The sequence below is a fragment of the Limanda limanda genome, chromosome 13 (assembly GCF_963576545.1).
Source record: "Limanda limanda chromosome 13, fLimLim1.1, whole genome shotgun sequence".
Classification (NCBI taxonomy): domain Eukaryota; kingdom Metazoa; phylum Chordata; class Actinopteri; order Pleuronectiformes; family Pleuronectidae; genus Limanda; species Limanda limanda.
In genome coordinates, this window is record NC_083648.1 from 24,828,730 (window position 1) to 24,900,818 (window position 72,089).

Below are 72,089 nucleotides of genomic sequence, written 5' to 3' on the forward strand. Positions count from 1 at the left end.
AAATTTGGGACAAATATTCACTTGGATTCAAGGATGATCTGACTAGAATTTAGTTGTCACAGGTCAAGGTCCCCGTCACCTCACAAAATACATCGCCTTGTGAATGGGATATTTCCGAAACGTATCGAGGGGATCCTTTAACATTGAACTCATTTTCAGATCAGAGGGCACTGTGGCCTCAGAAAGTTTGTTTATGTTTTTCTTGAACATGAAATCTTAATATCAACTTGAGGGAATATCTTATTAACTGCTCCTCTTGTGCACTGCCAACCGAAACGAGCCAAACCAAGCACGCACCGCCATCTTCTGTGGCTCTCCATACATTGTCTAAAATCTGTTGTCTTTACCCGGCCATTTACATGTTTACGATGTGTGTGTGTGTGTCAGCACGAGACACAACTGTGCGCAGCTATAAAAAAAGATTTGACTAATTTAAGAAAAGTATCGATCATTACATGGCGATCAGTGCTGATATAGTAGCGAAAATTTCAAACAAATTGAAATTTAAACTAATGAATCAGAGACATCAGCTTCGTCAGTGTGTCTGTCTTTGTGTGTCAGAGAGAGAGAGAGAGAGAAAGAGAGAGAGAGAGAGAGATTTTTTTCAAACCTCTTTTATTTGCTCAATAATGTTCAAAAACAATTGTTTAAGGCACCACACCTTAAAATATTCCACATTATTTGTCAAAATAAAGAAACTGAAATTAGTTTTCTTTCTTGCCTTTAACACACGGCTAAAAATAGACGTTATGTCAAAATCAAACGAGTTTTCAAGCTTGTTTCTCATGCTAGGATAAATTGCCATTTTGCTTGACCCAAAGAAAAATTAATAAGTTGACATTTCATTTCATTTTCCTGTGATACTTTTTTTTTTGAATACTTTATTCACAATTTTCAGATACATAACAAAGTGTTGACAATACACAATACAAATTTACAAACAAAAACAAAACAAAACAAGCTGCCAGACAGATTACTCAATTATATATATGGTCTTTCGGGAATGTTCTCACAATAGCCCTATCTAAAATATAGGACCAGGTAAAACGAATAAGTGAACAGAGCAATATACTACATCAACTAACGTAGCCAGATAGGTCAGGGTTGCTGTGGAGTTAAAGATATATTGCACTGCGCCAAAGCAGGTCCCCATGTTCTCTCAAACTTTTTCTGTGTGTTGCCTTGGTGACGCAGTTTTTCCATTTGAATTACAGAGAACATCTCGTTAAGCCAGTGTGTGAAGCAGGGTGGAGAAGTAGACTTCCAAGCCAGAAGAATAAGTTTCTTAGCGATTATCATCCCGAGGTGAAGAGCAGTTTGTGTATCATAAGGAGGCTTAAGAGTCTCTGCTGAGCATCCAAGGATGGCCAGATCGCAGTTTGGCTGAATGTCTACAGAATAGGCTTTGAGAGCCACTGAAAAATTTTACTCCAAAAATTATACAGTTTAGGGCAAAACCAAAAAAGGAGCGCTAGTGAACCCACAGCAGCACCACACCTATCACATTGAGAGGAGACCGATGGGAAAATGAGGTTTAGCTTTTTTTTTTAATAGTGCAGTCTATGCAACACTTTGTACTGGATTAATCTATAACGTGAATTTGTAGAAGAGTTAATCCGAGTCATTGCCACCTCCCAGAGCTCAGCTGATATATCTGAGTTCAAGTCCCTAGTCCAGGCCTCCCTAATGAGGTCAGAAGAAACCTGATCAGCCAAACCCTCTATAAATTTTGATATTAAATGTTTGGAGTCAGGAGGGAGCAAGAAAACCCCAAGGAGAGGGTGAGTGATGGTGGGGGACTTAAAGTCTTGACACTCTTCCTGAACGTAGTGTCTGGCTTGAAGATATCTAAAAAGATGTGAGTTTGGAAGATTAAACTTAGTTTTTAGTTGACTAAATGAAGCGAATTGGCCATCAATATACAAATCTAGGAAAGTTCTTATTCCCCTCTCCCTCCAAACTGCAAAGACCCCATCCAGTAGTCCAGGCTTGAATGTGTGATTCTGGCAAATTGGGGCATGTATAGAGACACAAGGGGCCCGGCGAGCCATTTTTATCTGGTTTAGTATTCGCAAAGAATTCTTTAGGGTAAAGTTCTGTCGGATTGACTTGTCTATGAGGGTAGGGCTCGAGAACAAAAGTGCAGGAAGTGAGGAATTTTTAACAGCAGAGGCCTCAAGTTGTAGCCACAAAGGCTCCTTTTCCGCCTCTGCGCTGCTGCAATTCCAGTAAGTAAGAGCTCTGGAGTTAGCTGCCCAGTAGTAGTGTTTCAGAATTGGCAAACTGAGACCACCCTTTTTAGTGGGCTTCTGTAGGTGAGGCTTGGAAATTCTGTGTGATTTGTAACCCAATATGAAAGGGACTATGATAGAATCGAGCTTCTTAAAAAAGGATGCATTTAGATATATGGGCAGGTTCTGGAAAAGATATAGAAGCCTAGGCAAGCTTACCATTTTGATTGCGTTTACCCGTCCTATCATGGATAAGGGCAATATTCTCCAGGACTCAATATTTTCTTTGAGTTTTTCTATTGATTCTGTAAAGTTTGTTGGGCAAGGCCCAGTGATCCGACTTAGAACAAAGAGTCGTAAAACCTTAGGCCAGGCTCGGGAAACCCCTTACATTTGAAATCCAGCATGGGCCCTTATCTCCATGTGGCAGCAGGTCACTTCCTGGGTTCCCAATGTAAGCCCGCCCCTGGGGGCCAAATCCTGACAATTCAATTGGCCGGGGGCCACACTGACCCCTGACCCCTCCTCCCAGGGGGGAGTCACCTGGTACATGACTTAAAAAGGCTGAGCTCACAGAAATCTTTCTCTCTTCACTCCGATGCTGATGTGACAACGGGACCCCCCCCCGGGGTCTCACCAGTTAACCCAGCAACTTAAGGAGGCAACTAACTTCTTTCTCTCTTTCCTCCGATGCTGACGTCGCCACTAGACCCCCCCCCGGGGTCTTCATAGTCGACCCAGTAAGCTAATGGAGGCGATAAGACGTTTGTTTTATTCATTTCAATTCATTTCATTCATTTCTTCGTTTACCTTAGTTGACGTTTTATTTTGGAAAGGACTTTTCCTGTTTTAACTTGGAAAGACCAAACAGGAAATTGCTCGCTGGACGATCTCAGACTGTTTCCTTTTCCACACGGACTTTACTTTTCTTTTCTCCACACGATCTACAACGGCTACAAACCCGCACGTCCCTGTGAGGCAGCACGATCTCCGCTGCTGCAGAAGAAGACGAAACCTCATCTCGCCACGGAGCACGACGGATCGGCTCCGGCCCAGCTGCGGTGCTCACGAGAGCCCGCCTGAGAAACTTCAAGCGATTCACCGAACCTCCGGGGATTCGCGCCAAGGCGCATGCAACCCACGAAATCACGGTCACAGTAAGAGGCTTATGTTGTCTGGGCAGATGTTAGTTTTAATATGTAGCGTGTTGATTTAATACTTGAGTGTATTTTGTTGATGGAACTTCCGTGTTCCATTGTTTTAGCCGGCCACTACTCCGAGCCGCTACTTCCGGTTTCCGGTTTGATCGCAATGTTTTGTGTTGCAAGTAAATAGGGCCGCGAGAAGCGCCTCCGCCCGCACTGTTAACGTCTGTGTGAGTCTGCAGTGATTTCACCGATCAGAACCTCGGCCCACAACGCTCGCTTGAGGGCTGAGGGGTGAATCACTGTTAACTCATCTCAGGCGTACTTTTAAGAGCTTCTTTGAACTCTCCTCACATGTTTTCACATGTTTTCTCATGTTTTCTCTCTCTCTCTCTCTCTCTCTCTCTCTCTCTCTCTCTCTCTCTCTCTCCTTCTAAACCGACCTATACACACTTCCGATCTGTATTTATAATACAGGTCATGTCACATAGTTAAATCTATGCTTAGAGAGGCTGAACACATCTGGAAACCATTCGGCCCCAAAGCCAAGCAGAGATAAGAATTCTCTTTGTCTAAAATTTCCTTTGTGTAATTCATGTGACGACCACCAGTGTGCGCTCCGGCCACATGGTGTCATTAACATATTCTCCATTTTGGATAACGTTAAGTTAAACCCACCATTTTGAGTCTATTATTGCCACGCCTCCGCTCTCTCTCTCCTCCCATCCTGGCTCTAAATTCATAACGGCTCCGCCATCTTGTTTTGTAGTCAATCCGCCATTTTGAGAGTTCTTAGGCCTTGATTCCACGAATCATGATCGGCCTCCATCTTAGATGTGATGTCACTACGCGTCATCGCCACGCCCCTTCTTTTTCTCTCTCTCTCTCACACACACACACACACACACACACACACACACACACACACACATTGATAGACACAGACAGATACACACACACAGAGACACATAGATGGACCAGAGGTTACATGCGTGTTCTAAATTGTGATAAGCTGCTGTTGTTATCTTTGAAATATGGGAGTTTGTTAAAATGATAAATCATTAAATAACACTAACTTTATTTCACACAGACACACACACACAGAGAGACACTTTGACACAGACACACACACACACAGACAGACATACATAGGTAGACCGCAGGTTGTCCATGTATTTTCTGAATTGTGATAAGTGCTGCTGCTGTGTTTATCTTTGAAATATCGGAGCTTGTTAAAATGATAAATCATTGAATAACATTATAACTTTATTTCCCCTTTTTAATAAATACTTTTGTAATTAAAGTATCTGTAGTCTGTGATTATTTGTGCATATGTATGTGATTGCAGCTGGATTATGATTGCCTGTGCTCGAACTTAGAAGCCTTCACTGTTTATTAAGTAATCGTTAATATTAAAATATTGACATTATTAATTTGACATTTATCATTATGAGACTGATAATTATAGCTTGACATCGTTGGTCCCTGGGAAACCAGGGTGGTGCCCCCCTTTCTCAATTATTAATATAGATAGTATTATTCTTAAATTGATAATTTTATTGTTTTGACTAATTATTTTCATTATTCTTGGTTGATAACCTTATCATTGTTAATTGATAGCTTATACTTTCTAATTGATAATTCCTATTTTCTCATTAGTGGTTTTATTGTTATTTGATTACTGATCATCTTCAATTAATAATTTAATTATTTTTGATAGATAATTTTTATTATTTTAATAATCATATTTCATGATTATTAATAATTAGCCAACGTCAAGTCTACTCCTATTGCACAACAAGTTGCATTTAAAAAGATGTTTTGGATCTCTCGTGAGCTTGAGGCCAAGATACGTGAAACAATCCTTCACTACAAGGAAAGGCAGTTTTTCAAGAAATTTGTTTGGGAGTTTATCCACCAAAGGCATAAATTCGCTCTTTTTCCAATTTATGGTGTAACCAGATATATTCCCGAAGGAGTTTATATATTCAAGAAGGGTTGGAATAGAGGATGCTGGGTCGCCAAGAAAGACGAGAAGGTCATCAGCATACAGGGTCACACGGGTCTCAACACCTCCCAGTTTAATACCTTTAATGTCTTGATGTCCTCTAATTCCAATCGCCAGGGGCTCTAGCGCTAAGTTAAATAGCAAGGGGGACAATGGGTCCCCTTGGCGAACACCACATTGCAAAGAGAACGGTTTGGATCTGTCCCCATTTGTAAGGATAAAGGATTTTGGATCATTATATAATATTTTGACCCATTCTATGAATATATCCCCAAATCCAAACTTCCTGAGAGTCTCAATCAAATAGGGCCACTCTATCATGTCAAACGCCTTGTGCGCATCTAAAGAAAGTATAGCAGGGTTATCATCTTTGTCATGAGCAGCGTACATAACATTTAAAATTTTCCAGACATTACAAAAGGAGTACCTGTCTGGAATAAAACTTGTTTGGTCTGGGTGGATTATGGTTGCTATATGGTTGCCTAGCCTTTTTGCCAATACTTTTGATATTATTTTCAAATCACAATTTAGAAGGGCAATGGGCCTGTAGTTACCAGGATCCGTTTCATCTTTATCTTTTTTTAATAGGACACAAATGTTTGCTTCACTCAATGAGGCTGGGAGCCTCCTGTTTTTAAAAGTATCGCAGATCATTCTCATTAATATAGGTGTTAGAGCATTTTGAAAAGCCTTGTAAAACTCGGGTCCAAACCCATGCGGTCCGGCTGCCTTTCCAGCAGGGAATGCTTTTATTGCCTCCTGTACCTCAGATGACGAGAAATCCAAATCTAGATTGTCCCTGAAGGCAGCATCCAATTGTGGGAGTTGGAGCGGTTCGAAGAAACGATCTAAGTCTTCCTGTGTAGCTGTCGCTTTTGATGTGTAAATATCTGAGTAAAACTCCTGAAATCGATTGTTGATATCCTTCAAGTCAGTAAGCATAAGGCCAGATTTGGATTTAATTTTATAGATGGGTCGTTTCGCTTGTTCTCCCTTTAATTGTCTTGCTAATAACTTTTGTGGTTTGTCGCCAAACTCAAAGTGTCTCTGTTTAAGTTTGAGAAGTGTTTTACCAATCTGTTCCCCCAGGATGGAATTGTACTCATATTTCAATTTAAGTATATTCTTATGATCTGATTCGAGCAAAGAGTTTTTATAAACCTGTTCAGCAACCAGCAATTCTCCATCAATCTCCTCCAATCTCTTTCTCCTAGCCCTTTTCAATGTTGCTTCATAAGAAATAATGTAGCCTCTAATATAAGCTTTAAGTGTTTCCCACAATGTTGAGTCACTCACCTCCCCGTTGTCATTGACCTCAAGAAACTGAGAAATATTCGTTGTTATATATTTTTTAAATGCTTGGTCTTGGAGTAAGAGGGGATTGAAACGCCAGGTATAGGCTTGTCTGGGGAGGGCCATTCGGAGGTTCAATTCAACCGGACTATGGTCTGATATTATTATATTGTGATATTTGACATTGTCAGTATTGGAGATCAGTCTAGAGTCGACTAGAAAATAGTCAATCCGTGTATAGGACTTGTGTACATTAGAATAAAAAGAATAATCACGATCAGATGGATGTTTCAGTCGCCAAATGTCTACCACCTTCTTTGACATCATCAAATTATTGAGAGTTTTAACAGCCACAATCCTGGGGGGAGGAGCTGAGGATAGTCTGTCCAGGTAAGGGTCAAGATAACAATTAAAGTCACCTCCAATCATTATATGGCTCAAGTCATTATCAGGAATTAAATTGAACAATTTACGAAAGAAGGCGGGGTCATCTGTATTTGGCCCATAGACATTAACCAATGTTACGGGGAGTAGATTTATATATCCAGTTAGGATTAAAAACCTGCCATTTGGATTAACTATAGATGACTGAAAACGGAAAGGTATATTCTTGTAAGAAAATGATGTCGGATTTCATTGCCTTTAAGTGTGCAAATACTTTTCCACGCTTAACAGGGTGACCTAACCCACGGACGTTCCAGGAGAGCAAGGATATTGAATCAAGTACATTATTCATTTATGATACCTTAAACACAGGAGATTGAATAGCGACCAACAAAATAATAATTACGCTATAAGCGAACACAAACTTAGCACTCGGCCTGGCAGGCAGCATCAACAAACAAAAACTACAATTAACAGTTAACAAAAACATGAACAAAACCCCAACCCAATGCTTCCCCAAACGAAGCAGAGTTACCATCATCCACATCTGGGACCAACGGCTGAAAAAGCAGGGAGAAAATCTCCAAAACACAGCCCCTCGTTGGCCCACACGGCACAGAACGTATTACACATTAAAAAAAAAAAAAAAATCTTAAAAAAAAATCGCAGTGGTAACAGTTCAGTGATCGTGGAATATACTTTACGTTTGCATTTCGCATAGTAGCCTTTCAAAGTTTTTGCTCAATGAAGTTCTTCGCCTCAGCCGGGTCGTTAAATACCTTCACTTGCCCCTGATGATGAACGTGGAGCTTGGCAGGGAACCGCAGCGAGTGCCGGATCTCCTTCTCTCTCAGCACCTGCTGTACTGCGCGGAAGCCCCGCCGTTGCTCCATCACCTCCGCTGTATAGTCGGGGAAAATCAAGATTCGGTTTCCTCCGTACTCCATCGGCTGCTGCCTCCCGATCCGTATAATCTTCTCCTTCTCCTGTGCGAGGTGCACCCGTGCTATGATCGTGCGGGGACGGGAGCCTTCCGCTGGTCTGGGCTGTGCGGTGCGCCCTGTCGATGACCACCGGCTTAGCGAAGTTGTCGTCCCCGAGCAATTTGGGGATCAGGCTGGAGACAAACTCGGATGGCCTCCCATTCTCTTCACCTTCTGGGATGCCAACAATCTTTATGTTTTGCCGCCTGGACCTCCCTTCCAGATCACACAGCTTGGCCCTTAGTGTTTTGTTGTCCCGCTGTAGCTCCGTGACTGAAGTTTCCACGTCGTGGATGCGCTGCTCGTGGTCTGCGGCCTGATTCTCGGTAGCAGACAGCCTCTCCGTGAGCACTTGCTGGGCAGACAGGAGACTCTGGAAACTCTGTTCAAACTTATCGAACCGCTCGTTAAAGGACTGCAGGAGCTTGTTTGATAGTTTCTGCCAGATAAGTGGGAGATCTTCCTCCTCCTCGAGCAGTGGCATGTCTGCGGGCTTCTTGCTAGCAAGGTCACGGCTAGCGGCAGCTTCGGCTAGCTGGCGAGCTCCTTTTTCGGTTCGTGGAGTTTTAGCTGACATTTTAACGGCAGTTTTTCGATGGAGCAAGAGACAAACCGTACGCGAAGGTTTTTTAGAGCAAAAACGTAGAGTATAGCATTAAATTGGCGATTAAATAAGTAGAACTGTGTGAGCCTCGAGAAAACACGTCTACACTGCACTCATCTCACTAGCGCCCCCCTTCCTGTGATACTTGAATGAATGAACAAATGATGTGAGGAAACCTCATCAAACAAAGCAAACATCTGAATCAAAAACTGAAACAGTGAAGAGAGTTGACCACACTCGAGGGAAAACTGTGTCTCTCTGTGGACAGAAGGGACCGATACCAGCATCTGAATTGACCACAGAAACAAACGCATGGACAGCAAAACACCATGTAGAACCCTCCACTGTACATCACTAACCCTCTTTGTTAACAGTGGTTTACAGAGCGCTCTCCACTCAGGCCTCTGTCAAAGCCAGATGGGCTCTCCATGGAGTGTCAACTCAGTCTGTTAGCTGGTTCTGATTCAATAATTTGACTAAGAAATAATACATTGTTTTACCCACCATGGTGCTCAGTTTGTTATCAGAATTATTATTTAACTTTAACCAGAAAAACATCACAATAAGCAGCAATCAGTAATAGTTCAAAGTGTGTTAGCTGCGGTTTCCAGCCTCTCAGCATGAGGCTGACCACCCTGACTGACCTGATCCCCAAACGTGAGGCCAGACCTGCAGCATTGTCCAGCTGAGGGCCAATCACTTCACCACATGACACAGGCCAGAGAGAGAAAGAGAGAGAGAGTTTTTTTATGTTGATATAAATACATTTAGCAATGTTATCCTCTTTGTATTTCTGTGTGTTTCTGTCCACACATAATTACCTATGACTTTCTGTATAAAGTAAAAAAATAATCAAAGTTGAGGTTCAATATTAAAAGTACTTCAGTGTAGGTGTTAGTCCTTATAAAAAGCACACATAATTTATCGAGAAAATAATAATAGCAGTTAATAATAGCAGTTGCTCCTTAAAATGTCTGATCATGGAATTGGACTTAATATACAGTATGTAGCACCTCATTAACAGGTTTCACTGGCGTGCCCCAGGAAGATATTAACACAATGATGACAGTAAAGCTGCCGCACTAATCACCTTCACTCTAACTTCATGATTCATTAAACTTCTGTGCAGTACTTTTAATCCGTGTAAAATTAACTTTTAATCACAACTTGTCATTTATTTAAAGTGACCTTAACACACTGAATATATGCGGGTCAGTCAGGTTTTGTCCTCATCTCCAAAAAGTTCACAATATCCACTAACAACATATTTTGGTGCAACAGTGATACACAACCACACATTTGGACAGACACAGCCACACCAGATATACCTTTACCACAGTTTCTTCTTTATTTCTTTCTTTTACTCAGTCATACCCTCAGCTTATCGCACTACACACACACACACACACACCGTAACTCATCTGCAACTGTCATCCTCCCAGGGATTTATATCTTAAGAGAAGAGGAGATTGAAAAGGTGAGATCAGTCGAGCATGATGAGGGAGACAGCTCGAATGGGAGCAAGGGATGATGCACGATCTGTGTCATTCCTCCCACTATTTTCCTCATCTTACATCAGAAACCATGACATCCTGCCCATATGACTTTCAAATTCAAGTTGTGCTTCACTGAGTAGTTTGAATTAACACGACTCCTCCATTCTGTTGTGGTTAATGGCCTCTTGTGCCTTTTATTGTGCAGGCATGCATGCATGCCTGCACAATAAAAGGCACTCCTCTGTTATGTGACGTTGCAATAATCCTTTGCTCCGGTGATGATTTAAGACAAGGTGAATGTGACACACAGGTGTTGGCTCTTAATTTATGACTGTCTACCTGCTGCTTTCTTACACTGGTTGAATGTGATCTACCCTTTTTCATCCTAGTTTTAGTTTTATTTGCAAACAGAAGCATTAAACCTTAAAACTGAAGTTAAACAAATGTGAGAGGAGAGGTGAAGAAGACGCAGGCTTAAACAATAGACCTTCACAATCTGGAACAACCCATCAAGTAGGCCTCTGCCAATCACAAAGCTGCAGTTAACATCCTTGTTTGTCCATGTTTGGCTAAAAAAACCTGATAACAATGACCTCTGTACTTTACCAACAAAATGTAGTAAGATCTTCTTGACTCTATATAATTGGACGTAAAGACATTTCCTAGAGGTGGACCTGAGGTAATAGTGACCTTTGATCTAATCTAATCTAATTAGATCATCAATGAGTCCGTGCAGATGCTGAGACATTCCATTCAAGAGATCAGACATGTGTCCATGCTACTAGAAAAAAACATGTAGTGAAGACCATAAAATGTTTTCATCATTAAGTTAAATTCTTGAGTTATGAGTTCACAGTGACCTTAACCTTTGACCACAAAATTCTTATCACTACATCCTTGAGTCCAAGTGCTCATGAAATCCCCTCCAGGTGTTCCTGATATTTCACGATCACAACACATTAGATCATAGTGACCTTTGCTAATATCTACACAGTTCATCTTTGAGTCCAAGTAAAATGTTTGTGCCAAACTTCCTTCAAGGCATGTCCGAGACAAAGCGTTCATGAGAAACATTTAGGAGTCACAGGTCTGCGGTGAGTATACAAGCCTTGGGCATGATTAGCTGAGCTAAGCAAACAAACATAGAAGTCGATGAAACAGTTAGCCTGACTGTCTACAGTTCAAAAACACTATACTACACAGTGGAAGCTGACTGACCAGCTGACATCAAGTATCTGGTTGATTTTACTCCAATATGAACAAATGCTTTCACCAGCGTTTGTTTAGGGCAGCTCCTCCTTATTTGAATTGTTACAGATTAGTAAAATATATTGAATTCCCAACAGTCTCTAAAGCTGCATATCCGTTAAACTTCAAAATACTGAAAAAGCAAACTTACTGTTTACCCGAAAATTGTTGGCAGCAGTTTCCGGTGGCATATGGCACAAAGTTGGACACGACTACCACTTTATCAATAAACACTTTGCTGCGTTCACCTCATTGATGTTGGACCGTAAGTGCGCTTGGCAAGATTTGAATGGGCCTGTCTGGAATCCTTCCATCTCCTTGTGCCTGTGGTGCAGCAGTGAACCATACTGATGAAGGGGATAATGCTTTTGACAGGCCAATGCATCATTCAGACTGTATGATCCGCTGGCAGCAACATAACCACATAATGCCTGTCTCCTAACACGCCAAACACCCAGTGGGATACTGTGTGCAAAATGAAGTGCAGAAAGGATGACTAGCTGTTAATATGTGGCGTGGGTGTGGACTGAATCAATACCAGGATTAAGTATGAACATCAATAGTTATTTAGTATATAGATGGATTTATCCAAAGCTTTCTAGATATGTGGCTATTTCTGTCTCACTTGTGCAGCTGATAATAGACCAGCAGATTTCCCCATTGTTGTTGCCAAGCCCGAATACAGCACGAGAACTCAAGCTCACCTCAAACATTTCGGTGAGGAAGTAAAGAAAATCCAGCAGTAATCATTTTAGATTGTGATTGTTCTTAGATTCTTTGACTGTTAACATTAAAAGGTTTTTCTCTCTACTATAAGGAAATTAGAAACAAAATTGTTAACTCATCCTTTCCACATTTTCGTCATGAGCACAGCAAGTTCTTAAAATGGGTGTTCAAGGAGAGGGAATCCTTGTTGACATGTGACCTTAGGCAATACGATACAGCAGTTCAGGGGGGCTGGGTATCGTTGGATGTCGTGGAGCAGCACAATGTCAACACAAAAAACATAATGTGCTGCTGTTCTTTTTAGAAAATTTGTTCTATTAACAATGAAAAGAATACGATTATATATGCACATTAACCTAATTATCGTTCAGTGTTGATTCCGCTTAACCCCTCCTAATTGTCACGTTACATCTAAAAATGCAACATGACATTGTGAGGCCTTTCAAAAATAAAACTGAATAAATATAAGAAAAAATAAAGCTGCAAAAAAAGTTGGAAAGAAGCTTCATGATGTAAAGGATTACAGAGCTGAAGGGAAGTCTGCAGATTAATTAACACGTGTATCCTGCTGCTTTCGTACAGCTGCATGGATTTAATGAGCTGTAGGAGAAGCTTGTCACACTGTATAAAGCAGCTGTGGAAAACAGATACTGTCAGAATTGATCACATTTCTTTGTAAATCAATGCAGTCGTCTTTACTGATTCAAACACGTTTTAACAAATCTTGGGTGTTCGATAAGTCATCACTTACTTATATTTAATTGTCACGTACACAATTATACATGGTACAATGTATAATTGTGTACGTGAGAAATAAAGCTTATCTTACCTTATCTTATTTAAAGCATCATTCTTTGAGGCTATTTCAGTGAATTTGCTAGAGGAATGTAGTTTGTGCTGGTTGATAAAAACCACTGAAGTTGCCAGGGAAATGACACGGCTTCAGCAACAGATTCTGTAGCACACACTAGTGATGCCCGGGTCGATCCTTAACCCACAGGTGTGTGTGTGTGTGTGTGTATGTGTGTCTCTCAAAAATGACACAATATTCACCCACAATGTCAGGGATGATAGATTTGGTTTTATATACCTTTTCAGACTGTATGCACATGATGTTTTTGATCTTATAGGTTATGTGTTTTTTTTGTTAACATTTGTTGCGTGAAGACAATAACATATTAAGACCCCTATCCAAATATATACTATATTGTATCTGATATCTAAAATAATTCATGTATGATATGATCGAGAAGATGGAGGTCAGCTCCAACAGGATCCAAAGTGTAACATTTCCTACACTGTCACCCATACATTATTTCATAGTGACCTATAAGCATGTGTTCTCTATGTCTTCAGAGTAACTTTCACTGTGGTGAATTTAGTTGGTTTTGTTGTTCCGTTGCATGTATAGAAATTATATAACAGGTGAAAGAGTGCATCTTAGTGCATTTTCTGCACTTTCTGTCTGCTGGTCTTGTTGCTGTCATTTGGCAACTTAGCAGTCAAAGCTTAGTCTCATGATGCAATAAGTCCTGGAAAATACAGTGATGCAAACATCAGGCAAGAATGATGAACAGAACTAAACACAAATATCCCATATGTTAATATCAGAGTCCAAACTTTCTTCATACTCATAGGATGACAGTTTATTAGTATAATTTGCATGGTTGCTACTTAATCTGATGTCCTTAAATAAAGATATAAAACCTAACTGTAGGGTACATCATTAGAGAACATGCCTGCATATACTTTTCTTTCTGTTGCCATGTGTCTTTCATTATCCCAAGTTGTGTGACTGTCTCTCTCACAGACACTTACCAAGAGCAAATGTGTGTCCTGTAAGTCAGGCCAGCTGTATAAATAACGGGGTGAGGTTGTGAGTGGTTATGTGAAATCTCAGCCGCTAAAGCAAAAATCATTTAAAAGCTTTTTTGATTAAAACCCAAACTATCAACTTGTCACCTGGTGAAAGACGTCTGGGACGCAGCAACTATGACTTCAGCCTTCCGGTATATAGCTATCCAGGTTTCAATTTTCACCTCATTCACAGACATAAGTGGGCCAACTCTACTGATGTGGCCCAGATGGGGCTGAAGAGCTATGATCTGATAGGTAACATGTTATCAGATTCCGGGGGTACCCCACATGTACAGTAAGATGTCAGAATATGGCATCTGTTGGCTCTTAAGTTGTCATAATTGCTCAGTGTTTCATTGACATGTTATTCTGTATTCCAACGATTATGATCTTAAGCTGACTGCCATGGTTCAGCGAGCAGAGTTTCAGTTACACCAGTTCAAAAGACTGCTTCATTGTACAAAAACCTTCAGTAAGGATGTATTTGTGGGTCAGATCTAGGAAGATAGCACCTAGACTGTGGCAATGCAAACCACATGCACATTGGACTGATTGTCTTCCTATAGAGACATTGGACATATCAGATATGAGCACAAAGGTTTTTGGTCAGACTTTATGTTGCCGTTTAAATTCACATATTTCCTCTTTCTTTACCAAAGACATCAAATGCTCTGCCCGCAGCCCAATCATCAGATTTACACAGTAAGATCATTTAACACAGGATAGGGAGGTGGACTGGAGTAGATCAACATGGTGATGGTAGTCATGTTTCCACCTTGAAATCCTTCTAAGTTTGCCATGAATTGGATTGAATTTGTTTTATAACATCATACACTCTGAGAAAAACTGGGCCTTCACTGGTTCTCTGGAGCAGTTTGAGTGCTCTGGGGATCGCCTTTCTTGTGCTGTTTATGGTTCTGTGGGGAACTGAATTCAAAGGAAGAGTTCTTCAATACACACCTTACAGCATTTTTGGTGCTTTAAATAACATTTTCATGTTAAATCATCTACTTATGGTGACAGTCCTTTGGACTACTGAATTCATTATAATTTATTCAGCCTAGAATAAATTAGTGATCATTAATCGCTTTAGCATTAGCCACGTTTGAAGGTCATGGCCAACACACAATTTAACAGATTAATTAATTTGCAAACAGCTTAAGTGTGATAAGTATACAATTAATTAAACACAATTACTGATATCACTGATACACTTTACTATTTATTTAGTTTTTGGGCAGATGTTAAAAGTAAGGCATATGTTGGGAGATCAGCAAATGCATATTATATAATAATTAGACTATTTCTATGTTATATTTTACAATTATATTATTTATAATAATTATCAGTGTGATTTCAAGTGTTCAATGAACTAGTCCGGAAGTTGAAACTACCACTGCAGAACCCGGAGGAGCATGAAGCGCTGCGCTGCTGTCTGACCTGCAGTCTAGTTCATCAGTTAGCATGTAAGTAATCAATTGACAAACAAAATCATATTCATATTTCCTTATCCACACCAATGATGACAACAAGAAAAATTGGAAATTTGTTTACCTTAGTTTTGAGAATATCATCTTTGTCTTCACAATGTCAAGGTGGATAAGGTAAGATAAGATAAGGTGAAGTATTTTGTCCCAAGTCTGTAATTATTTTGAGTTTTGTGTTTTTTGTTCAAATTATTCAAACATAACATTTATTCTAATGTAAGGCTTCAAATTCATGTTTTAAAAGTGATAGATGATGTGCTTAACAATAGTTATGTTTTCTAATCCGTCAAAGTCCGATCAATCCTCTGAGAATTGCCCTTAGATCTTTTGGTCTGTTTTTTCTATGTTTATGCATTTTCCACCAGCCTCCTTGCCTTAACTGTTGGGAAAGGTTTATTTTGCTTCCTTAAAAAACATCTTACTTATTGCCAAACATATAAGACAGGTGAAAATTGCAAAAAATTGACTGGGACCCTTAAAGTTAATACTATTTTATACTACATATCATATAGAGTCATTAGGGCCTGAGCACCGATGGTGCTGGGGCTGCAATGGTCCTTAGCAATGAAGGTGCAGGAGACATATTGTATTTGTGGAGATTACTTTGCTGTGAAAAAGCATTTTTGAGGGCCTTAAGATGCTTAAAAAACTTAACACATTCATTTAGATAGAGTCAACTTGTTTCCTCTTGGATCTATTTAGCAGTGGGGGCAGGTCAACTAGCTTAAACATAGTTTTTAACAACCTGTCGAATTTTCAGACAATGCAGCGTGTCCTACAGAGCAGGCCATCATGCAGGCCAGGCCATGTGAAGATAGATGGTGTTTAGATGCTTCTTGATGATGGCAGCGTGGACATCCCCCTTGCCTAGGCTGCTACCTTTTTATTATATCTTCCATGTTGAGGATCCCAAATACCTGAGAAAGACAAGCCTTCTGGGCTTATTCATATGTTCCTCTTAAAAATACAACACTAGACTAAATTGCTTTTTCAATTTAAGTTCTTCAAATAATTTTAATTTCATCACTAAGTGCTGTTGTATTTCTGAGGGGAACACACAAGGTTTTTCCTGAGGATCAAGAATTTGTTTTAAGAACGTAGATTTCAAAATAATGAGTTTTAGTTTTGTAAAAATACAATTTTAGATTTGCAAAAATTTTGTTATGAAAGGTTACTGATTACTTCTGTATGTCTGTATGTATGTATTTTTTTAAGAGTGTATTAAAAATGTTTTCATGTCATTAGGCTGCTTTCATTTAGTCAGGGGTAACCATAATCGAAATCAGTGAGTTCTCTTACCATTATTCTTTTTGCTTCCTCTGGTTATCCTTTCATCTTAATTCACTCATTGGCAACATTGATTATATTTTCTCATGCAGTTTTAGAAGTGTATCTGTCTTGATGCATCTGTTATCTTTTGAGTTATGAGTCACGCACGTACATCTAAGTACTCTGTAGCTATGTGATATGTATCAGAATTTTAGTTTTTGCTTCTTTGTTCACAAAGCACGTTATAGTATATAACTTTGTTTTATCGTCTCAAATAGGACGTGTATGACAAGCTGAAATCAAATTAGTTTGTATATTTACATTTTGCTTTTCAAAGAATTGAAGCACCTGCATTTCCCAGGAAGGTAATTTTCTTCAGTGAAGCATCTCCATATTTCCAAACAGCTTGTTTCAAGGCCACTTCTAATAAAGTCATACATTCTCAGATACGTTCAGTTTTCAAGGCATTGCTCCATATCTGGAAATTACAATTTCGTCTTTAACTTGGGCTTCTGTAGCTCCTCTATTAGACCACACGTTGCCTCACTAGACGAAAAGCAGTATTATTGTCACAGTGAACCTCTTCGGACAGGCCTAATCCCTTGCTGTAACCAACTGTTTCCATGATGTTACCTCGGCGTTCGCCAGTGAAGACAAGGTGGGTCTATCGGCGTTTGCGGACCTTAAGGGGGATATGGAGAACAAAGGAGAGAGCCGCGGGGGGGCTCCTGAGCCTCGCGGACCGATCGCGACGTGTGATCTAATTAGCATATGAATCGGAGTCCAGCCGCTGGCTAGAACCTCTCTCTATTCACCATTGGAGGAAACCACAGACCCTTGAAACTAATGTCACTCGTGATTGGCTGGTAGAAGTGTTGCTATTGGTCACCTTATTGGTCATTGCAGTGCACACGTGGGGTCACAGCATTCCGCACGTGGGGTAAGCCCCTCCCACACAATATTAATAATAAAAATGTATATATTAATATTTATTATTATTTATAAGTAAGCCTTTACCAAAAGCACTGCAGTTAATTAAAACTAAACATTCATGTGATGCTTGATGTTATAGGTGAACAAATTGTACAGGGAACAAATGTGAACAAGGTATATGTGGAGTGAAAGCTTTATTTACATACAGCAAAAATATTGTACAAAAACTCAGATGAGGCTTGAAATGTTTCTCTGCAGCCTCTGGGTCATGACTTCTTTGTGGGACTCTGTCTGAATCTTCTCCAGTGTGTAGACGTCTGTGGTGTGTAGCTGTGAGATCAGTGTAGCTTCCAGTCTTATATGAAGTGTGGCACACAGGTCGGTGCGCTCCTGGCTGTGGAAGGATGGATCCATGTCTACTGTCCCGCTTCAATCAGCTGTAAACACATTCAGTAAAATTAGCACAGTTCAATGACAACATACACCTTTACATGTAACTGGAAAATTATTTAATGAATATAACCTTACCCTCTTTCTTCTCCGACAACTCCTCAATGCTGATGTGAGGTCTGGTCGGATCATACTGGCTCATAGTGTGTCTTTGTACGTCATGGACAGGCAGCTGGAAAACACCACATGTAACATGACTTTATTATTAATAAACGGAAATAGCCGCGCTGCATCACCGTTGGAAGATCCACAGCAAAAAAACACCAAAACAATTCATAAACAGTTACTTACATACAATGGCTTAATTTTCTGCACTTTAAATCCGGACTTTCAGCGTCTCAGCCTAACGCCTCTTTGTTTGTGTGTGTGTGTGTGTGTGTGGGGGGGGGGGCTGAGGCTGTGAAAACATACAGAAAAGTCACGTTGATGAAAAAACTTAACGAGAACAAACTGTTACATCTAAGTAATTCATAAATATTTACACATGCACTAGATCTGCTCCAACACTCGATGCTGTATTCGTATTTTAGCAACTTTCTCGCTATCCCAAAGTGGCGGACATGCTTTTCAGATGTACCAGTTAGCTTAGTGGTTAGCATGGCGTCTCTAGCTTAGCTCTCACCGTAACTCAGGGACTGTGCGCCTGTCTTCTCCGGCTCGACTCGTCCACACCGGGCCCGCGGCTCTGCCTCCACACGCACTCATCTTCTCCTCCAGGGAACAGCGTCGTGTCGACTTCAGCAAGTTATTTACCCCGAAAACAGAGTCACTCGTACGGGACAAGCTAAACACGACCCGCTTCCTGTCTGCGGGACAGTCGACGCTGCTGCACGGCGTTTACGAGGCTCTGATTGGACGAGTCCATCAGCTGATGACGCGAGCGGGTGACGTGAGCAGCGGTTACTTCATATGGGATGAGTATTTGACTGAGGCCAGGTTTATTTTTTGTGGTGTTTAGTACATTTACACACATGATTCTTGGTGTTCTGTGTTCGTAACCTTATAGTTGAATGCACTTATTGTAAGTCGCTTTGGATAAAAGTGTTGACTGTTTTAATGGAATACTGAGAAAGTTTAATAACAACAATTAGACAATTGAAGTTCAAATTATGAAGGAATTTAAGCTCTATATTATGTCTTCTTTATATTTAAAATAATAATCAAACTGAGTGGAGATGTATGTTGTAGCCAAACAGCCGGCTGCTGTGTTTTGTCACTGTGCAGTCCATGGGGGATTAAATATTACACTGAAAAAATAAATCATTAAATCAATGAATGTTTCATAGCAATTTTGAAAGTAGTGGTGAAAAGGTACCATTTATAATTCATGGAACAGCTTAGTTTGCCATTGACATGTGAATTTAATGCCAGTATTTTGGGAGGACAGATATTTTTATGGAAAGCCAGTAGAAGTTTGGAGCTTACAGGACACAGATGATCATACCCAGCATAATTTATTTGCTGGTAGAGGTGTGGTTAACACTTCCTCTGTGCATTTAACCAGCACAATTGAAAAAGTGACTGTAATCATGCCACTCTGTACAGTTGTTGAGATTTAGGATTGTTTTGGATGACAATAAAAATTTGAAATAAAGTGCATTGTTTCATTTCTTTTGACTGCATTGACCTTTGTTCGTGGTATACAATATAATTCATTATAGCACACTTACTTACTTAAGAACAATTTAAAATTTCAGGTTTAATATTTATTTTAAGCCTGGTTTACTCAGCCAGATAGCTTGTTGGTGCCTCTTACACAAAGGTGTTATCTGCTCTCAGGGAAACTGATTTGCATTTGTGAAGCTCAGAGCATTGTCATTTGCATGTGAAAGCGTCCTCTAGGCGTTGGAGCAGGGGGGTCAAATCTCAACAGCTCACAGGCTTGACAACTGCAGGAACCCTGAGCGTTTCCTTTGCTGCCTGCAGATACGTGTGAAAGTCGTTAACCGAAGGATGTGCCAACACTTCTCTGCGACACAGATTGACACAAACGCTTCTTTTCATGCAGTGCCTTGTGTTACAGAGACATAAAGTTGAGAGACTTTCTGTTCTCTTCCAATGTGGGTTTTTCTTTGGTTGCATTGTTCTGATCCACTGCACCAGCCATGTCTGAAAACTTTTTCCTCTGATGCTTGACTCAAATACAGAAACACAGCGACCACGGTCTTGCTTCTCTTGCATCTCTTTGGAGTGTGGGAGGACCCAGGGGCAATCCATGCCAGAAATGGGTAGGCTATACAAATGCCATGCAGAGAGAAGGCCCCTGGCCAGGTTGGAAGCCAGGACCTTCTCGTTGTGAGGTCACAGTACTGATCACTAAGCCACCATGCTACCTCATGAGAAAGAGTGTGTGGGAGATGAAGGAAAGCAGTCTAAGAACCAGCCTACTGAAATGAACTGTCGCAATTTATCTTTCTGTCACTGGAGGCAAGAAGCCCCCCTCCTTTGCCTTCTCTTCCTGTCTGAGTCGAGCTTCTTAAAAAAAATTATAAAAACAATCCCCTAAATCTAATTGAACTAAAGTGGCAATCCCATATTTTGCTGGCAAATTAAAAGTGTCTGAAACTAAAGATATTTTACTGCACTCTTTCAGTATAATGTAGAGCTCACTACCGACTGAAGAGTGGGATGGAAAGAGGTGCAATTTTTTCAACAGGGCCTGCAACACACTGAAAACGCTAAACCATAACTAAAGTGTCATCTCATGCAGACTATACGTAGATTTATCTGTGGCCACAATATCAACACTGGTTACTACATTATAAGTATGTATATATATTTTTTTGTTCATGAGATAATATTAATATTAATCTGTCTCTCTCTCAGCACTTCAGTCACAGTCACCATTTGTCATAGAGCAATGCTAACATAGGTTGAACATCTCCCTCTGGTTTTCTCCTTCCAGCCCCAATACGAATTTTCCATTACATCCAACTCCTCATCATAGCACTCTCCAGGAGTGTCACATTAGGTTGTCACCACGAACCCGCTCTTTATTCCTTTCACTCAACAGGTTTAGGGTCTACAGATGTCCTTTTGTGTGGCTTTCCTCTTTTTGGTGACCCTGCTGATCTCATTCTCTCTTTCTTTTACTGCCCCCTCAAGCTGACTCACCTCCTTTATATCATATTTAAACACTTGTAAAGCCCGGTCTAGATTCAAACAAATAATTTTCCTTGTTCATGGAAGCCCTAATGAAGAGAGATGACCATTATTTCTTCTTCTCATATGGTGAGGTCATTCCAAATGTTGTATATGTCCTCTCACTTGGTGCATTTGGGTTTTCTCAGGCCCTCTCAATGAACAACTGACCCCATGACCAAACATGCACCTAACTACTTGCATGTACTAACCCCCTGCACCCCAATGCTGCCTACCGATGGACTCAGGGCACCTTAAAGAAATGAAATAATGAATTTTGTGAATGTTGTTGCAAAGATGGAGATCCTCACCCGTCGCAGGTTGGTACGTCTGTGTCAGTCCTATATGGTAAAATACAAAAATGTAATTATCAAAATGATCTGGCAGATTTAGACCTGCAGTGGCCTGTAAGACGAAGAAGACCTGTTAAGCTCAGTCAGTGGACTGACTCTTAGATTGCTGCCCCGCCTCCATTGACTGCTACAGGGCGCACTTATTTATAAAAAAAAATGCATTAATATTGAAGGTACCACATGCCCAAATCTCACTAAACTCGGCAATGCTCTTCCTTGGGTTATTAAAAATACCAATTTCAAGAGTGAGGCTAACTAAAGGAATAGTTTGTGAGATATGCATTTCACTTACACACAGACAAAAAGACATTTGTGGAATCAGTAGGTAGATACTAACAGTATCATGCCTTGACAGTACACGGCAGGGGTGGGGGACATATGCTTATGCTGTTGCAAAGCTGCTAGAAATGAAGTTCAAAGTGTCAATTTGTCTTGAAGAACTTACAAATGATGTATGATCAGAATAGAGTTGGATATGTGTGGGGAAATACTGTCCTTGAAAGCCATGTATGTGTCTACCAACAGTGAGTGGGGAGGTTGTTTTGTTTAAAACAAGCTAAGAGTAGCATCATCACCATTATCATCATCATCGCTATCATCTCACATCAGATACCTCGGCATTGAGAGGGGATCCAGCCATCGCATTAGAGAGATTTATACGTGTTCAATTTTTTAGTATGGCCCTCAAAGGATGTTGTTAACAATTGAAATGGCCCTTCATAGGAGAAAGGTTTTCTCAAGCTGGTTAACAATGCAATGGATTTGAGGGCTGATGTAGGGGTAGGATTTGGTTCCCACGTTTTTATGAACATCCAATATCAGTAGCCATGTTCCCCTTGTCTTCAGTAGTTACTGAGTTGGGAAAAACTTAAAAAAAAGTTTTTATATAGTCAGTTTTAGCCTCACATTTGATATACAAATTTTCATCTGTAAGTTCTTTCATAAAACCTACTTCCAATCCCAAAAGAACAGTTGACAAAAAGCTTCAAGTACATCTTGAAAAAAGGCTTTAAGAGACTGCAGTTGTGATCCTTTTTTGTGTTTGTTTCAGATTCAAACTAGAGATGTTTGGTCTCAAGAATGCAACCCTCCAGGCCCCTGCCACACCACTGTGTAGCTTTATCACACATGAGATGTTTCAATAGGTTGAAACCAACGAGCGGTTTTGACAGAATGGTTGCTTTTGTTTGTTCTCTCCACCCACTGTCTGCACCACATACACCATCTGCTGCAGGCTTACTGAGGAATCCAGAGGTTATTGGATTGAAGACGACTTTATGAGTCATGTTGTGCGCATTTTATACAATTCTGGATTTCTTTTTATAGTTCTACATGCGCCATCTGAAGAATATGATGTGATCATCTGTCATTGACAGTCATGTTGTGTAGCTTCTTACTTTTACACTTTTGTTAAGCTAAGAACAGGTGTGAAAATAAAGTTTCAACCATCCACACTAGTGGACTGTAATTGTCAAGCTGCAAGCTGCTAAATACAGTTATGCATGCATCAAACCTGTAATGGTGTAACTATGCCATTTTAATGTTAGATTACACTTTTGAATTTGAGGATGCATGATAATAATAACATTTGCCATTTTTGGCACTTCAAACTAACAGTTACACTATTCTCTTCTCAAAAACAAGCAAACATAGAGGGTTCATTTTCCTGTGTGTCATAAAACTAGTTAATGTTTTATCGTTAGGGGACCTTGAGCAGCTGATGATAGGGTTGGGAGGATTGATAAGTTAACAAAACACGTTTCCATGTCTATAACCTTACCTAGGGTTGCAAAGGGGCGGAAAGTTTCCGGTAAATTTACGGAAATATTCCGGAAACTTTCCACGGGAATATTAAGCTCAGGAATTTGGGGAATTTTGAAAAAAAAACAACTATGCAAATTAAATGCTGAGCAATAAAAACATCATTCAAAACTCTATTTTAAAGATGTATGGAATGCAGCACACGCTGCATGTTGAATTTCAACCCTCCACTGTGCATTCTTCCATCACATGCACAGATCATTCCCAGCATCCTTCACACTACAGCAGGGCTGATTGAGGCCTGCTGTAGTGTGCAGGACTAGTCAGGTAAGTTTCGATGATATTACTGGGGAAAATATATTAGCATGCTGATTGAGGATTGTTCATCTGTTCATCTAGCCCAGGGGTGTCCAAACTTTTTTTCCGGAGGGCCACATACAAAAATACCAAGGACTGGGCCACTCACGCCGCCACGCCCCCCTGCCCTGGAGTAGACTGTTGACAGTCGCGTCGCTCAGGGTGGGGGGGGCGTGGCGTGGTGGCGTTCTGAGAGACAGCTAGCAAGTCAGCAAAGCAATTCACCGCCAGACCACTAGGTGGAGTAACGTTTTTTGAGACACCTTCTTTGTGTGTGGCAGTCTTTGTAGACTGTTTATTACTTTTTCTGAAGGACAAATTTGTCCCTGATCATTCTGCACAGCTTCGTACACTCGTCGACCTGCAAACCGACGTCAGCCGAGATCTCCTTCCAGGAATTGCAGGTCATCTGCGTGTCCTTGTATTTAGTCAGTGACGGGTTATACAAGTGGTCATACTTTCAGATCTCTTCTGCCAAGTGCTCTTCTATTTGGTCCATATCCGTTCTTCTAAATCTTCCTTGGTTTCTGCCAGTATTATGGGGCATGAAACCGGAAATATGACTCTGGAAAGGATGTATTTAGCGGACCAATCAAAGCCTTGCGGGCTGCGTGAGGCTTGCGTAGTTTTGTCGTAAACATACAAAAATTGGTGAACGCACGCAAGCACGAAAGAAGGGGCACGCAAGCACGCAAGGGGCTCTTGCGTGCCCCTTCTTGCGTGTCTCTGAAAAAGCAGAAGCATGCACCGGCCTCTCCCCTGTCGACGAAGCCTGGCCCCATAAAGCAAAACAAAGTGCTTTAAGTAAGTGCCATTTGAGCGCTACTAAATTTTGAGTTTCAAAAAAAAAAAAAAAAAAGTTCTTTTTATACATTATATTTTTAGACATTGATGTGGGCCAATTAAAAATGGATGGCGGGCCGCAGTTGGCCCGCGGGCCGTAGTTTGGACACCCCTGATCTAGCCTATTTCCATTCATTTATCCATCAATTGTAAAATATTTTTACAGACTATTCCAATTGTTTGGCTAACTATATCTCTGGCACTGCATTAGTGTTTTTTTACAAACTTTTTCTCATCTTATTCTACAGAACAATGCCACGTGCAGTATCTCATGTGTGGAGACATTTCACCCCATCCAATGTAGAAGGAAAGGCTGTGTACAATTGCAAATACTGTGCAAAGACCTATGTTAAGAATGCCACAACGATGCAGAAGCATTTAGTCAAGTGCCCAAAGATTCCTCAGGGCTCAAATCAGCCTATGACACAACAAAATGTTTATATTTATGTCTGTATATGACAAGGTAAATACTGTACAGTTAGTATAAATTACCAACAACATTTCCAGTATATTCCCGTTAATTCCCATGGAAAGTTTCCAACTTTGAATATTCCCGGAATTTTGCAACCCTAACCTTACCACAACCTTAACTACATGTTTATCATTGTGACCATGTTCATGAGGTTCCTCTAACCCCAAGAAAGTACTAACCTTGATCTTTCCACAAACTTAACCAAGTGAAACCTGGAATCAGCATCACATGAAGAGATTGCAGACACTGAGTCGGACGAATTGGCCCTGCTGTTCTTTTTATTTATCCATTTTTATTAATCTTAGACTAAATCCAAACTGTGCACTGCTTTTAATGCATTCTGATTTTCATTTAGTGTCTAAAACCTTTGTAGATTTTACATATCTGAAGAAAAAAACTTTAGCACAAGCTAATTTCCAAAATAGATGAAACACTGAGTATGACATTATCCCTCACTTCAACAACACCTGTCCAGACGTGATAATGAACACCAGCTAAAGAAAAAAATATGTAACACTTGCGTCAGTGATGCAACAATTTAAAGAGACCATGTTTTACATGTGTAGACATGTGACTGATCAACTTTTGTATCAGGGACCTCTATGTGGAGTATGGAGGATACAGAATTGAACAAGCCATGCACAGATGATCATTGTTGCACTCAGGGGCTGCAGGAATGGGGTAACATGACCCTGTAATCTGTGGCAGTGCAATGTAAACCTACTCATTGTGTGTATGTGGACGGTTCCAGCATCACTTTCCTCGTATGCAAATAAAGTCACAACATACAGCAATTTTTTTCCGCTTGTGCAAGGTTGCACTGGCAGCAGGCTAAGTAGGATACGCCAGACATCCCTCCTCCCAACGACATTTCACAGCTCGTCCAGAGAGATGCCGAGACAGTCCCATGCCAGATGGGAGAAATAATCCCTCCAGCTAGTTCTATGTCTACAGCTGGGCCGCTACCTGTTGGACATGCCCGGAAGAACCTTGGATGGAAGACAACCAGGAGGCATTCTAATCAGATGCACCATATTGTCTGTTTTCAAATTGAAGAAGCAGTGGCCCTGCTCCCAGCTCCCTCTGGATGTCTGAGATCAACCTATTTCTCAAGATGAGCCCAGATACCCTACAGAGGAAACTCACTTCAGCAACTTGACCTCTACAGTCACTACCCAGAAATCATGACCATCGATTTGGAGCTGTGATTACTCATGCTCTTAGGAACAGAACTGCCCTATTTTAATTCATACACTTGTATGCACTGAAGAGATTTCCAGACAAGTATGAATATGTCCGAAATTTCACAAAATTCCAAGGCAGACGTCAGTTTTCTTGACTTTTTTCAGTTTGTCTTTTAAATTACCGAAGAGGCAAAGTAAAATGTACCTAAAGTCTCGCACAATTAATTTAATAAAAGGTTTCAGGACCATTGGCACTACAGTATTTAAATCAAACCCAGATGCTTATTTCGCTAACATTGTATCTATTTATGTAAAGATACATATGAGTTGAGAGCGGTACTGTTACTTACCTCAATATCAGCAAGATTTAAGTAATACCTGGGATTTATGTATCATATCATCTCAGAGATACAGGCTCTCTCTTCCGCGCACGCAACACACACACACACACACACACACACACACACACACACACACACACACACACACAGGATACCAACATTATGCCATCTACAAACTTTCAAGAGGCAGGATTAGCCAATGTGCTTCTACACTGCCAGTATATCTGCTGAGAGGAGATGATAAAAGATTTTCGAGAATATCTCTCTGCTCTGGCTCTAAACCTGAGTGGCAGCTGCGGGTCGAAAGGATTTAGGGGCTTCAAGGAGACAGGCAGGCAAAAGTGTGTGGTTATGGAATATAGATGTGGAAATTGATCTGTCTACATTTCATATTAGAAACATCTGGATGTCTTTGTGGATCAGCCACTTCTACTTCAACTGATGATGTCTGAGGACTGTGTGTGTGCGCGTGTGTGTGTGTGGCTTTCAAAGAAGACACACTAGTCACCCACAGTTTCAGGGATGTCAGTTTTTTTGGACTACTTTTACCTGAGGTTATTTTGTAGAATAATTTAAAGAAGGTAAAGGGTCATGTTATTTCTGGGGCATTTTCTAGATTATATAAATGTTGAAAAATGAAATAAATGGAATCTGTCTTTTTTCCTATTTCTGTTGGCCATTATATATCCTGTATGAGAAGTGGCCAAAATGTGGCTTCCCAGTTAAATATTTGGAGCTTTGTTTTATTGTTTATGGTAAAAAAAACCCACAAAGATCACAGTTATTGAAGTCAGTCAGGAAGAGAGCACAAACATCTTTTCATGGAGAAAAGTCGTTGGTGCCATTCGTTGTTCTTCTTTCAGTGAAAAAACCCTCTGTAAATCTGCTACAGCGGGTGCTATATAGAAGCATATATACAACCTGCTTAGGATAATCCATTAATGGTAAAGGAATAGTTCACCCAGACATGAAAATTTAGTGTGCCTGTCTGTCTTTTATTACTGTACATCTACTCATATTCATGGGGCCTCTTCCTCTATCTTAAAGCCCCTGTAGCCTGGTACAGTATGGGACCCCATATCAAAGGGAATAAATAGTTCACTCACCATTGCATCGAACATGAAAACTACAGACAGAAAGAAAAAATTTATAGAGTCTTTTTATTTGTTTGCGCTGGTCCCAAAACAGTACAAACAGTAATTGTACCATTGGCTGTTCCACATGTTCAAGTTGGCAATAGTAGAAGTGGTGTCAGGTATTATGATTCCTCCAAATGGACTAGGCAGCAGAAAACACTAATATATGTGTGAAAATGAGAAGACAGTGTAACCCCTAAACTCCAGAAATGGGACACTGATGATACTTTTCATCGTTTCACTATGAAGGAATGAGGACAGCCTTCATTTTCTCTCTCTCTGTCCTCTGCTTTTGTCTCTGTCTCTGTTCTGAGAGAATACAAACACAGAAACTATGCGCCCAGTAAATGTAGAACACAGAAGTTGTTTGTGATTTGTAATGGAATTCTTTTTTTTAAACTGTTCACAAGAAAGTTCAAAGCGTGGAGATAAACAAACACAGGAAATAAAAAGGCCATAATGGGGTACTTTCCAGACGATGCAGATCATTGTTAGCTTTATCAGCAGAACCAGCAGAGATTTGGGCCCACTCAGCTTGTGGTACACCAGCATAAAACAGCATCTGGCAATTACTGACTTCACAAAGAGGAAAGTTTTGGACTGTGGGCAATGTGCGTTTTTACTATCTTGCCCATTTCATGTCTGTCTAACATACTTAGGCTAACTTTGTCCTGGCTAACTTTAAATTTCACAGACAAACATGATTGTGAGCCCTGTCAGAAAACAAATAATCCAATTTTTAAAGAGAGTGAACTATGCCTTTGCTTCATGATACACAAGTTCCTGTAAAACGATGTGAGAGCAGTATTTGATTACACATATTTATGTGTTCCCATTAAAAACACAAAACTACGTGCCACAACACTGCAGCAGTTGACAGTAATTAGCAGCTCAACATGGAATGTCAGGACGACAGCCTGCTCTACTACTTTGACGAGGACTCGCCCCAACTTCGCCTACGCCTGTGGATTTAACTGATGAATCGGACACTGGATGAGTCATCAAGCATATAAAACTATTTTAAAGTTTAGGGAAAACACAGAGATTTAGAAGCCTATAATATTGTCTTTTGACACTTATTTGGCAAATTACAACAGATAAAGATGAATCAACATATGGTTACAGGATTAAATTACATACATGGATTCTTCATTTCATAGGACCTTAAAATGTGTGCTCAATGAAGCATTGCATTAGTTCATTCAGGACATGGAGTCATGTGCTCAGCTGTCCTAAGATTTCAGCTACTGATAGGTTTATAGGTGCTCGTCAGTCACCCAGCTTTCACAGCCCATTCTTTCACCAAAGCGGTTCCTTTAAATACGACCTCATACTCACTGATCCCACTTGCCTCCACCCTTCTACTGTGACTTGTAGAAGTGTTGTCAAAAAGACTTATTAAAGTAAGGTTTTGAGTAACTTAGAATTATCTGATTTTGGTCTAAACAACACAATTATACATTTAATGAATATCTCAACGTTTTTGGTTAATTACATAAAATTGTTTTTATGTAAAGTTTACAAATTTCAAAAGTTGCAAGTTTAAAAAAGTACTGGAAAATTAGAAGTTGTACTTTTCTGATGTCTTAGGTAAATAGTAAAAAACTTAAGGAGTCCTAAAATGTGTCCTCTGGGTACCATGCACTTCTCTACTAAATGTCATGGCAATCCATTGAATATTTGTTTAGATACATGCATTTCACTCACAAAACCTTAACAATAGTATGTCATGGGGATTTTGTGGAATAGATGTGGAATCAACAAAGTTGTAAGGATTCATCGTCTGAGGGACGTAAATGTCTCTCATCACAATTGGCAATCTTATAAAGATAATTTGGCTTACAAACATTGATATATCCAAACAACATCAAGTAGTCTTTATGATGACGCATGTTAACTACTATATATTGCATCTTTTCAATTGCATTCCTTTTCACAGACTTGTCTGGTTAGTTGTTCTGTTAGCTGATTAAAGGTTTGTGAGTGGGATGAGTGTGAGTCGGTTGCCATGTCTCCTTGGGCGACTACAGGCTAAACTTTGGTCCAGTGAAAGGAGGAGAACAGCCCTCCTGAACCAATGGCCTTTTAAATAGTTCAGCTATTAGTACTGCATCTTCCAGCTCACCACAAGGTCAACAGTGTTCGTGTGTTTAAGAGCCTGTGGGCTTTTCATTACATCTTTGCTGAACTGATGTGTCTGAAATGCCTTCAGTGGTAATATTCATACACCAGCCGTTGAACTTTAAGTCCACTACAGTATTGATTTTTCCATTTCACATTTGGCTTCATATTGCTTGTAGAAACATTTGTCTATCAAATTGGAAACTGGGTTTACATGTTTTCTCTTTTCTATGTAATATTTAACAACTTTTGACTGCGGATTTAGCATTAAGTGACTCAATTCCTTTGACCTTTGATAAAGTAAACCAAGCCAAACAAGTTTTGCCATAAGTCAAATGTCAATTTGACAAGTCCTTCCAAAATCTCCTTATGCTTATGTAGGAAAAGCTTAATATCGCTCTGTCCCAGTAGTCTTGAGTCCAAAAAGTTTGTAATTTGCCTTTTTCCATGTAATATTACACAAAGAATGAAAACATCCAAAACGTTTCAAAACATTCCTGCAGCATGATCTACTGCTCTATTGTCCTGGTATTTTCCAGTGACTGTGCTTTTTAAATAATTTTTCTTATCAAGGAATTGATAGAAATTCAATTGAGGATCACAAACAGTCAATCAAAGTTGGTACATAGATTTCATGTTGATGCAATATGAAAAAAATATGTATATATACTATATGCATTTATACAAAAACACTTAGGAGGGTCAAATAAGAAATGTATAGCAATGTCTGTTAGAGGCTCAATGTAAAATCTATTCAATGCTCAATATTCACATTAATGTCAATTCTTATTAACAGCATTTGTTCAATGCTCAATATTTAGCTTCAGTTCAACGATATGTTCTGCAGAGGAGCTGCTACTGCTTGTTTTTATATATAGGCTTTGACTTGAATATGGCCATAAATATGACTATTTCCTTGTAAAAAGTGAATGTTGTACTCAAATAAATACCAGTACGATACAATTCGAAGATGTGCATCTTTCACTACTGCAAGCTTTCACAATAAACCCTTATTTTAAACATAAGAATGGATTTGGATACATACACATACAGAAATTGTTTGCCATTTATGTTTGTGACATGAATGTATCAGATCAGCCGATGAGTCCAGAGCGGGGATCGACAGTGAAGACTGTCGAGATAGACTGGTTATCACATCAAAGTAATTCTTATCTCATCAGTACATGTTACTAACTTGACCCCTTCCCCGGACTTTCTGTGCCTTATCGCCCGCAGATGCAGGGCCACAGCTGTGGCCGCACCATGGACTACGATTTGTGGATCGCGCATCAGAGGTTGCAATGGTGGATCCAGTATGGCGGATTCTATATAGTGCTGGCTGATCGTAGTGGTAATGGAGGATCATTTGTCGCGTTGGCATCGGATGGAGGTGGACCACGGCCGAGGCGGCGGCTGATGATGGATCCTAACTGGCGGCAGTGGACAATCACTGTGGACTATAGTGGATCCCATCTTGATGCTGGATCGTGATCTTGCTGAGCTGACCAGAGACTATAATTGCAGCAGGATTGCTTGACATATAGTATTGAAGTTATCCTTCAAAATGTTTACCCTCATCGATGCTGCTAAAAACTTTAATCCTGATGATGTTTTCCTACACTTGACATCTATTGCACTTCTGTCCGTCCTGGGAGAGGGATCCCTCACATGTGGCTCTCTCTGAGGTCTCTACATATTTTTACCTGTTAAAAGGGTTTTTAGTAGTTTTTCCTTACTTTTGTTGAGGGTTAAGGACAGAGGATGTCACACCATGTTAAAGCCCTATGAGACAAATTGTGATTTGTGAATATGGGCTATACAAATAAAATTTGATTGATTGATTGATTGATACATCATGATCGAAGGGTTTGGTGACCACTGTTAGAGGTTAAACACGTCTGATAAGAGTCCTGGCTTAAACACATCTACATGCCAATGTACTCGTCATAGCAGGTTGAACACATCCAGCTAAAATTTGGTCAGAAGAGCCTTTAGATGTGGTGAATGATAGATCAGGAATCGTGTGTGTTTTCGTTGAACGCTGTGCCGAAGCTTGATGTTCAGTTTTTACAATTGATCACAAATTTTGAAGGCTAAAACACACAACTGATCATATATGTTGTAAATGGCAAACATTTACTTCCTATATGGGTATGGTTACAACATTATCACACATCTGGATGGTTTATATGAATGTGACACAGTTTGTCTCTTACATTACATTACATTACATTTCATTTAGCTGACGCTTTTATCCAAAGCGACTTACAATAAGTGCATTCAACCCTGAGGGTACAAACCAAGAACAACAAGAATCAAGACAGTAAAATTTCTTCGAAATAAAGCAAAACTACAAAGTGCTATAAGTAAGTGCCATTTTAGTGCTACCAAAGTGTTAGTTTCAAAAGTGGTTAGTGTTTTTTTTTTTTTTATTCAATGTAGTCGGAAGAGGTGTGTTTTTAGTTTTCGGCGAAAGATGTGTAAACTTTCAGATGTCCGGATGTCGAGTGGGAGCTCATTCCACCATTTAGGAGCTAGGACAGCAAACAGTCGTGATTTTGATGAGTGTTTAGCTTGCAGTGAAGGAGCAACGAGTCGTGTAGCTGAAGCAGAGCGGAGTGAACGTGCTGGTGTGTAGTGTTTGACCATGTCCTGGATGTAAACTGGACCTGATCTGTTTACAGCATGGCATGCGAGTACTAGTGTTTTGAACCGGATGCGGGCAGCCACTGGTAGCCAGTGTAGGGAGCGGAGGAGCGGAGTAGTGCGAGTGAATTTAGGTTGGTTAAAAACCAGTCGAGCTGCTGCATTCTGGATGAGCTGCAAAGGTCGGATGGCAGTAGCAGGTAGACCTGCCAGGATGGAGTTACAGTAGTCGAGGCGTGAGATGACCAGGGCCTGGACCAGAACCTGCACCGCCTTCTGAGTGAGAAGGGGGCGTATTCTCCGGATGTTGTAAAGCATGAATCTACAGGACCGCGTTGTTGCAGTAATGTTGGCAGAAAGGGAGAGTTGGCAGTCGAGTGTCACACCCAGGTTCCTAGCAGTCAGAGTGGGGGTCAGCACGGAGTTGTCAAAGTTAATAGTCAGGTCATGGGTGGGAGAGTTTGTCCCTGGAAGGAAAAGTAGTTCAGTCTTGTCAAGGTTAATCTTCAGGTGGTGAGCGGTCATCCACTGAGAGATGTCAGTCAGACAGGCAGAGATTCGTGCTGCTACCTGTGTTTCTGGGAAAAGACAGGATTAGTTGGGTGTCATCAGCATAGCTATGGTAGGAAAAGCCATGTGAGTGAATGACAGAGCCGAGAGTGTTGGTGTACAAAGAGGAGAGGACCCAGGACCGAACCTTGAGGGACCCCAGGAGTGAGAGGACAAGGTTCAGAAACAGATCCTCTCCAAGTTACCCGATAAGTGCGTTCATTGAGGTAGGAAGAGAGCAGGGAGAGAGCAGAGCCTGAGATACCCAGGTCCTGAAGGAATGGGATCAGGATCTGGTGGTTCACTGTGTCAAATGCAGCAGAGAGGTCTAGAAGGATAAGGACAGAGGAGAGAGAATCTGCTCTAGCATGTACAAATACAATTAATGATTTGTTCAGACCATGAACTGATAGACTGATCACAGGGGAGAAACACACTTATCTAACTTTGTGTTTCTGTGTGTGTGTCTGTGACCTACTTGACCACTTTTTTAATCAATAACTTTGTTTCTTCTGACTAGAACTACACCTCAGGTTGAAAACAGCTCTCACAGTAAACTCGTGCCTCCCATGTTCCCTGGATGAGAACACGACAGAACAATCATCATAATGAAAGCACAGCGCAGAGCAGCTGAATGAAAGGAGAGATCATCACAGAGAGCTATGTGTCCTTGTACTTGAATACGAGTCCAGTCTGTATAAAACTGTCACTGAAACAAGGTAACTGAACATTTGAGTGTTGAAACAGAAAATTTCACACTGTGCGTACAAGCTCTACTCTGTCTGTCTGTCAGTCTGCTGTCATCGATCAGTGACTGAATATGACTGAACCAACTCAGAGGTCCAAGATCCTCAGATCTGTATTTTACTTGCTCTGTGAGTTTCTTATAATTGTAGAATGATCATTGATAGAGAATGGCCAAATATTATCGCTTGAGTGTGGGGACTGTATGATATGCTGGTGTGTTTAAAACCAGAACTTTCAGCTGAGAAATGGGGATACATTTGGGGACTGAGTGAAGCTACCTAGAAGAAACAGAGACAAGCATGTCAAAATAAAACAGGAAGTGACATAGTACATGCAGCAGGAAATGGTGAGTGTGTGTACCTACAGACAGGTACCTACAGCCTTGAAAGTAGTTGGTTCCATAAAAAAGAAGATAAGACGCAAACCCTTTATCCCCAGTAACTAGCAGCTTGTTTGATGTAAGTTAGTACTAGTAACATATGGATATTAGCTCAGGCCACAATTCTTGCGATTGAAATCTAAATTTCCCGCCTTTAAATGTTTTACAGGTGGTTTATGTAATTTTACCTCATATATGCATCCAGCTTATGAGAATTGCCAAAGTGAAAGAACGCAATTACAGCTTTGGTTCAAAGCCTGACCACCCACTAGCTTGTCCTTTGCCACTGAACAACTAGGGGAAATCACTCGCTTTCCCTTCCTGCTGCATGCTAATTGACTGCTGATTGTCAAAAGAACCTATTCACCACCACACATACATTGTTTGTGTGTGTGTGTGTGTGTGTGTGAGAGAGAGAGTGTGTGAGAGTGTGAGTGTGGTGGGGATGTGAACATGGCTCCCTTGCATGTGCACGTGACCAAGATCAAATAATATGGCCATGGAGACGCAGCTATTTGATCTCCATGCCTGGTGGGCTACACAACTAAACCAGGGATGTTTCATGTGAACACTGTGTCATTATTTCATTTGAACCCAATGCAGTCTTTGAACTTTTCAGCTAGACAATTAAAGGATCTTTTTTCATTTTATTTTTTTTTTTTGGCCATAGTCCGACTCAGGGGAGATAAAAGTCTGATGTAGTAATGTCAGGTTAGATGTTTAGGTAGAGAAAATAAGAGCAGAGTCAGGCTAAATGCATTACTATCACTAATTGCTACTAAACAAAAATGTAAGCAAACCAAACAAGGCTTATTAAAAATCCTCTGATAGACAAAAATAACTAGCTAAATCAAACAGAATGATTTACAACAAAACCCAGAGGTGGAAGACAGCAGAACAGCAATTCATAAACAACGGGAATGAAATATGTAGAGACTGAAAATCCTGAGGGGTTGAGTTTGAGGTATCAAGCAGGAGGGTGTGTGTATCTGTATTCAATGAGAAAAGGAAAACACTGGGAAGGTTTGAGTTTTGACAAATAGAATCCAAGACAGTGTCTATCTGTGCCTTAACTCAACAACAACAGGACAGTGGTAAATGGTCACATGCTGAAAAAGAAAGTAACAGCACAGCCAAGAACATCAGAGTTAAATGACCAGAACAATACGCATTCGTAATCCGACACTATCAATTCATTACAGAAAATCAATGTGATCGACACACACACACACACACACCTGCAGACAGGAGAGAAGATTTTACGGTCTCAACCTACTTGAAGAGCCTTGAGACAATGTTTATTATGATTTGACGCTATATTAATGAAATTGAATAGATTATGACTCAGTGTTTTGACTTTATTGTTGCAGAAGAAGTGATGCCCCTTTTATCCACTAACATACTTATTAACTCAGCAGGCTTTATTTCTATGTGTGAGTGATAAGAAAAGAGCAGAGGAGCAGATTCACTCGCCTCAATGCAGTGGCACTTTCAACAGGGGGAAGGAAGGTTCACCCTGATGAAGTGAATGCTGTATTCTTTAAGGCTTATAGGTTTACTAAGTGCATCGATGAGGAAATAATATTGAAACAATCTATATAACTACATCACGCTTTTTTTATTCTATTCTTTGGGAGAGGGGAGGGGGGGCATATTAAAATGGCATGAAAGGGTGAAATGTGGGACCTGGCATATACTGTCCTCATCATCAACAAATACCCTCTGAACCCCTTACACTTACCCCTTGTGCTTACAGAGAATTTGGTGTGGATGATTTGAAGTTTGAAATGTGTCCTGTTTCCTCGAGAAAATGTTGTTTTTCTTTTCAATACAATGGGACCTGTTCCTGAAAAGAACCTGTTGATTTTTCAGTAACAGCCTAAATGCAGTTGTCATATCAAGTCCGAAGTACAAATACAATTTTATTTAGCTAATAAATGAGTAATATAACTTCATCCTCCTACAGGTATTAGCCAATGCAAATTAGACAAAGGACATTAACTTGTTATATCTTATGTTTTTAGTACAAACATGAATATGTATCCTGTGTTTATAGTTGGTAAAAAAAATCTAATAATACAATGGTGAAAAAAATAAGTGCAAGAAGCTATGCACAAATGTATAATATATATATATATATATATATATATATATATATATATATATATATATATATATATATAACCAAACATTGTTTGGAATGCAAGAATGCATTATGGAGCACGACCAAAAACACCTCACATTTACTGTTTATTATGCTTCTACTTCAGTTAATATATATTTTTCCTGGGTAGCCATGACGCCACACAGAGACTGAGAAAACCAGCAATCAAGACTGATTTGTATTCAAGAAGGGTGCCTGACAACCGTTGGAGTTAGATCGCTGAGTGGAAAGAACAATCTCCCCTTCAATACTGCAAAGTTTTAGCTGTCACTTACCTGTTGTCGTCACTGAATTACTGAATTAAATTTACTTTTTCACCTTACTAAGTCTATTCCTAACTAGGATTTTGCAGCAGATACTTATTTCCTCTACTGTATTTGCATGTAGCCACTCATAAAAGTCAAAAAGAAGCTTGTGTTCTTGTAAACATTATTATCATATGCTGTTGTGGCCCTGTTTCTGTGGGTCTCTCTGTGTATAGTAGAAGTGAGAATCTATCTGCAGGCTGAAAATATAATTTGAAAATCAATGTGCCACTATATTTGCCCTCTGGCATGTCAACACAAGACCTTCAGTCCAGGTCTAAATAACAATAATAAAAAATATTTTCACTATAAAGCAATATTTAAAATGTTGAAGTTGAACAAATTAAACATGTCACATTTGGTTGAGGGAAATTGTTAATGTGTTGTTAATTTCTGATTTCTGATGATTACTGTAATCTTTACTATACCACAGTACACTGTATATTGTTGACAATGACATTATATAATTGATATAAAAAAGTATGGACACATTTCTATACATCTATTTGATAAACATAATTTGCTACTTTGATGACTATCAATCTCCAGTCACATCACATTGTAATGCATGTGAAATGTTAGATAAATGAAGATAAATTAGGTTTAAAAGCACGAGTCAGTGTGTGTGTACTTTGGCCTTAACCAAAGTAATACATTCATATTTTTTGTCAGTAATAATACAGTATTTATTTATTTAGAATTCATTTTACTTTAAGTGCATTTCTAGGGGAAAATGGTAATATGAAAATACAGACACCCATAGTCCACAGAGCTTGAGGAAGGTGAGATTTCCAATTTGAGGAGCACGGTACCCAATCTATTTTGTTTCCAGATTTTAAGATCCTGTGTTATGTAGATTCTTCCTGGAATTAACTGTACAAAACCTGGCAGACATTTTTAGAGTATTAAAGCACAAGATCCTTAATAATAAAAACAAAGATGTCAAAACAATAGTTTGGAATAATTCCAAGCAATATGACAGCAACTCTTCAGCATGCATCCCTGTAGCCTCCTTCGTTTTCTGCTGTTCGACCTCATGGGTGCCCCATCGTCAGTGTATCCAAATGTTAAATGATTCCGATAAGGATGACGACAAGAAAGGATGCAAGCGCTCCATTGAATACCTGTGCAGTATTGAGTCTCAGTTTGTTCTTTGATGCCTAAAATTATGGCAGGTCTGGTCATATAAAAGATTAGCTAACCTCCTTTGAAGTGCCTTCTGATCCTAATTCTTTGACCACTTGTTTAAGCTGACAGTCACAGTCCCCCTACTTTCGGCATGAAAAACCACTCTGACTGCTAGGAACCTGGGTGTGACACTCGACTGCCAACTCTCCCTTTCTGCCAACATTACTGCAAAAACGCCTCTCAGCTCAATATGTCTACACATCTCATCCATTTACAGATCAACCCAAGAATGCTTTTCCACCTATGCTGGAAGAATTAGGTTCATCGACAGAGGAACATCACAAGTAACCTGAGAAAAGTACTTAATTTTCTTAGGTTTCAAAAAGAAAAGACATGATGTATATTTTATTCAGACCGTGATAATTACTATTTACATTAATTCTGGACCATCCGTAACCCAACTGTCTGATTGACTTTTTGTCCTGTGGACTTATTCCACCAGTTTCACATCTGCATTGAACCTCTGGGCTCATCTAGTGTAAGGCAATGCTTCCGTCAAGGCTGCTTGCATTACATCACCATTTCTAGTCAGAGTGATGATTTATGATGCAAGCTACAGTGAGATGATCAAATATCACCTGCTTTTGTCCCCTCAACCCCCACTGGTGAAACACAATCCACACGTAGATTAGACCAGATTTTGCCCTGCCTATTTTAGATCTGCTGATTTACTGGTCTCATACTGACACTTTAAATGTTTTTGAACAGCACTTGAACAGGTTTCATTCCACATCCTTTAAATAAACAGACAAAACCAAGTTCAAATCAAGAAGCTGTATTTAGTTCCCCTCAGGAAAAGGTCCGCCATGATACATTTTGCTACATTCTTCTTGAGTAGTTATGTAAAGGAGGTACTATTGACAATACACAACTGTTCACACACATACACACACTTTAACATGTAGTCAGATACACATAATGTCCTTTGAGCGTAAACGCACATACATTCTTCTTCTGCTTCTCAACTTCAGCATGCACCTCACACACACACACACACACGGATAATGAGCGGACCTCGGCCCTCCCTCCCTCACACAACACACACACAGTACGACATGTGGTTCTTCTTCTCAACTCCTGCCTTTGACTCCTTATCAAAAAGGGAGTCTGCCACAGCGGATTGGATCAGATTGGACTTGGAGCAGGCTTTCATATCTTCTTTTCATGAATCGCTTCATTGTGTTGGTTTTGGGACGTCCTCTCTCATGTGCATGGTTACCAGTTCGTTGCTATGCTCGTTGCACTTTCTGTGGCTTTTCTGTGTCTGACCTTGTGCCCGAGTCGAGAAGATGTACATCATTCAAATTGAGGCAAACAGTTTTAGTGTTATCTCAACGGTCCCTCTCTTGACAGGTGTTAATCATACAGGCGGTTTTCAGCATCATCAACCCGCGACGCCAGGACTGCCTTGTGAACCAGCCAACGAGGCACTGCCGCGCGTGCAAGAACCTCTGTCATGCCCAGTATGTCAATATATAAGCTATGTACGGACTTTGTGTAAGCGCCATTTTTCCTGTACAGGATCAGTGGACCATGCATGATCATTTGCTAGACACCGCAGTTTCCTGACCTGTGACCTCTGAATAAACCTGCTTAATTTTAACTTGAGAACGACGCCTCCTGCCTTTGATTTCCACCCGCAACAGTACCAACATTGCTTCTAACCAAAAATAGGAACATGTAATGCAAACGTAAAAAAAAAAGCATTGAACTTATAGTGAGAGGTTGTGAAAGCAGACTAAAGTTACTGAGATTACTGAAGTCATTGTGATGTAACTGACCTCAGATGCGGGTTCTTACATTAAACCCAGTGCAAAAAAAAGTGTTTCAAATTGGTAATTTGAATAGAAAGTAAATGTAGGAAAAACATATCTGAAAATTAAATGGTTTGACAGCATCATTTATATATGCAGTAGAAAGATGAAAAGAAAGAGTGCAACGTGACTGGAGAAAACAGAGTAAAGGAACTTTCCCCAAAAAGTAGAACAACTACAACACCAAGAATGAACAAGACTCCCAGGCCTCTCCCCAATAGGATTATTAACCTGAGCTCCGGTATGTTCACACATACTAGCAGAACCGCATTCTGTACATCAAAGTTTTAGTAGCAATGGTTTTGATGTGCATTGCGTGCAAGAAGCAGATGAGGGTAAGCTGATATCCTGACAGGCAGAGAACACTGTTATTATGAGTCTTAAAAAAGATGAGTTTGTTGTCTCTGTTTCAACCCAGAGGACTACTAACACCACCGATAAAGGCAGCAGAGTTCACTCCAGCACAGATTAAAAGCCAACAGCAAAAGTGTAAGCACAAACACACTGGACTGCTTAGAAACTATTTATTTGACGCTAACTGTTGTCATAATGGTAATTTTTCTGTGGGTTTTAGCAGCCAGCTTTTGAGCCGTCTTCCCGGTACTGTGTACCAGCACTAACGCATTTAGTGGTACGGAGTATTGGACCTTACCGGCTTACATTCATCTCCTGTTTCTTTTCAGAAAACTGAACTACGTCTCCTGTCCTCCTCTGTTTATGTGTGGCCTGAAGCTTTCGTAAGTCAAAGGTTGTCCTCAAAAAGATAGTGTGTGTATGCTCCTACAACCTAATGGGTGAATACATTTTGGCCGGTCCTCACTTTCTGATCCACCTTTATCGGACTGTTTGAGGGATAGGGTTAGAATTAGTTTTAGGTTTGGGTTAGGGTTAGGCATTTACTTGCGATGGTTAAGGTTAGAGTGTCCTCACCAATGTCAGGCCTGGACTGGAATGAGGACTCAAAAGCAGAGAATATCACATACCAGCACACTTTATTGAATTCAGAACCTCAATGCAGAGTGACAAACAAGAAGGCTATGAATCTCACTAACTATATCTATAATAATATAATACCTGGCAAGAAATAACTGGGGGAAAAGAAAACTTCCTAATAAATACAAAACACACACTAGAAAAAGAAAAAGGTTTTAAACATAAATCACTCCCGAAGGAGGACAAACAAATGGCTAGAGCAAGAAATCAAAAGCGCTCCTGAAGGAGGAAAACCAAACTACTAATGCGGGGCAAAAGAAAAGGCTCACCTAAACAGGAGGCTCAACAAACTAACTAAATCTCTCTAAACATAAATCGCTCCAAAGGGGAGGAAGAAAAACAGATTACAAACAACACCAAACAAAGCTAAACTGGAAAACTTTAACAAACGAAAAATCACTCTCAAGGAGGAAACAGAAAACAACTTACGGGCGTAGCAAAAAACTCTTTGGCGACAATGACTGTGGGTAAGGCTTAGGTGCACGAACAAGAACGAAACACTTCGGCACAAGACAAAGGGGAGACGCAGACTATAAGCACATGAGGGTGAAGGGAACAGGTGGAAAAAATCTGAGACAATCAGACCGGTGACACATGAGGAAGGGCAAGTGACCTGAAACGAGAGGAGAGTTAGGATTTCAAAATAAAACAGGAAGTTACGAGAAAAACCCCCAAGACAAGACAAACCTCACCACGGTGTGACAACCAAGGGAGAAGTACAAACATGTGTGTGTGTGTGTGTGTGTAATGTTACTCATCTATCTAGTTATCCTCAGTATTCGATTCTTAGGAGATAGAGGTGGGTTTTGCTTTCATGTTTGTCTATATATGGATTTGCCACTGTAACCGATTCATGTAAAATCTGGTCAGGAGAGCCTGAAGTTGTTGAGTTGTTGAAGCCATTGAATGAAACTTGCAATTTAATGTCCTTGGCATGGTGGCGAATCACGATGTCTCGCCAATAACCTTCAATTACCTGTAACTTCCATGTTTTTGCTGCAATCACTGTCAAACTTCATTTTTGTGACAAGGAACCCGCCCTGTAGAGTTCTATATGCCAATACTTATAATAGGCACAGCTCCCCCTAGCTGTGACAGGAAGTAGCATGTTTTATACTTTGACATTCTATGCCTACATTTTCCATTGGATCTATCTCAGAAATGGTCAGGGAACCCTTCACACGCCGGGGAAGCCATATCGTGAAACTTAGGCCTCTACGTTGAACCACAACGGAGTGCATTTCGAAGGAACACCGACAAACAGGATATGGCTTCACCAGCAGATTTCAGCTTTTCTTCTCATATCATATCAAAAACTTTATTAATGCTCATAATTAAAAACTCTAGCTCTGTCACATGAACACACTCATAGCTGTATAATAGTATTGCAAGTTAAAGGGACTGCTGATGTCAGATTAGGTGAAACCAAATAATGAAATCTTATCCTGGGTATGTTGAACTTGCTCGTAGTACAGGCTTATAACTAAGTATTTACTCTGTTTCTGTTCTGCTCTTCACTCCTCACAGTGTGATTTCAGCTATTCTTGGTCTCTCACCCAAGTCTCTTAAACACCACCACTCTGCTACAATGTTGTCTAACCTTGTAGTGGTCACAGTTCAGCCAAATCTCCTCAAGTCTTCCGTATTTTGTTAAGGCTCTTTTTGAAAATCCTCCTGTACACTCACCTTTTGTTCCCCTCCAACCTAGGATAACCTGCTTACCTCCTGTTACTCTGCTCAGTCTGCTCCACAGCGATACTGATCCTCAACTTTTTAATTGGTCAGCTCTCCTCGCTATTTCTCTCAGCACATAGGACATTTCATAAATTGTACATTCAATTGTTGTGTTAATTTTCTACCTATTGTGCTGCCTCTTTATTCTTCTTCTTATACACACCACTCTATTATCCTTGAGGATTTTAATGTTATTACACTAATTATTTTTCCAAGCTAAACAAACTGAAAATACATCAAGTAGTATTGTGGTTCTTCTATTTTTCTTCTCCCAACGGCCGAGCAGAACAGTCCACAGGTCAAGCAGAAACTCACATTCTGATCACACAGACACAGACCATAACAACATCTTGACATGTTTACTGCTGATGCACATAAATATCTGCTTGACCCTGTGCTGAAAGGTGTATCCTGCACATTTTCAATGAGTGGATGCTAGAACCTTGATAAATCTTTATCTGTGCATGGCTAGAGGGTATAATACTGAATGCTCAAATCACAGTATATATATATGTGTGTGTGTGTGTGTGTGTGTGTGTGTGAGGGAAACTATGGAGCACTCATAGAAAAAGTTTTGAATATTTTGGTTGAGAGGGTAACGACACCAGAGTTTCCCCTTATTTTTGTACTCCTTTAGGGAGCTCTCTGTTGTGGAGGATGTTCCACAGATTTTCATTTTCATTTTGTCTCTCACTTCTACTGGAGGAGAGGCGTTTAAGTTGATCCATTTCCTGCCTAATTTCTCGTTTTTTTCTCTGTTCTTTTGTATCTGTATCCGTCTTCTCAAAGTTTCTCTGTTGTTTGTCTCCTGTGTATGAGTCTATTTCTTACAACTTTCCTCTTAGGTTTTATTAGATCCTGCTGCTCATCCTTCTTCACTTCCTACACATGTTGCAATTTCCGTGCTCCTTGCATCTTGGTGTCTCTCCCTCCCTTCACTGCATCTGTGTTGAACATTTGACTGCACATAACACTAGGCTTCCAGAGACTTCTCCCAAACTGCAATTGAAAAATAACAGAAACAGCTTGCGTTGCAATTTTGCACTAAGATGTGTGGAGTGATCCAAATCTATTAAAAGTTGTCAAAACTGTTTATCAGCATTGGCTCCTGTGATTTAACCAAAAATAGTTTATGAAAATGTTCAATAGCTACTGACTTTAGGCATACTTCCGTCATGTATTATTCCACTGGATATTAATTCATAAAGCATATTGCGTATCGCCTTTATGTGGTTTGAGACATTTTTTTTTTTTTTACTTTGATGAATTCAGCTAAAATCCTGAAACAGGTGTGGATAATTTGTTCTGCTATTAAGGACTATTTAGATTTTTATACAACATCCTCCTTGTTGGGTGCTTAAACTCGACAGAGCAGAATTAATTTTATCTAAGCTCATTCTCCTTGCAGCTCATCCAGTTTATCTGCGTGTTTCCAGCTCTAATGATGCTGAGATTGGGCTTTTTCATTACACAAGTGTGTTCCCACAAACTAGACACAATGGCTTGTTGTCAGTGATGACATGTAAACTTGAAGAAACATCGTCACAACAACAAAATCCTTTTTTACTTGCCCTCTTATTTGTTCATTCGTCTTTCCCACCTTCCTATACTTACTTCCCATTCAGTAACCATTTATTCATTACTTCAAACTCAAAAATATGTTGTTCAAAGGTTGTTTATTTGAAATTTTGAGACAAGTCCTGGGCTGCTGAAGAGCCTTTCACAGGCCGCTGGTAGGTGCATGTTCACCGCCACAGAAAGCTTGCACACAGCTGGGAGGGAATTCAGCAATTCTGTGTGATCTGCTGGAGAGGCCAAGTATCCGTCCAGTTGTTTGGAGCAATCTCGTGCTTGAGACGAGTGCAGGGTATGGAGGGGTCATCCACGTGCTGCTTGGTGTAGTCCATTCCTGAAAGAAAGCAAGTATACAAATTACAAGATTAATACATATTTCTAACATATCATGAGCTAAACCTCAGGTTTATCATTTCAATGTAATGCCCTATCAATAATTGATTCATGAATTTGCCCATTTTTACTATTCCCACATTGTCTTATCCTTTCTGATTGTGGCCTCATCCTTTGTCCAAGTTGTTAAGAACTTTGGAAGAAGAATGGCAGCTATGATTCACTCAGGTTCTCCTAACATGTGGTTAAAATGGTTCGTTAATCCCATTTGGGGAAAAACTCGAATTGGAATAAATATCTAGTTTTACAAAGCATTGTTTGTTTTCCAAAATGTTCTGCTGTTTTGTGTGTATAAATAGTGAAAAACAGATTATAGCATATCATATTTTGAATGATTACTAGTTCAGATTTGTGCATTCTCTTTTGTTGACTTTATGCTTTATTAAAATGTCAAAATGGGCTGATTTATTGCTGACTTCCTACTGAAAAGGGGAACATTTATGTGGCATGAAGACAGTTTTAAAAGTGTTTAATTTTATTGAAAATATTTTAACTTTCATAATAATGTAAGCCTCTATCAGAGTCACACATATAGCCCACCCCTGTATGACTAGCAGGCCATCAGGCTAGGTGTCTGAACAGGCTTTATCGTTCATTCTGATAATTACCGCTAAATAACATTAAGGCTACAGATTCATAGGATTAATTAGACCAGGATGAGTTTTCGAAGTTGACAGAGACTTATTGAATGTCAATATTTCCGTATTTCTGGGTAAGCAGAGGAGGTGCTTCATCCGGTGTGAAGAATCTGTCACTCTAGCATGAGAAAACCTTTCTCACAAATATGGCCACGGGTGTTGATCTTCATCACCACTGTCACTGTAGTTTGTCGCTGAAGTAGCAGGTCCAGTCGGAAGCTCTGCTTCAAACATACAATCTGTGTCAACCATGAGGTTTCTTCAGCGTTTAGCAGCCATTTGAAGTGCCTGGGTTTAAGCAACTAAACTTAACCTATTTGCCCATTGCCACATGATTATATGAACCAATGATCTAACTTTCGATAGGCTATAGCTAGGACTGCTGATTTGCTTGCAGTCTTTGTCAATAGTGAGTTCCAACCATGGTTGGAACACATCTGACGCATCACATAGGCTTTATTTTGAAGTTACGGAGTAAAGCACACGTTTTATGCAGAAAATATAGTGGAGAAAAAGTCAATGTTGTCAGAAATATTAAAACTAAAGTAAAGTACACATTCTCACACAAATACTCAAGTACTGAAACAAAGTAGTATTACCTCATTAAACAGCACTGCTATTGTGTCATCAGCATGATGTTTCTTATGATTTTTTCTTTCTGCTGCTTGGTGCTGGGCAAGTAAAACTCTCCATAGAAGCGAGAGAAGCTGTTGGTGCGCAGTGTGTGACGGCTGCGCCGCTGATCTGCTGCGTCCAGCCCGGTCTGTTGTTCACACAGTGAGCCTGTCTGCTGGGTCTGCAGCTGAGCTGCTACTTAAAGTTTCTGGAATGAATGCTGTATTTCCTCGAACAAAAGTAGCCTATATACTCAACTAAAACCCTGCGGAATAAAGTAGTGCATCTTCTGATCCTGCACTACAATAAAAACCAAACCAGCAAATGAAAGTATTGAGTCAATCGAAAAGCGTGTGTGCTTTTACTTTGAAAGAATTGCAAAAGTATTTTCAAATATGTATTACATATTCGACAGAAAGATATTGAATCATTTTCACTGCCTATTTCTGTGTGAGCCGCATATGCTTCGCAGAAAAAATAGGTGACCCAGACTCTACAGAAGAGTAGTGCAGCTCATACACAGTGTGGCTCGGGCGATAAGGTAGGAATGATATATTTCTTGTTTTCTTACTCTCAACAATTCCCCTGTACCTAAACAAAGTGTCAATCTATCTCTTATTCATTTCTGTCTTAGGCTTTCTACCACTATTTTGTATAAACTGGTTACATACATTATATAATAAAAATGTGTTTATCTACAAACATAGCTTTTAACAAACATTCCTTGAACAAAAGGAAATATTGAACTTTCCAGTGGTTAATCAATACACATTTGATGCTCTAGTGCGATTGAGTTAAAACACACTAAAGTGTATGTGTGTTCATGTTAATGAAGAAAGATGTCAGTGCAGCATGTGAATAATCTTTGGTCAACAGTGATCTCTATAGCTCAGAAGAATAAGGTGCTCGGAAACACACACACTTCTTAGTTCGGGGATACATTCAGTGTTGGTTTTGATAGAAGTTTAGTTGATAGCCAAATATAGAATATCACCATACTTTTGACATATTGTACTTGTAATGTATTGAAACCTTTGTCTAGAAAAACAGCCTAGAGCACAGCAAGGCTAAACAAATATTCTCATGTGTAAATCTGCCTGAAAACATACAGTTTTATCCAAGCAGTGTTGACAAGTCACAGAGTGATGAAACTAACCACATAACCATGTCGACCATAAAAACGTATGAGTTTTTGAGATCACAGTGGTGATAATCCAAACCCAGTTCCCACTGGCTGTTTGATGAAACTGTCCATGTGAGAAGCCAAGAAGCCAGGCCCTCAGGTCAGATACAAGGCAACAGACGGACAGCTAAACTGCAGAAACCCTAAGAACAGCGTGTGCAAACACACACACTCACACACACACACACACACACACACACACACACACACACACACACAACACATTGAGCATCCCTTGCAGGCTAACTAAGTGGTCTTTCTTCCTCTCTGGGGGTTTCTCTCCCTGCTGTTTCACCCCTCTGGCATGGGCACCCCAACCCCCCTCCTCTGATAGACACACACACACACATACACACAGCACAACCCTCCAAATGGCTATCAGATATAGGATCAGCCATTTCCAAAGTCAACAGATGTGAACCAATTGAGGATGGATTGCAGACACACTCCTGCTCTTCCACATGTCTAATGCAATAAGAGCAGCAGGGCTGCACACAGGGGGATAGATGGACACATTACTTTCTATTTATTTTCTTATCTAATAATCTTTACATACACACACTTTTTTTAAAATCTCAAAATAATTAAATTTTACTGTTTGAAAGTGACATTGTAGTGTTTGAATATAATTTTCTGAGAGGAAAAATAGTTGACTACAGCAATCAAAAGAGACTCAACGCAGCATAAAAAAACAAACTGGGGGGTCGAGAGGCAGTTATTTTAAGTGGGGTCACAGACAGTGTTTCGCTTATATTTAGGTTTAACAGCAATAATCCAGCCATGCAGGGGATGTCAATTTTGTTTAAAGAGTCTTTTAGATTCATCACCAAGACTTCTACCACATCCCAGAGAGCAGTGAAAAATTGTATCGCAGTGTTTTTAACAGTGTTTCAACACCAACATCTCTTCCTCAGAAAGAATGTTTTGGCTTTTCTAGATAAGTTTCTAGATTTTTACTATTTAGGAGAATAAAAGAAATGTAATTCTGTGGAAGTAATTCTCCGTTAAGTTCCTATAACATTGGAAGCTCTAGCTTGTGAGAGGTTTAATCCTCATGTATGAATATACTCATTTTGAAATACACAGTTTGTTTTTTTGTTTCATGAAAGGACAGCATGATGGTGGTTGACAAGGATAGGCTGACAGCATTGTGCTCAAAGATGACCCAAAATACAACCAACTCGAGAAAGATTCATTCAATCAAATGCAGAAGCTTTAAATATACAAAAAAAAATCATAATTAATGTGTATTTATTTAGCACTTTTTTAGTCATGATAGGCACTCAAAACACTTTACAGTACAGTTTATGCCATTCACACACACAGTGCATATTTGGGCAACACTTTTTTCTATGTGGGGCAATTCGAGGCTCAGTATCTTGCCCAAGGACACTTCGGCATGCAAATGGGGAAGACTGGGATCAAACAACCAACCTTCTGGTAAGACGACGACTGCTCTTCCCCCTCAGCCACAGTTTAACAGCTGGCACCACTTTAGTGAAACGTCTGTGCTCAGTAGACAAACATTATAAAGGGGAAGCTTCAAATTTCCACATAACAATTGTGTAAGTTTCATATTGGGTCATTGTTCTCCCTAGCCATGAACATGCTCACTAAGTCTGCTGAGCCAGAGTGCAGAGGGCCCCGCACAAATTCCGGACAACGGCAACCACCCATCAGGGCATTCATGGATGACCTCACAGTCATGACAGAATCAGTCCCAGGCTGCCGATGGATTCTGAAGGGACTTGAAAAGCTGGTGGAGTGGGCCCGGATGCGTTTCAAACCCGCCAAATCCAGATCAATGGTGCTGAGGAAAGGGAAGGTGGAGGACAAGTTCAACATCACAGGCACAGCCATTCCAACTATCACAGAGAAGCCAGTCAAGAGCTTGGGCAAGGTTTTTGACTGCTCTCTGAGAGACACAACATCTATCCAGTCGACCTGCACTGAGTTGGATGGCTGGCTGAAATCCGTGGACAAGTCAGGCCTACCTGGGAAGTTTAAAGCCTGGGTCTACAAACATGGCATTCTTCCCAGGATCCTGTGGCCCCTCCTTGTCTATGCGGTCCCTATCTCAACAGTTGAGACCTTGGAGAGGAAAGTCAGCAAACACCTCCGGAGATGGCTTGGATTACCAAGGAGCCTGAGCAGCATTGCACTCTACGGGAACACCAACAAACTGCGACTGCCTTTCAAATCCTTGGAGGAGGAATTCAAGGTAACTAGAGCCAGAGAAGTGGTTCAGTACAGGGATTCTAGTGATCCGAAGGTGGCTAAAGCAGGGATCCAAGTGAGGACTGGCAGGAAATGGAGGGCAGAGGATGCGGTTCAAGAGGCAGATGCAAGGCTGCGTCACAGGAGCCTGGTGGGAGTGGTCACACGAAGTCGAGCAGGGCTAGGATCCTTTCCAACTCCCCAAATGAACACCAGGGGGAAGGAAAGGCGACGACTTGTTCAGGAGGAGGTGAGAGCAGCAGTGGAGGAGACGAGAACCTGCAAGGCAGTGGGAATGAAGCAACAGGGAGCTTGGACGAGGTGGGAGAATGCGGTTGAAAGGAAAGTGACCTGGGCTGAGCTTTGGAAAGCCGAGCCTCACCGCATCAAATTCCTCATCCAGGCAGTGTATGACGTGCTTCCAAGCCCGTCAAATCTGCACATATGGGGCATAGCAGAGACACCGGCATGCCCACTGTGTTCCAAGCGAGGAAACCTGGAACACATCCTCAGTTGCTGTACAAGGGCACTTGGAGATGGTCGGTACAGGTGGAGGCATGACCAAGTCCTCAAGACCATTGCTGAAGCCATCAGCGTAGGACTGGCGTGGGCAAAGCAATCCCGACCCTCCAAGATAACCATCGCCTTTGTCAGAGCTGGTGACAAGCCAACTCCTGCCAGAAGAACATCATCAGCAGGCATCCTGACGTCTGCAAGAGACTGGCAGTTGTTGGTGGACCTTGAACATCAGCTGAAGTTCCCCAGCCATATTGCAGTCACCACCCTGCGACCAGACATTGTCCTTGTGTCTGAATCCACCAAGCAAGCAGTGCTGCTGGAGCTGACAGTCCCGTGGGAAGATCGCTTGGAAGAAGCCTTTGAGAGGAAGCTCTCCAAGTACGCAGGACTGGTCAGTGACTGCCAGCAGGCTGGCTGGAGAGCAAGGTGTTTCCCTGTGGAGGTTGGATGCAGAGGATTTGCAGCCCGTTCCTTGGCCAGAGCCTTCAGTAGTTTAGGCATCGAGGGTGAGAGAAAGAGGAGAGCCATCCGCAGTACCACCGATGCGGCAGAGAGAGCTTCAAGATGGCTGTGGCTCAAAAGAGGGGAGCCATGGAGTCATGGTAGCTAGCTAGTCATCTGGACACAAGCTGGGGTCTGATCAGCCCCGGCTGGGTCACCTGGAGGAGGGCGTATGATGTTGAAAGACCCGAAACGTCCAATGAATCCAGGAACATCACTGAAGATGTGTCCAGATTAGGCATCAGTAGATGTATGTACACAATGAGTCATTCCAAACTAGTTATGATTTCACATAATCAAACACATTTTATGTAACACCGTTCCATGCAGGTACCAAAGTTAAAGTTACAATAGTCAGAAGGTATGTTTGAAGAAACACAAGAATCCTATTGATTACATGTGCAGAGCATGACGAGATGTGTAGCAAATACAAAAACTCACACACCTACCCCTATACACAACATTTTATGGAAATCGGTCCTGCAGTAAATGAGTAATCCTGCTGACTAGCACTGAATGTATCTTATGTATCTTTGTAGGCTAATATCTCTATTCCTGACAGATTCCCACATACAGTACGGTGCATTCAGAAAGTATTCAGACACTTTTGATTTCTTCACAATAAATGCATTTGCAATAATTTCTAAAATGAGTTTTTCAAGTTGCCATTAAGGGTGATTCATAGTGTCTGGCTGTAGGTCTAAAATGAAGGCTGCAACAAAACAAAAAGTGAGAAAAGGGAAGGGCTATGAATTCTTTCTGAACACACTGCACACTATCCTACTGCCCCAAATATTCACTCACGCACCAAATGAAGATAGATCCATTGAAGAAAATAGTCTCCAACAAATGCACTATTTGTGCTGTCTGATTTGCGTTTGTTGAAAACTGTGTGCAACCACTTTCACAATTTCAGAGCCATTTAAAAAAAGGTGAAATTATGTATTTTTGAGTCATTTCTAAAGATTGACATCTTCAATAGGGACCAGTGGGCTTGGGGCTAAGTGATCACAGAGAGATGAGAGATTGACTAATGCATTATTGACTTTGTTTTTCCATGGGCTGTAACAAAACAAGGTAAAAGAATGATTTTAGCTTTCTCCCTTTAGATTGAATGTAAAATGTCTGCTTTGAGCTTTATGCAAAGATATTCATATTGATTTTATTTATACAGCCCCAAATCCCAACATAAATTATCTCAAGTCACTTTCCAGAGTGAGGTTAAAACCTGACAAAAAGAAATATCAAAACAACAAACAAACGTAATGCAAAAGTTCATTGGAGGCACAAGTCCACGTGTGTAGGTGTTGAATGGTTTGACTTTACAGGAGGAAAATACATCAACCAAAGATTTATCTGTACTGTTTACACCGACTGCACTCTCATGGTGTGCTGCTGAATTTCATTAATGACATTTATTGAAGGCTTTTATACCCTGGCTGTCTCTCCCTGCACTTTCTCTTTTAATTCCACAGCGTTATCGTACTTGACTCCAAGGTCAGGGTCTAATTAAGAAAGTGTTTGAAATGAATCACAAAATAAAACATTGATCACATCAGCATTAACATAAATGGTCCTGAAAGTGCCCGCTAATGGATTTGATCCATATGGTGTGAAACCCCTAAGGCCCTTAAGAGGAAAGTGGGTGTACATGTGTTGAGTGGGGGTTGGTGAGTGGGGGTTGGTGAGGATCTCCACTCAGCGTGTTGGACAGCAGACAAGTGGGCTTTGTTTCCAGAGGGAGCTTTGACAGTGTCCAGTATAAGGCAGTTGTCACACGACATGTCTGTTTAGCAACTCAAAAGGCAGCAACACTGCTCTTGGTCAGATTGAGAGTTGGAGGGGGGATAACATCGTCTAGGTGAGAACATCATGGAATCAGGGTAGATTGACCATTGTAGTCTGAAAAGTGGCTGAAGCTAAATGTTTCTGTTTGTTGGTTGGATTGACAAATAGCTTCAGAAACCCCACCCTTACCTTTTTGATGTCGGTGTCGAACCATTCCTATAACTTTAAGAATTTTTTTAAGCTTTGTGCTTCAGACCTCAAACATCAGACTATGTGCTTACATCATTAAAATAGAGCCATGAGACTGGAGTATATTGGTGGCACTAACAAAGCTCCAATCTGTGTCAGTCTGAGGGTTACAAGGGAATATTAAGACCTAATGGTGAGGTGTCACATTGACTCAACAAAGCAGCAAGTCTTTTGTTTAATAAATGACAGTTCTCTGTTTTCTTTTGAGTAATCCATGAAAACTCTCCCATTCTTATTTTTTCTAATTTCTCTAGCAGTGTCCAAAATCCCTGTCTCAATAGAAGCAGCAATGGAATGGGTTAGGGACTTTTTAGTGGCGGTGGTCTTTGTGTGTGTGTGTGTGTATGTGTGTGGAGGGGTCATGAAATCTAAACATTACCCATAGTTCCCTGATTGGTGCCATGAATATCTCCTGGGTCAACCATTATCGGGAGATTTTTCAGCCTAAAGGCTCGTAACGAAACCTGAGCTGTTGAGAAGTGGTCTGGCATCGTGAGGCACGGTTGAGTTTAAAGAGCTGCCCAAGAGATGGCTAAATAAATAGAAGCCTTTTTCCAGGTGGGTCTATGTCACTATTTATTATATACTAGGAAACTGAAGGTCGACTCATGACATAATACACTCAACAGCAAACTTTAAGGGAGCTTTATAGGTTTTGCTTAACTAGTGCATTTGTTTTCTTATAAATTACATGATAATTTGTTATTTGATAGTATAGTTTGTTTAACTGGCTGAACTACAATGAGACTAAGGAAATTATCTCAACCAACTAAACGATTCTTTGTTATTGTAATGAATAAAAAAGGAAGACTTGCTGCATTGCAAAAGATGTACATTTAACACAAGAACTTGGTGGACCTGACAACAATTGTCCTAAATTGTTGCAATTAAATCCAGGGATTTTGTATTGAAACTTTCATTGGACCACCATTTTGATTTACATGCACATAAACCTAAAATAACACTTAATATACAAATCAATAAAGCAAGTTTTAAACCTACTGACCAAACTTCCTTGAAAAAAACTAAAAAAAATGACATACTATTAACCTGAGTTTCATCTTTGGATCAAAGATCAAAGTTTTAATTTAACCTTCCAAACTTTTGACAAAAACAACAACTAGACTTAGTCATTTGTTTTTCGTTAAGTCAACCATATACACAATACTAAGAAATCTGACCAATAATTTGTGACCAAGGATTTCACATTTAGATTTATTCCTCCTCTAAACAGGCGTGCTCTCTCTTGTCAAAAGTGACAGATTATTGTAAATGAGGAAGAGGTACATTTCCCAGAGTTGCATCAAATCTGATGTCTCTGCATTTTTCAAAAGATAATGATAATGTGACAAAATGAGGGCAATACACAAAATAAATCACAAAAGGTTTGAGGTATACAAAACAGCAGCCCGGCTTTCCTTTCACTGCTGAGTTAACCTGAATTGTAAATCACATGCTGGCATCAGTCATTGTTAATCGTGAATATCATTACACTATTAAACTGTTAAATATGTGAAGATAAAAACTTGGAGATTGAAGACTGCAGCGAGCAAAAAAGAAATACACGTTTAATGACAAGTCCAGGCTAGATTTCATTTTATGTTTTGTCAGAGACTTTTCTTTAATTGTGAAAAGGCCAAGTATGTGAAGACAAGAAGAAATACTATAAAAGAGAAGCATACTGAGATCCAGAGAAACAAATATATATGCACATTAAGTGGTGTGTCTCCAGACTCCATGAAATAAAAACACATCCAGTCACCTGAAACTTTCAAGTAAGCTTCCTGTTACATAAATGTTCTCATAATGACCTGGACTTTATCAACAGCCTCTCAGCTAGAATCAGGTCAAATTCATCCACTGTAAAGAAGTCTTGTGGAAGCAGGTGCTCAAAATAAAAAAAAAATACACTTCAGGACAATGCAACAGTTTTTCACATTAGTCCTTCTGGGAAAGTTCCCAACATTTTTATAAGATCTAAAAAAAATAAAAATAATTCTAGCCCTTTTAGAATTTCCTCTTCTAAATGTAAGATATTTAATACTGGGTTAATCCAGTGTAGAATGTAAAATTTAACATTTGTGAGGCTTATTTATCTGTCACACCTCCCTTCTGCCCACTCTCTCTTCTCTCTAAGGATAATGGAAGCGGTCAAAACGATTATATTATTATTTGTTCTGACTGTTTTTGATGTCTCAATTAAATTCTCAGTGAAATTGTAGATGAACTCAGTCCGTAAATATGTTTCTTCCAAGATCTGTTAACGTAAGGTCACATTACTGTAATAAACCAAACGTGCGGGTGATGCTTCTTATTAATGGCAGTGCACAGGTCAAGTAGCTGATTTACCTCTAAACAAGAGACATTCTGGGCAGTGGATGGTACTGCTTATCACAAGCTCCTTCTTTTCTTTTAGCACTTAATTAAATTCTGTAATTATCTGACTTTCACATTATGCTTAAGTTTATACACCTACACATGTTAATACATTTCACTGCAGCCCCTTAGGAACTTGTTTTCTGTGGGAACTGTATGTTGTTTTTATCAGAAGAAAAAATATTCTTTGTTTACATTGCATTTTCTTTATATATAATGTATTATTTTGTCAATGGCATTTACCATATGAGGTGAAGTTAAAACTGTTCTAAAATAAGTTCATCCTTTTTTAAATGTGTCTCATGACAAAGACATTGTTTTATTACTGGCTTTAATCTTTCCTCATGTTTAAAACACCCATTGAAATGTTCCTTCTTATTAATGTAAGGTGAGTGTAACTAATGGGCGACATCCAGTCTTTATTTAATGTCAAATAAATTGTCAGGAGACAGACAGACCCCAGAGAGAAGTCAGAGCACCAGGCAGAGAGAAAGTGTTTGAAAACACGACGTATAGGAAATTGGCCACATAGCAAATGTTGTGATCTGTGTTAGCAGGAAAATGCACACTGTAGCAATTAAAGTTTAGCCTGTGTGTGAGTGTATGGGTGTGCATGAATGTCAGCATGGATATGCAAGTGTATTTCTGTATGAGTTCACTTTGTCGATGTCTGTCATGTCTCTGTGTGTGTGTGTGTGTGTTTGTGTTTGCGTGTGTGATGAGCCTGACAGTAAGTGTCACATTAAACTTGGGTGCCACATGTAGCCAGTATTCATTTACCCCCTCACACAAAAAGAGAAAAAGAGGAGTTAAGACAAAATCACTCTGGGGAACTCAAGTAAAACCATGTATTACCCGTAAGTGTGTGTGTGTGTGTGTGTGTGTGTGTGTGTGTGTGTGTGTGTGCGTGTGTGTGTGTGTGTGTGTGTGTGTGTGTGTGTGTGTGTGTGTGTGTGTGTACTTGCATGGGTGCTCATTGTGAGGACCATCCAATTAGACCACTGGAGTGAATACAGTTTTGGAGAGTGGGTATATTCTGCCTGGTCCTGACTCTTGGAGACACTTTCAAAGGGCTGTGTGAGTTGGTTTTAGGGTTGGGGTGAGACTTTGGAGGGAGGTTCTAATGGTTGAAGATTTATATACAAAGTCAATGGAAAGGGATCAACACAACAGATGTGAAAATTGCTTCACGTGCTCAAATTGAAATAATCAAACTCAAGTGAAAAATTTGCGTGACACAATGTTTGAAAGCCAATCAGCGTTGAGAATTAACCTCACTGGACGAAGACAGATCCTGACACTAATCGGAGCTGGAAAGTCATCAAACTGGCCATTTGACAGCCTCAGGTGGGGGATCGGCAGTCACCCAGAACGCACTTTGAGAAGATGGTGAAATCCCCTGGCTGGGTGCACCTCCAGATGGTTGAGCCACACACAACAGAACTGGTCTCTCCAGTGTTTCCACAGTAGTTACAATTCAGCAGTTGTCGTGACATACTTACTTAATACTTACTCGCCAGCAGTTATCATCTTGTCTTTTCTGGAGAAGAACGGGCAAATATTCATGGGTTATATTTACTCGTGCGAGTAACAGAATGCAAAAATAAGCTTTGTGATGGGTGTAAATACGGCATATAATACAGTTACATTCCTAAAATGAATACATTACGTAAAGATAGTTATCTTGGCACTTTGATAGCATTATAAGCATTGTAGCTAGTTTTAAACAGTTGGAAATTTAACAAAAAATCTACAGAGTGGACACAATGCATGATGTGTACTATAATTTTGGCCAGTTGGTTTGACCAATATCTACTGACCTCAATGCCTGGGAACTTTTTTTATAACCATTTGAAATCTATAACCTTTTAGTGTATGAGCTAGTTTACTCAATCTGTGCAGCACCTTAGCACTTCAGCATATTTATATCTTTCTCACCACTTCGAGGCTGAAGGAACACAGAGAAGGTATAAAAACGTATTTTTCTGGTGCTATTTTGGTTTTAAGAGGATTAGTTGCAGGGCAACCAAGTGAAAACCAACTCTTCTATGGAACCCTGAATTTAGACTGTTATTCCCCTCTTGTTTACCTTCTGTTTTTCCCTCTAACATAAAGATGTGCAGAATATAAGGTCAAGGGAACATTGGTTCTTCATCCTACTTGCAGTAATCTAAAGTAATCTAAAGTATTTATATTCACTGTGACTAATTGATTGTAATGCTACTAATTGATTGTAATGCTTTATAAATTAGATTTATCGTTATAAAAAACCTCCCAACACTATACATATGTATGTATGTATATATACACAACAGGGGCTCTCGTTCACGTACAGCATCAGAGTAAAACAGTTCTGAGTACATATTATCTGCTCATTCCTTATTTATTGTCCGTCATGCACCTAGAGCTAGAGGCTCAGATGAAGTATAATTTCTTGTGCAAGCTGTGTTTCTGGGATGTTAAGGCTCCGGGTAATGCTGGTCATGGCTATTGCATCAAATCTCAGAGTTAAATTGTAGCAATACATCATATTGTGACTGGAGAAAAGCTTGTAGCCTTGATACTATGCATGTGTTAACCTCCCTGTGCTCTATATAGGTGCACAGCCATTATGGAAGATGCTTGGAAATGCCTCATTCCCCTTTGGATATAGCTGCTTTACGTTTCATGAGATATGTTAATGTGATTTGGGGTTGCAGCTTGTTGTACATTTTGTATGTCTGCGCTGTGTATCTCAGGATCAACATGACTAATACTACAGTCACAGTGCTTGTTCTTAGCAAATTCAAGTCATTTTAATTCTGTGATTCTCTTAGGGGAATTCTTAGGTTGCTAAATATCTGATTATGACTTAACCTGTCACTGTCATATGGACACATTGGTCGTTGGCTTATAGAGATCAAGTTCATGATAGTAATTTTCTTACTCTAAATGATCAAAAGCAGATAAGCAGAAAGACCTTTTTTATGAGACGGCAATTCCATGCTGCTGCCATCACCTAGAGCAGAATATGAACTTTAAAATAAAACCTCAACTATAAAACTATGGACTTGAAAGGCCTCTTTGTAGGTAAAGGTTTTGTGTATTGTGGTCACAGATGAACCCCTGACTCAAATTCACTCACTGTGTCCAGTACTTTGGTTATGATTACATGGCTGCAAAAGTAATGACTTTACCAACAGCCTCTTAGCTAGAATCAGGTCAAATTCATCCACTGCAGAGAAGTCTTGTGGAAGCAGGTGCTCAAAATCATCAAAAAGTTTCTGTTGCCTCACTTGATTACATAAACTTCAACCAATTGATAAAGATGAAGAAATGCAGAGGGCAAAATTCATATTCGGTGAAATACAGCCTCTGTGTTTTAGCTCTAGTGTTGGGAAATACACTTCCCGGAAAGGCTTATTTATCTGTCACACCTCCCTTCTCCCCACTCTCTCTTCTCTCTCAGGCTAATGTAAGCGGTCAAAATGATTATCTCTGACAGTTATCATTGTTCTTTTTGACCTTCTCATCATCTGTGACAGACATAGCTTTTGGCTACTTGCCAAATGATTTGGTCCACACTTTGCTTCTCTGCATCAAAGATAACAGGAGACACACCCATAGTCTCCAGACAAAAGAATACTTGTTCCCACTATATAATTTTAATATATACAATGAAAATGTAGTCTTGTATTTGGCCAGTGTGGTTGTTTTAGTCCAGTTCAGCCATAAAGGCTACAGAATTATGAGGATCCTTTTCAGCACCATCACCCTCACTTGGTTGTAAACTGAGTTGATGCCTGATCTCTCTGTTCATTTCAGGACAGGAAGGTGTGTTTACTCTGTGGTGTCATCTAAATATTTGAGTGTGTGAGTGCCTGCCTGCTTGTGTGGTCCCTATAAAGAAACACAGCCATTTCATCCAAATATCTTATAAAATATAAATTATAAGTTCAGGGCACCACTGGGTTTGAGTGGAGTCCCTCTCTCTTTGCCTTTTCTCTCATCGGTTGGTCCTGCTTTTTCAGTGTTGATCTTTGAGATTTCAAAATTGTGAAAAAGGATTAATTCTTCACTCTGCGTGTCTGCTGAATCCACACTCTATTAAAGCAGTCTGGGTTTGGTAGTTTGGTTCATACCATGGTTCAATTGACAGCTTTTCACACCAGCCAGTCTATTTTTCAAAACAGTATAGGTGTGAAATCAAAACACTCACTTGCAACCTTATTAACAACAAAACTCCACTGGGACTGCAAGATTTGTTAATTATTTGTCAACGTTATACGTTGACACAATAAAGGCACCAACATTCAGTGTGTGGAAACTGCCGACACTAATTGGTTGGCATGAACTGTCGACTCTGGGACCAGATGGCAGGACGGAAAGAAGAAGTAAGGGAAGGGAGGCAGTCGTTCAGCCCAATTTATCAGTCAAAATATAAAATCATTGAATCCTAGTTGTGTCCAGTGAAAGTTTGTAGAATTACCTGGTGATAAATGATCACCACAGAGGCTGAGGTAGTGATCCTCAGCTCTTAAGCAATGCAACAAAACTATTTAATTCAGTTTTATTTGTCTGTTTGCGAAATCACAACATGCATTATCTCAAGGCACTTTACGTAGTGAGGTCGAGACCTTACAATGTTATGGAGAAACCCAACTTCTTCATCTCATCCTTCTTATGAACTTTTGCAAAGAAGAGCTGTTCTGCAAAGTAAGTAACTAGGAATTTGTAATAGAGCCGGAGAACAACTGATACTTATTTGCTGTGGTTTTTACAAGGATAGTGTTTGAGGAGGAGATATGCTTTGTACGATCAAGCTGTGACTTCTGTCCAAGCCCAAAACAAGACTGAACACAAGAATGATGAAAACTTTACACTGACTAAAATAATAAAGATAGTCATGTACAGGGAGTGAATCTGATATTCAAACAGTTTTTTACATAATTCAAAGCCATTCATTCACTCATTCATGTATTCATAAAACATGTGTTGATAAAGCAAAATGACAATATCATCTTATTTTCTCTATTCTCGTCTAAAAGAGCTTTTTATCATTACCAGAATAGTCAATGTATTCTGATGAAGTGTTTAAACTTGTTAAGCTCATGCTCACTTTGCAAGTTCAATCGAGTGTAATCTTGAATTCCTCCCACACCGTTATGTCCAAGTGACACTAGCAGCACAGTACTGTATGTGATGAATATCTTTAAAGATTTGTTCTAAAGTTTCATCACCACCTGGATGAGGGGGGATTTATCTGAACTTCAACAAACAATAAAAAGAAAATGTTGGTAAACTGTCTTAAAAAGACTGAACGATTTGCATACTTTCATAACAAAACCTCGGGCCTTTAGAAAAGAACTAAACACAATGTGACAGACGGGAAATTGTATTTAATTGTTTACATGTTTTTCACGGATTTCCAAGGAAATTAACTAGGCAGAGAAGTTGGTGGAGTTGATACAGAATGTCTCAGGTGGGTGTGATTATGTAATATTTGGCCAGAATAGTGTCAATATTGCACAAAATCTAAATCAAACCTATCATTTAATATTTTTCATTTAACACATGGTAAACCGATGAGTGTATGGAAAATCCTGATCTAAAGGTTGTAATTATCTTAATCATATACGATAAATGTAAATATCCGCTCAAAAAGTTTTACATTAGATGTTTTGTATGTCACCACCTTCACACACATATAACCCAGAGCATCTATGTTAAGAAGTTCTAAGAGAACGCCATCAGGGGCAATTTAGGGTCATGTATCTTTCCCAAAGACACCGAGGCATGCAGAAGGAAAAATCTAGGATCTGACCATCGACCCTCTGGTTAGAAGACGACCCACCCAACCCACTGAGCAACACCTGCCCTGATTAATAAACTTTAAATGCCAATATTTTTAAATCAACAGCGGATAAAATGACCTGAGGTCTCCAATTGACCTAACCCCAATCTGCATGCATTTGGACTGTGAGAGGAATGGTGAATGGTCTATAATATGTTATATATAGCGCTTTTCTAGTTTTAATGACCAGTCAAAGCACTTAACAGTACAATTTTACATTAACCCATTCATACACAAAAATTCATACAGTGCCTATATTTGAAGCAGATCTTTTCTCTATGAGAAGGAGCAGTTTGGGGTTCAGTATCTTGCCCAAGGACACTTTAGCATTCGGAATGGGGACAAGCGTGCTGGAGCTGAGGGGTAGAGCGGTCGTCCTCCAACCTCCAACCTTAAGGTCGGTAGCTCGATCCCCAGTCTTTCCCATCTGCATGCCGAAGTGTCCTTGGTCAAGATGCTGAACCCTGAATTGTCCCTCATAGAACAAAAAAAGTGCTGCTAATAGATGCACTGTATGAATGTGTGTGTGAATGGGTGAATGTAGAACTGTACTGTGAAGCGCTTTGAGTGGTCATCAAGACTAGACTAGGCAATATAAAAACAAAACCATACAAAACCAACCGCTGGAGGACGAACGCTCTAACTAAGGAAGCCAGAATACCAGGTGAAGTCCCTCCTGCTGTGAGGCGACAGTGCAAACATGATAATAAACCTGCAGCTCCTATCAGGTCCTCATTGCATTTTAGCTCATTGGTTTTTTTTTTAGGGCCCAAGAACTCCAAACCCAAGCTACAAATTGCTGTTTTTTTCAGTACAAATGTCCCTGGCGGTTGTCTGTTTTAGCTAAGGTTTATTGTTGGGTAACCTCCAGTATTCCAATGCGATTATGAAGGGAACAATGAAGGAAGGTATATATAGATGATGAATATAGAGCATCAGAGACTGTATTGGGAGGAAGGTGGGCGGATGGTCGGGTCGATAAAACCCAGGACAATCACAGGAGACTTCTGTTTGTTTTTCATGTGAAACCAACCAACCTTTTTTTTTTATCAAAGACCCTTCCACAACCTTCACAGTATATATATTATTGTAACCATGACAACAAAAGTTCTCTAATCATGAAATTTTTATTTTAACCCCAAACCATGAACTTTTCAAACCTTACCAAGTACTTTGTTTTGCTTTAGTTATTGTTATTACCATAATAATGAAGGTCCTGCTGTCTTTTTTATTACAATAGACCTTGTTTACATTTTTTTAAATTTCCTCCTCTGTAAGGAGAACCCTTCTTTGTCACTTTTTTTCTGCAGTGGTGCTGAATCATTCATCAATCATTCCATGCGCTGTTTGAAGTCCAAGGTCCCAGAACATTTCAAATGCCTAAAAAATTAAGGTTTGGTTCCCCCAGTACAAACTGTTTGTTGCCTTCCCAGGCCTCACTGAGCCAAGATGTTGGAAACCAGACACTGTGACCTGCAGGTTGACCTCTGTCCAATCTTCAAACCATAAAACCTTCATTTCGGACAGGAAACCAAAACTGAGGGTTGCTCTTCATCCAAAAAAACTGCTTTTAACCTGACGAATATGTATGAGTGGCACATCTGATTACAAGACAGAACTGGCCGAAGGGGGTCAGCAGGCAACTTCTTTACGTTAGTTCCTCTGCCTCATTGTCTCATCATCCTTATTGTTATACTAGTTAATTATAGTGTTATCATAATACATTCTAATGTTGTATTCTAGAACTTTAGAAATAACCTATAGATAATCAACATTTATGTTATTCACCTTAAGCCTTAAATTGCTATATATTTGGGAATTAACTTTTTACTTCCCTTTTCTGTCTGAATACGTTCAAGTTTATCTATAGAATTACTTTCTATTATGCACGTTTAAGTTACTTCCCTGCACAATATATATATATATTTTTTACTTTACGATAAATCAACAGTCAGATGATCAGAACATTACTGCATCAAATACTCTTTTTGCTAATCTTTTTTACATTTTTTTTAGCTTTATATCAAAGAGAATTGAACCTTATTTATCAGTGCAGATTCCGACAACAACCAGTCAGAAATGCGTCGCCTGCACCACCAGTTTCATCTGAGAAGAGGCCTGACAGCTGAGGCCACTGGCAGAACTCCCTGCTTAACAACTAATGTCGTCTCGATGAGGTCACACCTGGACCGGATTTGAGGTTAGCAGCCACCAAACCATGGTCTGAGGTCCAGCCAAGAAGGTCCACAGCCACAGTGGCACTCGTTCAAGCAGGTTCAGTACAATCTTTCCATTCTGCTATTAATGACTGGGTTGATGTCGTTACCAGAATGGTAATCTCTAAATTTACCTTCATATATTAGTTCACTCATTTTATAGATTTGTTGCTGTTGCTGTTTTCACAGTTTAACATATCATCTTCCAACCAGAGGGAGAGCGAGCAAGAGAGACGGAGAGAGACAGAAAGACTACTACACATCTCTTGAGGTTCATTACACTAACTTTGAATATAATCACAGCCTTTCTGAGGTTTAATTTCCGTGACTAAAAGTAGTCCTGTGTACTCAGATAAATACAAGTGTTGAATCGTGGAAAAATCGGCAAGACCTGAGATCTCTGGAAGAGCAGCGCGGCAGAACTGCAGCTGGTGTGGCATGTCTAATCTGTTAACATCTGGAAATGAAAAGCGAGCTGTTCCGCAGCTATTCCGCGTTGCAACCACAGAAGCTGTGGCCCGGGCGCTAAAGCCATTGTAGGTTAAAATAATATTTAAAGTTAAAATTGACATTTCTGGGGGAAAAAGTGGCAAATTTACAAAAAAAATCATATGCTTTTAGATTTCAGTGATAAATGTAGCAGAAAAAGTCTCAAATCATCTAGTCATTTGCAAGATATTTGAATCACAATTGAACAATATGTAACACATTTGGAACTGCAATGCAATGGATAAGATATCCCTGGTTACATCCAGGGTTTGCAGTATACAGCAGGACACAATACAGCAGACACATGGTCTCCCCGCATGCAGAGCAGTGGGCTATTTTCTTCTGACCAAAACAAATTAACCCCAATATCTCTTCAACGTCTGGATGCTCATGATTATTTGGTGATTTTGTGTGTGAAGTGTATCCCTGGTGTTTTTTCTCGGCTGCTTGTGTGTATCTGTTTGTGTTGTGTGGTTGTGGAACTCCTCATTCTCTCCTGGCTGCCTTATTGTTTATCTGTCATTCCCCCGCAGAATATACATATGCTCCGGTTCTTCACCCACTCTTTGCTAGATTGTTGCTCCAGCCAGTTTGGTATCACACACATGCTCTAGTCCAATGAAAAGTGTTTGTCTTGTTACCCTCGTGTAATTTTCCCTGAGTAACCTTTTCTCACTTGAGCCTCAGGATCAGCTGCATGCTCGGCTGTCTGCCCGCCACCCGACACACCTCTCCATAAACAACTCATCTCAACCAGACTCCACAGTTTCACTCAGCCCCCTGCCTTGTCAGCCCACCAGCCAGCCCTCCTCCTGTGCTCTGTTCATTCCCCTGCTGGCTGGCCATTCATCCTTTTTTCGCTGCCCAGCTCCATCCTGCTTTCCACAGTTCCATCTTTGCCCTCAGCCATCATCTGCCACAATACTCACCTCCCCCAAAATCTATAACTTGTATCTCTGTTATGTGTTTGGTATCCCTTGTTCAACAAAATGATTATGTGCTAAAATCACAAATAATACATTTTGCTTAATCTGATTGTAAATGATAATTTAAAGATATTTAAATCACAAGCTGTAGCATCTGTGGTGTAAAAGTTAACCCAAACCCCCTGAGCTTAAAAACACTTTCCATGTGTCCACTCTGGTTTTAAAACAGAGCTTGATTTATTTATTTTTAGATGAGAAACATTATTGATTTTCAACCAGATTCCTGAAGGGGTTAATGCTTTGACTTTAATTTATCACTGCAGAAATACAAGAGAGGAAATTAAACAATATAAAGCCTCCGATGTCATTTATCAGAAAACAATGATTCACACACTGTTTCATTTTTTCCATGATTATGAATGAACATTTCAGACATTCAAACATTGTAGTTGAAAGATTCATACAAAAATGTGAACCAAAGTAAAAAGCACTCACTTTCTGTAAACTGAATCTATTCATTTGTTTTAACAGTTTTAATTGTTTTAAAAGTGAGTACCAGGAATAGTTGTGTAACCACCATATTTAAGCTGTGTCAGACAAGTTGGTTTAATGAAAATAATAATCCTCAATTTTATCTTGGCGTCAAAAGGTGTTTTGACCTTTTAATCGCAATAGCATTCAAAGCTGGACCTGAGGGTACACTGAGGCTAAAGGTCAAACTGACTAGTTACTGGCTGGGATGGCAGTGCTATGAAAGCCATGATGCCCGCTCAGTAGACCAGACTTCACTGTCATACTGTTTAACTAGCAACCATTAAAGGGGTGGAAGGATTAGATTGGATATAAGATGTACGGTTTGTTTGAGTTAAAGTTATTTTAGCAGCAGCATTTTGAACAAGCTGCAAACAAGTTACTGAGGTTTGACTAAGGTATCTGTAAAGTTCATTGCAATAGTCCAGATGGGAAAAGATAAAGGCATGTCTGAGTTTTTTCTAATTTTCGAAATATTTCGTAGATGGAAGTAGCAGGATTTTAACACATGTTTTAAAATTCAGATAGGAATCGAATGTGAGAACTTGATTTTCAGCTGTTGTTTTAATATTGGTTGCCAGGGAACGAGGATATGGTAGGCGTTTGCCTACTAGCTGATCAGGACCGAAGATTATTATTTCTGTTTTGTTTGAATTTAGCTGAAGGAAATTTGTTAAAGGCAGTTAGGCACTCTGTTAAGACAATCAAGCAACTGACATTCTCGGGTTTAAAATACAGGTAGATTTGGTTTTCATCGGCATAGGAATTATAGGATTTCACATTAAAATGGCCGATGACGTTTCCTACTGGGATCATGTACATAGAAAATAAGATGGGACCAAGAATAGAACGTTGTGGCATCAACCACAAGAGTGGAGCTGAGGATGAGAATGTCAACAGGACAGAAATGGACATCACAAGAAATGGCACCTCAGTACGCTGACATTGTGGGCCATATTCAACAGGGAAGAGGAGGTTTGAGCCTAGGTGGGAGTAGACCCCTGTAAAACAAGGCAACACCTTCAGAGCGGCGAAAATGGTAGTCCTGGAAATCCAGCATCAGGAAGAGGCAGCAAGTTGTGAATAGGTTGTCACTCAAGCCAGACAGGGGCAGTGGATTAAAAATAAAATAAAATCTGAAAGCATTATCAACTGGAAGGACCTCTGGGGAATGGAAGCAAGCAGGATTAGCTTCCTGCTTAGATCAAACTATGACGTCCTTCCCTCACCCAAAAACCTGCATCAGTGGCTGAACGAAGATCCATCCTGGGTTAGGGTTAATCCTCACATCCTCACTAGTTGTAAAATAACTTCCTCCCAAGGTAGGTATACGTGGAAACACAACCAGGTACTCAAATTTATTTCAGCAATAATAGAAACATAGATTATTGTGAGGGGAGAACAAGGGACAGAGAGGGCCGCCTCCACTGACCAGGAGTGGTCAGTTCGAGCAAGCTAGAGACTGGGAGATGTTGGTTGACCTGGGCCAGCGGCTTACAGTCCCATCACATATGGTCACTTCTACCCTTAGACCTGACCTGATACTATGGTCCAATACACTGTGCATCGTCTATTTCGTAGACTTGACAGTACCTTGGGAGGATGATGTTGATTAAGCGAATGAGAGGAAAAGGCTGCGGACATGCAGACATGGAGTTTAATGCCGAACAATGTGGCTGGAGGGCAATAGTTTTCCCTGTTGAGGTTGGCTGCAGGGGTTTCCTTGCAACATTCACTATTACTACAAATAAATAAAACTTGATTAGGTTGCTCAAACTTCCAGGAATCCATGGACAAGTCCTGCGCCAGACCAATAAAGAAACATCACACATTACAGAACGCTTCAGCCAATGGCTCTGGATCAGGAAGATTCCAACTGGGCCCCAAGATGGTAGGGATATGCACCCAGGTCTGATCAACCTATGGTGGGCCTGCCTAAGAAGTGTGTCTTGTGATCAAAAGGCCGAAACCCCAAGACGCTAAGGTACACAATTGAAGAAGTTGGTAACCTAAATTGTGCAGAAGAACTTCAATTGTAAAAGGGATATTCAACATCTTGCCCTTTCTTCTAAATGATGAGAACGTTATGATCATTGGTGTCAAATGCAACATTGAGGTGAAGGAGCAGTAAGACGGAGCACTTACCAGCATCGGCAGACATTAATAAATCATTTGTAGTCTTAAGGGGAGCAGTTTCAGAACTGTGACATTTTGCGAAATCCAGACTGGAAATTATCAAAAATGTTGCTAGCACGGCAAAAGGACCAGGTCTTATGAGTCTATAAATGATTTTTAAAAGGAATCTGTGATAAATGATCAGAATCCAAACTCAAACCAGGAATTCACTGATAAATCATCAGGGTTAGTTTCCCAAACAGAGCTTCCAATGTCTTGACTATAAAACTGACCCTGATGTGTAAAATTGGTAGAGGATGGATATACTATATGTACCTGTTGTCTAAGGAATTACAGTATATTGACTTCTACTGGCAGCACATTGCCCAGCATCTCTCTTGAGGCTAGTGGTCATGGAGTGCCAGCTGGTCCGGTGCCTGACAGTCTGTAAACCAGAGGAGAGAACACAGTAAGAAAACATGTAACTGTATCTGTCTTAGGGTCCCTCACTGCTCCTCAGCTCTCTGGTGATGAAGAGGGAAGCATCACAGTTGGTCAGTTAGCATCCCCACTGACACTGGACAAGAGTAACGCAGGGCCAACATACAGAGACAAACAACCAGCCACACTCACATTCACACCTACGAAATTGCCAGAAAGTAAACAAAATAATATATTGTTTTCGAGCATGTCGCACTTTTATCTTTTTCTTTGATTTTGCACTGAGCACCCAGCATTGACAGAGCAGTGTCTTGTCTGGATTTTTGTTGACATTCATGGGTAGGCTAATGAGTATGTCACTGCCATCCTGGGGCGGCTGCGGCTGAGGGGTAGAGTGGTCGAGTGGTCGTCCTCCAACCTGAAGGTCCGCGGTTCGATCCCCAGTCTGACCCATCTGCATGCAGATGTGTCCTTGGGCAAGATGCTGAACCCTGAATGGCCCCCCATAGAATAACAAAGTGCTGCGATTAAATGCACTGTATGAATGTGTGTGTGAATGGGTGAATGTAAAAAACTGTACTGTTAAGCACTTGAGTGGTCATCAAGACTAGAAAAGTGCTATATAAATACAAAACCATTTACCATATCCTGCAGCATAGGACTAACATTTGCCACAATACACATATATTGCAAAAATTAACTGAAGAAAAAATATTTCTCAAACCTTCATTATACAATACATAAAAACTAACAACAAATACATGTCACAATATAAAAACGATGAGATATAAACAGGTAATCAAAATCATTTAGACAGCTTGTCCCTTTAAATACATCCTTAAAATAAAATAAAATAAAATCACAGAGAAGAATGTTGAAAGCATGACCTCACTGCATGGTAAGTAATATCATTAGCAATTTATAAGCTGGGAAAAAACATCAGTAAGTTGATACAAAGTCACAGAAAACATGCAATATAAGAGGAATAAATACGGGCTGACATCAGTGCTCAACAAAAATCGAAATTGTCCTAAAACTCTACTTCGAGTCAATAAATACATCTTTAAACTCATTGCTCTTTTTTTTCTGTGGGTTTTTTAAAAACAATAAAGTAATTAATTAAAAGGAAAAAGACAGATGGACTATTATATTTGTTTCGGAACATTAACAAGCTATTAGCTAAAGATGCTGGTTAAACACAGAGGGAATATGTAACAGATATATCACATTGACAAAAGTTAAAAAAGTACAGTGTAACTTTTGAGCATATACTTCGACATCTTGGGAAGATGACCTGTCCAGTTTAGAGGCTGCCTCTCACCCCAATGTTGACATTTGTCTTACTGCTTTGATTCTTTCAACTGTATTGCCCATATTTTGTACCTATCCATTGTATGCTGAGGCTCCCATTATAAAAGCAGAAGCTTGCTTTGTGAGAAGACAAAGAAACAGCAGGGTGGCATTCAGCGTTTAGTGTTCAGTCTTGTAGAAGACCACTAGAATGAAGACAACCACACCCACTTCCTGCATAGCCAGACTCCATTCTTTCTTTATTACCCAGCTGTGACTCAGTGTGCTTCAAAAATATTAACTAAGTCCTACGATAAGGTGTCCAGCCCCATCAGGACTTCATAATTGCCACTCCCCCCGCCATAGCTTTATCCAGGCTGCAGTCTTAGAACTGTTCACTATCAGATCTGTGTGGAGTAAAGAGTGATGAGTGACTCTAACCTTCCTTCCATCGATAGAAATGCACATCAGTTCTCATTTACTTTGGCTCCTCTTAAAGTGTGTTATACATTTTGGATGGAAACAAAACAAGGTTTTTAGACACTCATTGAATTACACTTATACATTTACTTTTTACTTTTCTCATTACTTTTCGCACACTGGATCTCATTCTATGCTTGATGTCCATTATATTGACCCTTCAACTGACAGCATTGAAGTGTTTGCTTAATTGGTATTTACTGGGTTGAAGTGCTTTAACAACTTCTTTTATTTTTTCTTTATTTTCTTCATTTGTGTCTTTTATCCCAACCCGACTTTATTTGTTCAGTGAGAGAAGTGAAATCTTGATTATCCTACCAGGATTTAAAAAATGATCTGGAATGGTGTAGTGTCGTTGCTTCTGTTAGCACTCACCAAGGTCTTGGAATATAAGGACATAAAGGTTTTGAGCGGCACATCAGAAGAATTAACAAGTAAGCGTATGTTCTGTCTTGATAAAAAAACGTGGTTTAAACGTCAACTTTTCTCTTTTTGAAGCACACCATGTGAAGTTACTTTTCCACACTTCAGATTGTAGATCTTGATTAATCTAAAATCAGGAAATGACAGCATCTGGGTCTGGTTTGACTCAGACAGCAGATTAGTTGGGTAAACAAACAATGGGCATGGAGACGTAAATGTTGCAGACAGACAGGCAGTACAATCTGTAAAAGCTTTATTTTATGGTGTGACTATATCAAATACTGGCTCTACACTGGTTCAGAGACGTTAGCCAACATGAGGATATCTTAATAATATGGTAAATATTATCACTTAATCTAAGGTTAAATTAATTGTAAATCTTAAATAATCATCCATCCCCACATCTCATGTGGATATAAACTTTAAGTTTAGAGTCAGCAGTTTAACTTCCCACTCATTGTCTTGTGCCAAATTCAATGTACTGCAGTACAGCACCAACCTATAAACTGTGACACTATCCTAATACATGTCTAAGGGACAACATTTCCTTAATAGGGCTCCTTTAGATTTGGTTCAACAGTGCAGTTACCAGCAGTGTTACCATCATTCCTAATTCCTCCAATAATGAGTGCAAGGCCTTTATAGAGCGAGACAGAGTCAAAACATTCATTTTCTCTTGGAAACAGCTTCATCATCAACAAAGCAAAAGCTTTAATTAGGAAATAGAATCGAGAGGAGAGGCAGAACAGCAAGATCAGTGAGAGGATAAGGGAGAGGAGGGAGTTAAGGACCCTGTATGTAAAAGAAACAGATTCTAGCTAAGAGTAAAGGCGAGCCGACACTGATGGATTGGCTCAGAGCCCCTGATCCTAATCACATGCATCCTTAAATCAAGCAACAACAAAAAATCAGGCCAGTTCCTTGAAGTGGAGACGGGTTTAGACAATAATGTGGTGGTATGTGAAGGAGTTAGATAGACAAACTGTACAATAAGCTAAGAAGCAAGTGAAAATAGTAGCGTTCAGCAGCTTGTGGAGAACAAAGAAGTGCCAATTACATAAATGCCCTGCTGTGATAATGGACAGTTGCTCACAGGTTTGAAATTCGTTACCTGGCTGACAGGTGCTGACAAAATTCTGTAGATGTGGGGAAATGGGAGGAAGCTTTATCATAGAGGAACCAATAATTGTTATACTGCCATAACTAGTCTTTTGGAATATACTAAATGCCAATGTAGCAGCTGGGCTCTGCCAATGGACTTTCAGTGGGTTTGAATCAATGTCTCTGCTTGTTTCTGCAATAGTGATCAGCAGATACACCTGTCAATCATGATGTCTCACCCAGCTTATTAATAAAACATTAATACCCGAACATGTAGCAGTGTGATTAAAACTAATTAACACGACAAAAATCATCTCTGGTTTGGCTCATGTCCCAACTGCTAAGATAGAGTTTATGACCACTATTGAGCCAGCCTGAACAGAATTACCCTGTAAATATTGGAGGTTCGTTAAAATGGGCATAATTAAGCTTTTGTCAATGTTAGGCCTGGCCAAAAATGATTTCAAGATAAAACATCCATTGATAGCGATAATAAAAATGGTAAAGGTCAAATTATTGTTTATTTTAAGTTTAAAGCCTATTTTATCCCCTGAGTGAAGGTTGAAATAAACAGCAAAACACTTTGCAATCAATTATGTGTTATACCTCGTTACCATTGTTTTATTTGGCCAGCCCTAATCAATTGTTATTGTCTAAATGTGCCTATTACTGACAGTTGTCACTCATCTGACTGAATGGTGGCGTTTCCAACTTCCTGTGGCTCGATGGAGCAGCAGTTTAAATTAGGAGGCTCCCATTACACAAGCATCAAGACCAGTAGAAACATGATAAAACTCCAACGGTTAGCACTGTGCACTGACAGCAAGAGGTTCCTGGTGTGAATCCATCACGGTCGGCTGGGGCCTTTCCGCCAGGAGCTTCGTGTTCTTCCTGTTCCTGTGTGGGTTTCCTCCTACAGTCCAAACACGTGTAGGATTAGGTGAACTGGAAACTACCCTGTCTGTAGGTGTGTTTGACAAGCACTCCTTAGACACTGGGCTCCAGCCACCCACAACCTTGAGAACGGGATGCAGGTGAAAAAAGAGATCGGTTTTTTTTAACTTGCTTATAAAGATACATCCAAATGTAGACTGACTAAATGTTAGCAGTAATATTTTATCGAGCTAGTACTGGTAACTGGATCACACTATATTGTTTTATATCACAGTAGACAGAGAGCTCAAATTCAAAATGTTGATTTTTTTTTTTTCAGTCTCCACATATGAACTGTTACTTCGCCAGACAGTGCCTTTTGGGCATGAGTGGTCGCATTAGTTGTTGTAGCTATTGTAACCTGCAGCTGCTGGATACCAGCAATCACTAAAAGTAAACAAAACACATTGAATAGTAGTACAGAGATGTCTGATTTCTGCATGAAATAAACCCAAATCCAAAGAAAATCTCTTTCAACCAAATGAATGAAATCTATTCACAAACATGAAGAAAGGAATATACTCAGTCCCATACATAATAGAATCTACTGGACATAAACGCAGCATTGAGATGTTTGACAGGTTTGTATTCAACCCCTTGTAGAATGTGATCTGTCAATCACAGCAGACTGCAAGAATAAAACGGGGGGAAAGAGTCAGAGGTGTGTGTATGTGTGTGCGTGTCTGAGAGACAGAGTGAGAGGCAGCCACAGGACGGAAGCAGTGTGTGTATTGTCAGCACTGGTGGCCCCTTCACAAGCTTTGCCTAGAGGCCCTCCATCTGTCAGAGGTGAAAGGGAAACCTCAGGCAGCGCCACAATGACCTCGCTGACCTCCTTATCGCTTTCTGCCTTCATCTTCAATGCTACAATGTGAGGATAACGATGTTGCATTTCCTCTTTACTTCAAACAGAAG

At 40.0% G+C, this 72,089-nt stretch overlaps 1 protein-coding gene and 1 long non-coding RNA gene across 2 annotated transcripts; one reads left to right on the forward strand and one right to left on the reverse strand.

Annotated features, from left to right (window-relative positions):
- Positions 1 to 17,841: 17,841 nt before the first annotated feature.
- Positions 17,842 to 18,919, reverse strand: LOC133018625 (uncharacterized). The gene is made up of 3 exons (XR_009682818.1): positions 18,737 to 18,919; positions 18,193 to 18,511; positions 17,842 to 18,101 (listed from the first exon to the last, which is right to left on the reverse strand). It is a non-coding gene; the product is annotated as an uncharacterized LOC133018625 (long non-coding RNA).
- Positions 18,920 to 21,552: 2,633 nt separating this feature from the next.
- On the forward strand, positions 21,553 to 50,164 carry LOC133017576 (uncharacterized). The gene is given in 3 exon segments (XM_061083685.1): positions 21,553 to 21,603; positions 48,317 to 50,086; positions 50,088 to 50,164. Coding segments are annotated over 3 exon segments (1,893 nt in total). The 3' UTR covers positions 50,160 to 50,164.
- Positions 50,165 to 72,089: the final 21,925 nt, after the last annotated feature.